Source organism: Lactuca saligna, chromosome 4 (assembly GCF_052625555.1).
Source record: "Lactuca saligna cultivar CGN05327 chromosome 4, ASM5262555v1, whole genome shotgun sequence".
In the NCBI taxonomy this organism is placed as follows: Eukaryota; Viridiplantae; Streptophyta; class Magnoliopsida; order Asterales; family Asteraceae; genus Lactuca; species Lactuca saligna.
The window spans coordinates 77630841-77702929 of NC_136420.1; the positions used below are offsets into that span (position 1 = coordinate 77630841).

The window sequence follows — 72089 nt, forward strand, 5'->3', positions numbered from 1 at the left end:
AAAGAACAGTTCCTTAGAGGTTTGTTGATAAAGAACAGATCCGTAGAACCTCAACAACCTTTCCTCAGAGTCCCCTTGTGAGAAACTATGCAACAAACTGTTTTTTTGTCTTTTCCCCTGCCACCTCAATTCCTCGTTACTATTCACATTCCACAGAAGGTAAAAGGCTTTTGCAGATCCCCCTCTGAGGATCTCTTGATCATTCTACAAAACTCAATTTTTCATGGTCAAAATGTTCAAGCACCCACTTCCTTTTGGTCAATTCATAAAATTTCTCTATAACAAAAATAAAATGAAAAAGAATGTATAAAAAATAAAGATGGATATAAGGACGCTCAGGGGTAAACATATGTAAATTATATGAATACACGTCACTTATGCAAATAGTAGCAATAATGCATAGAACAAGCACATGATTGAACATCGCGAACAAATACGATCAGATATAATATATAATAATATGAAAAGAAAAATGATTGATTGATAGAGATGCAAGCATAAACAAAAGTCATCCTGAAAGTTGAAGCAAACACTAAAATGTAAGAAATAACACTAACAATAAAGCATATAGCAAACACCAAGGTCAGTTAAGGGCTGGCGAAATCTGCCCATGGCCCCAATTTTTGGATATGATATATACTTAAGACAAAGAAGACTGGTTGATTGCCTTATAACTTACATCCGGTTGAGACAAGAGATAAAGATATTAAGAGGGATTTGTGTTAGATCAACCAGCAAGTAACGACATTCTAATGTCGCCTACATCTTTAGATCTCCTCTCATATTGTAGTTCTCTACTCATTAGCAGCCGCCGAGCACTCCAACTCTATTATATTCTTTTTTTAAATCGACCCTAATTGATTTTCCTTCGTTCTCGGTTGTCGACGATGGTTCCCCCTGTCCACGCCCTTCCGTTCCCCAAAATAGGCATGCAAACAAGTAGGATAAGCTTTCTTAGCTTTTCAATTGAAATAAAAGTAAAGATGTCAAAGTAAAGCTTTACGGTAATTTTTTAAAAACATTTCATGTTTTGTTGTTTTAAGTATTCATTACTTATTGGCTTTTTTTTGTTCAAAGATTTCAACTTTTGACTTCTAATTTATTTATTGTTTTAATTTTTGTTTGGTTTTAATATGATTATTGTTGATTACTTGGTATAATCCATCAAATGGTCAGCCCCTTTTAGTAGTCTGTTTATTGGCATTTGGGAATTTTTTATTTGTTTTAAACTTTTATTACCTTTTTTTTTTTTGCCCTTTAGATCAACATTTATGTAGGGTTTGAAGTAGAAATGGCACATTCTATTTGTCTTGCTATTTGTCTATAGCTCTAAATGTTTCAATTTACTAACATAAAGAAATTAGAAAGCTTATATCATGTTTTATTTTGAATGGTTTTGTATTGTTTGTCTTTGCGCTGTAGACTGGTTTAAATGCAAGAGGTAAACCCAAACACACCAAATTGAAAGTTTAATCATTAATTAAATTTGAAAGGGACTCCAAGTTCTACTTTCTAGTTATTAAAGATGCTAGACTATTTAGGGAATTTCCATACTAACAAATTGATAACTAACCTTATTCCTCCCACACCTAAATAACAACTTCCTAGAACAGACTCAAAGAATTAAATACAAAGAGTATCCTTCTAGCATGGTGTTGCTATCAAGAACAATTTTAATGACTATATTGAAAAACGGGTTGAAGATGATGTTAATGATCTCACTTCTAATGAAGTTGTATTTAAGAAGTATGAAGATGATGTTAATGATCTCACTTCTAGGCTATTTGTTTGATGTATTTGATGTTTGTTTAATCATTCATTGCTTGAAAATCGAAGTTTTTGGTCCTCTACCTCACTGACTTAGCGAGTCTTAGGGTCAGACAGAGGAAACTTTGGGATTTTTTGCTGATTTGGCTTGGGAAAGTTACCAAAAATGTTTTTAACACTTAATATCCGATTTTTTATGTTTGATATTGATTATCCTAATCCAAATAGTAGATAATTGTCAAAATTTAGATAATTAATTGTTTTATAAGATAATTATTAATTATTTTTGGTTTTGATTTGAATTATCTTACAAGTAATTGAATTAGGTCAAAATTAGATAATCACCAATTATTTGATTAAATGAATTATTTGTAATTTGATCTAGATAGTTTTGAAAAGTTTCAAAACATGCCCTCAAGTTTTGGAATTTAAATTTTTGATTAAAAGTTAATTTTGAAATATTTAAATTCTAAACCCTAATATTTTGAAAAGTTTCAAAATTTGTCCTCAAGTTTTGAAAATTTTAAAATTTTGATTAAAAGTTTAGCTTTGAAATATTAAATTCTAAAACCCTAGTTTTGAAAAGTTCAAATTACACCCTTATGGTTTTATTTAATTAATTAAGTGTATAATTAAAACAGAGACAAGAACATATCTAACAAACAAAGTGTAACGCATTAAAATAATCATAAGCAATCTTACACCATCATGTTAAAAAATCGGTCATAGGGCGACAAGAACAAAAGTATGGAGTGTTTTATACATAAAGTCATGTCTAGATGTTATATATAAGTATATACCAACTTTATATAAAAACATTATCTTTTATAAAGTGATTCCTAATATATATATATATATATATATATATATATATATATATATATATATATATATATATATATATATATATAACATGTAACTAGTCACACATATATAAATATCTCATTTATATAAAACTACATTTTATCTAAATAAACTCTAAGTGGTTTATTAAGATATAAATATAACTTTTAAATTATCATACTTTATGATGTATTTCATAACATGTTAATTCTCAAATAAATATTATTTCCATAAATAACAAATTCTCAATTAGAAAAATATTATTTTCATGAAATAATAATTATCCAATTAAATACAAGTGTTGATATATTTATTAATATTCAAATTATACTAATAAATAATCAATTGATGCTAACTTACTATAAGATGTGACCCTATAAGATTATATATTATTAGATATATCATTCTATAATGACCACTGGGTATACTAGATCTTTAAGTTTAAAACATAAACAATAAATATCAAATACATCATTTAATGAAAAACAATTGAAAATGAGTATTCTACATAACCAGTAAATGAGTATTCTACATAACCAGTCCAATAAAAGTATTAGTTTTAAAAAAATCATACATCATACAATCCGGTCCTACAATTTTACCAAAAAACCAGTAGCGGACGCAGAACGTTTTAGTAGGGGTGACACTAAAAAAAGTTTCCGAAAAAATCTAAATTAGTAGTGACGCTCGTATATTAAGCCGATGCACATAATAGAAAAAAAAAACATAAAAAAATTACACTACGTGCCGGAATCGAAGCAGTGGCCCGGAACCCCCGGGCTCCTCTAATATCCACCACTGCAAAAAACGATCCAAGTTAAATTAAGATCGATTTACCTAGGTTGGTTCATAGGAACTTACGATCTTACAAACATAATCATTATTTTAATATCCTTGCAACAAATGATTAGCTTGGTATATAACCAAAAAAAAAAATTAAACGATTATCCGAAAGATTGTGTAGTAGGGGTCGAAGTCTTTGATCTTAACATATCAAAATATTAGTTTAAATAACCACTTTAACAAACGCCAATTTTACTTATCCAATCCAACAAGTTAGATTAATTTTGATTGAAAACTTGCAATAATTACAATACAAATTTCCAAAAACACTATTCAATACTTCTTGTGAGCTCGAAAACATAAAAACATATGATTTCTATTTTACAATGCAAATTAATCGATGAACTAACTCATTTTTTGTTACTTGTGTTAATTTATAAAACAATTACTAATTCTATGAATCAACTACAAATGATACATCTAAACTAGTTCAAGTGGTCAATTAAGGAAAATGGTAATTCAAACTGATTAAAATAAAACTAAAATTATTATATTAGTGAGAAGATCCAAACGTCAAATCCACAAAATTAAGTACACATAATGTTGAATAAAAATTCGGAAGAGTAAGGTTTTAGCAACTTTTGGCTGAAAACGATAATTAAATACTATAATTGACAAATTATTTGTTGTTAATAATATCATATTAGTTCTCCAAATTCAAGTGGTCAGTTTTCAAAAAGGCATATTCAAGTGCTTTGATTAAAACTAAACTAAAATTATTAGATTAGCGAGAAGATCCAAAACGTCAAATCCACAAAATCAAGCACACATAGTGGAATGTTGAATAAAAATTGGCAAAAGTAAAGTTTTAGCCACTCATGACTGAAAAAAAGAATTCAATAGTATAATTGATATATTATTTGTTGTTATTAATATCAAATTAACAAATATATAATCTATATTTTTTTCATTAAAATAATATTAAATTAATAATAATATATTTATAATACTTAATTATAAGTTTTTGTAAAATATTTTATCGTGTTTTAAAATTTTAATATCTATTTAAATTTTAATATGAATTTGATAAACAAAAAAAATTATATTTATAATTAATTAATATAATTTAATATATAACACAATATTATAAGTATTAAATATTATATTTAAATTATAATTAGTAGATAAAAAAAAACCATAAATATATAAATATATTAAAAAAATAACTAAAAATGACACTTCAAAGTTCATCCTCATTTTGGAGAAAATGAATAGTATAACACCAAATAGGGTGTTATACTATTCATTTCCCTCAAAATGAGAGAATAAATAAGATAGGGTTTGAGAGGAATTGGGGAAGAAATGAGAAAAATAATGGAAAATAAGATTGGATTGGAGATGTTCTAAGTGGAATGTTGATGTCGATGTTAAGATGTCACAATCCAATGAACTTTGAGAATTCAATGCATTGAAGATGGCCTAAGAATGTATTTTTAAGCCTTAAAGCTCACGATTCCACTTGATCGAGTGGATCTACCTATAATTCCACTTGTTCATACGGATTTTAAAAACACAAAATCGTTTTTCTTGATCGGCTAGGTCAAGTGGAGGCTAAGAGGAAAGTGGACTTGGCTGAACGAGTGGCATTCTATTTGCTTGTTTCTTTTTCTTCAAAATTTTCAACATTTTCAATACAACTATGATCTTCAAGAGACTCAAACTGCAACCCCCTAGCAACATCCTAAGCATCCCTGGAAATCAACAGCAATGTTTGCAAACTAAAAAGGTTCCACCAATATACAAAAAAATCCCTATGATGTGAAATACATGAGTTATGATGACTAACGTAATGCAACTCCTTAAGTTAGGTATGTAAATGATGTATAAAATGCATCTAGTAGTGTGTCATTGTGAGTCGGTATACTTGCCTTAATAAAAAGTCTGATGGTCCATCAAAAGGGTTCTTCGACTGTCACACAGAAGTTGGATGCCTCAAAATTGGTGAAGAATGGCAGCTTTGAGGTGGTACCAAATAATGAAAAGAAATATTAATTACTAAACACTACTAGAAAATAAAAGGTTTTGCCACAGAAAAATAGCTACGGAAATTTTATGTAGGTAATTACCTACATAATACCTACGGAATACCTACGGAATGAGAAACCCTAATTAAGTAACGGAATCGCTACAAAATAGCTACGGAATAGTTACAGAAGAGAATCCGTAGGTATTCCGTTAGTAATTAGCTACACAATTGCTACAGAATAATGACAGAACTAAATCCGTAGATATTCTGTAGGTAATTCGCTACAGATTAGCTACGAACTATTGACGTAAGAGATTGACTACAAAATACCTACAGATTACCTACAATCTTTTTTTATTTTTCTATTTTACAAGGATCAAATGTCGTTTTTTCCGTTTTATTTTTTTAAAAACTTAATTATACTTTAATTGCTTTGTTTTTGACCGATTTATACATAACATAAACTTACATACAAATATATGCCTCGTTAGAAACCATTACTCATTTAGAAGTTTTTTTTTTTTTTTTTTTTTAAATCGAAGTTATTTTCTAAACATAAATAGAAATAAATACACGCATTTACATACACACCATATGTGTGTATTATGTTTAATATACCATGTATTTGTTTAATGATGTTAATTGTGGCTTAAAGACAAATATAGATAGTTTTTTGTTTATTTTATATATATAAATGCAGCATGTCGGATAAAAGCCTAGCACGTAACCTTTTTCCGGTTCGTCCTTCGTCAGGTGGTAGGCCATCGTCTTTGCCTGACCGTAGTGGCCTTCAACGCATCCCTCTTACAGGTGGTTCTGTACCAGGAGCCATTTCATCACCTTTGCCTGATCCTAATGGCCTTCCACGCATCCCTCTTACAGGTGGTTCAGTACCAGGAGCTAGGTCATCACCTTTGCCTGATCCTAGTGGCCTTCCACGCATCCATCTCACAGGTGGTTCTGTACCAGGAGCCAAGTCATCACCGTTGCCTGATCCTAGTGGCCTTCCACGCATCCCTCTTACAGGTGGTTTTGTACCAGGATCCGGGTCATCACCTTTGCTTGATCCTAGTGGCCTTCCACGCGGTGGTTTTGTATCGGGAGCTAGGTCATCACCCGGCCCTAATGGCCTTCCACGCATCCCTTTGTCGGGTGGCCTTTCACGCACTTCAGTTAGGACGACAAGGTCAGGATTCTCAGGGAGTAGTAGCATGGGTGACATAAATACCAACATGGGCTTGACTGATGCTATAGCAGATACAGGGGTGGTACAGAATGTTGGGAATGGTATTGCATATGGTTATGAGATGACAGACAACAATGAAGACCCTGCTAGTGATTTTTTCTATAATGGGCCTGAGCATGAAAATGAGCATGAGCATGGTCATGAGTCTGTGCATGAGCCTGAATCACCAATGGTTCAGACGCCCCATTATTCAGGTACACATGGTGGATCAAATGATGCAGATTCGAATGGCTCTCATAGGCCATTTATCACACGAAAGGGGTACAAGTAAGTCTTTTTTTAATTATTATAAATTTACTATTTTTGATGTTATAATTATCCTTATATGGTTATTTCAATATTGTAGGTTTGGGAGACAAAGTATTCATCGGACGATCGTAAAGATATTTTGGCAGTCTATAAATGAACCTTGGATTACTTATAAAAAAATTCCGAAGGAAGTTGTCACTCAAATGTTTGAGCGTTTTAGGGTAATATATCAGTTATTTATTTTTATTATCTATTTCTCATTCACTGTTATTTTGCATTTTAAACTTTTACTTTTTATTTTTTACAGACTCAATACCGGTGGGATCCAAATGAAGAAGGGTTAATTCGTGAAGGTTTTGAGAATACACTGAAAGATCGCTACAGGGGTAGAATGAGGGATGCTAGGGAAGCATCGGTAAAGTCTGCAAGAAAAGCTGGCCACGTTATCGCAGAGATTAATGATAACTTTGAGATTCTTGCAAATTACAATCCTCCTGAAATACATATAGATGTTTGGCGACGTTTGTGCAGGGCAAGGAATCTAATACATTATTGCTTATTTGTTGTTTTTTATTTTGTATTATATATATATATATATATATATATATATATATATATATATATATTACAGAAATGGGACACGGATGAGTGGAAAAACTTGTCCAAAAGCGGAAAAAACAACCGTAACACTGATTCTGGGGGGGCAGCCAGACATACGGGTGGTAGCATTGGATTTGAGGAGCACCGTCTTAAATTGGTAAATAATCCTAATTATTGATTTTAGTGATACATTTTTCTTTCAACACTAATTATATCAATTATATTGTGTCGTTTATATAGAAACAGTCGACGGGTGAAGACCCCTCATTCATTGATCTTTATTATAAGACACATCTTACCGCCGAATCAAAGAAAATATATTTTGGGGGCGATAAAGAGGCACAAGTGGATTTTGTAAATGAGACATCTAGAGTGGCGATCGTAAGTTGTCTTTATCTTTTTATATATTTACTAATATTAGTTTTTACTTTTTAGTACAATAACAAAAGCTTTCTTTTGGTATGTTGTAGGAATCATATAACACAGCCCTATCTCAAAAATATGGTGATGATACGACTCAACATAATGTGAATGATCCTGAATTGTGGACCCAAACACAATTGCTTAGGAAAGGCGGGAAACGAAAAGGTCCTATCTATGGGGCAGGATACTCAGATCTTCACTTTCTGATGACGGGTGCATATTCTTATGAGTCAACTTCAACTTCTGCTGACTTTGCAAAGTCACAACAGGAGGTACTATTATTTACATAATATATTATAGAGAAAAAAAATCAAGTAAAGAGGTACTTAATATGGCTGAAAAATATATGTTCATATTGGTAAGGTACATTGTTGTTAGGGGTGAAAGTTAAAATATGTTATCATTATTAATATTAGGTAAAGTGCATTGTTATTATGGTTAAAAATGATACTTTTTTGCTATCATTAAATTAGGTAAAACATAATGCTATAATGGATGAAAATTATAGTATGTTGCTATTATTGATATTTGGTAAAGCAAATTGTTGTTATTGATAATAATTTAAATATATTGATATTATGGATTGGAAATGTAAAGTACAATGGTATAATGGATAAAAATATAGTATGTTATTATTATGTATATAAAAAGTTATTATTATGAATGTTAAAAACAATGTACATTTTTATTAGCAATAGTGTGTTTTTATATTGAATTAAAAGTAAAGTACATTGCTATCATGGTTTAAAGTTTAATTACATTTACTAACTGCATTGTTTGTCTTGCTATATTTAGGTAAATGAGTTGCGACAAAAAATGTCAAACATGGAACAAGCCATGGAAGAAAAGCAAAGTGAAATGAATTTGCAAATGCAACAAATGCGAAATGAAATGGAATTGCAAGTGCAACGACAATTGGCGGCCTTTATGAAACAAATTAATCCTTCCGATAATCCAACAAGTAGTTCTTAGTTTTTGTTTTAGAACACTAAATTAGTGATGGTATTTTGAGTATTTGAATGTATGAATGGCATATTAGTGACTATGTTAATGGTAATGAATGTAATGGTATTTGACTATTATTTTAATTATTTATTTGGTTTTTTTAGCAGAAAATTTGGATATTTTTTAAATTATAATTCCTAAATTTAATATAGCAATAAAAACTGGTAAAAAGCTCATAGAAAATCAGTAGGAAATAAAATCCAATAAAATCTGTAGGTATTCCGTAGGTAAAGTAGTTGGTAGGTATTCTGTAGGAAAATCAGTTTGTAGGTAATCCGTAGGTATTCTGTAGGAAAATCATTTTGTAGGTAATCCGTAGGTAAAGTAGTTGGTAGGTATTCTGTAGGAAAATCGGTTTGCAGGTAATCCGTAGGAAAATAATCCGTAGGTATTCTGTAGGAAAATCATTATGTAGGTAATCCGTAGGTAAAGTACTTGGTAGGTATTCTGTAGGAAAATTATTTCGTAGGTAATCCGTAGGTAAAGTACTTGGTAGGTATTCTGTAGGAAAATTATTTCGTAGGTAATCCGTAAGAAAATAATCCGTATGTATTTTGTAGGAGTTCCGTAACTAAATAACCCGTAGGTAATCTGTAAGTACTCTGTAGTTAACGTGTTCCGTAGGTATTCCGTAGTTAAATTTGTAACAGAATATTCCGTAGGAAATGCGTAGGAACGTTCGTAGCTAATTTGTAGGAAAAAATTACCCACGAGGGTTTTCCCTACAACCCGTTTTTTGTAGGAAATCTGTAGGTAATGCCTTTTTCCTACGGATTTACTACCAATTATGCTATAGGTAATTACTTAGTTTTCTAGTAGTGAAAATTGATACCGTCATACAGATGAAATGGCCAAATGTAACTAGTTGTGGGATTCCTTAACATAGAATTAGGTCATGTATGACATTGTTCCTCTGAGGCAGAGCCGAAGTGCGTCTCCTCCTTTGATTGATAGGGATAGATCCAATAAGAATATCAGCTAGATATGAGTTTGAGGACATGATAACCTATAGGGTTCAAGTGGAGCATGGGGTATATAAAAACCACTAAGCAAAGATTCCTAAATAACTGCAGCTTCATAAGTTAATACACTTAGGAAGATGACTTCAGATGTATTCTAAGGAATGTGCAAGACAATAGTTTGTTTGTGTCAAGTGGCACTTGGAGTTCCCCCAAACACTTCAGTAGAAATCCTAAATAAAACATCCCAATGAAGTGTTCGGAGGATCTCAGAGGTACACTTGGCCTTTTCCTTTATATGTTTGATGAATACATATGCCATAGGTTCAGTCGTATATATATTGAAAAGGTTGAAAGTCCAATGATAAACATGGATACATAAGAAGCTTGAACATGGTTGGCATTGTGTCTCCATTAGGTGTGCGTCTTTTCTTTTTCTCATATTATTCTCTATTCATCATTTACCCTTATACACGACTAGGTTCTGTTTCAGACTTACCACATATTGTTATACGATTCCATATGAACGTCAAGATACTGTAGATTAATTGTCGCTCAACATATTAATGGAACCAAATATATCTCAACCCAAATAAAGAATCAGCAAAACCTAATATTGCAAGGGGTCTAGTTTGCGGCAATTCTATAATTCAGCCTTCATATCTTTAAGCGTGTGGTTTGTTTAATTTGGTAGCGATGATGAATCAAAATGTTTTCAGTTTCCCAAAAAAAATTTGCATATTAAAGCAATCACGTACACTGCTGACAAATGCATGGGTAATTAATGCATGAATTTACCCACACGTTTTTATGAGTAAAATTTCAAGATATTTAACCCTGGAAATTTTATTTAGACACGATCATATCAATTTTTATTGTAACTTAAACTTTTGGGTATCAATCAACATACATATTTAAACAAATTAGACATAGTATATGTAAACTTAAGCCTCATTATACTCATAAACTTGAACCGGTGATCACGAAGACGAAGAGTATTGAGCCTTAGCGTTGTGAAAGAACACTGCAGAAGAGAGAATCGAAGCAACAAAAGCGAAAATCCCAAATCCGATCATCAGCGAGATACCAGCGATAGTTAAATCCATTAACAGTTGTATACTCACTCCCATCATCGTCGGAGTCGTTTTCTTCTTTGGTTACATAGGGTACAAGTGGTTGATGCAATAGAAAATGTTCTTTGTATTGTTGCTACATGCGGAGTCAAACTTTGACTTCTCAATGTCAAACAAATCAAAATCATAGAAAATCTTTCCCATTTTTGCACAAAGATTCTTCTATAAAAACCATCTATTTACAGATCCATTTGACAACTTATTTAAAACTTGAAATAAACGCTTCAACAAGACAAATTTTGAATATGATTCTTACCAATTTATAGGAAACCTAAACTCAAATTGATCGCAATATCGTATGTAACCTCAAGAATCGTAAACGCTAATGGGCAAAACATACAGCATGCATTAACAAAATGTAAAGAATGAACTACTTTTACTAAATCTTAGTTGGCTACGAGACCTAAAACCGCAAGGAATTTAATGTCTTACTGATGAGCTGATAGTCGACTCGAAAGAGGATGATTTTAAAGTAAAGCTTTACGGTAATTGTTTAAAAAAAATTCACGTTTTGTTGTTTTAAGTATTCATTATTTATTATTTTTTTGGTTCAAAGATTTCAATTTTTGACTTTTAATTTATTTATTGTTTGGTTTTAACATAATTATTGTTGATTACTTGGTATAATCTATCAAATGGTCATCCTTTTTAGTAATCTGTTTATTGGCATTTGGGAAATTTTTATTTGTTTTAAACTTTTATTACTTTTTTTTTTTTTTTTTGCATTTGATCAACAATTATGTAGGGTTTGAAGTAGAAATGACACATGCTATTTGTCTATAGCTCTAAATGTTTCAATTTACTAACATAAAGAAATTAGAAAGCTTATATCATGTTTTATTTTGAATGCTTATGTATTGTTTAAGTGTCTTTGTGGTGTGGACTGGTTTAAATATCGTGTTTTATTTTGAATGCTTATGTATTGTTTAATTGTCTTTGTGGTGTGGACCGGTTTAAATACAAGAGGTAAACCTAAACAGATCAAATGGAAAGTTTAATCTTTAGTTAAATTTGAAAGGGACTCCAAGTTCTACTTTCTAGTTATTAGAGATGCTAGACTCTTTACGGAATTTCCATAGTAGCAAATTAATAACTAACCTTATTCCTCCCACTCCCAAAAAGCAACTTCAAAAAAACAAACTCAAAGAATTAAATACCAAAAGTACCCCTTCTAGTATGGTGTTATTAGTAAGAACAAGTTTAATGAATATATTGAAAAACATGTTGAAACTGATGTTAATGATCTCACTTCTAATGAAGTTGTATTTAAGAAGTATGAATGATTTGTTGCCTTATAAAATTACAACATACATTCAATCCTTATAGTTTGACAATATAAAAAGAGAGCATTATTATGTCATTTCGTCCCGGAGACAAAAAATCCTAGGACCGGTCCTAGCAAACACTGATCACAAAGTTGGACCAATTACTAGCAAATACAAGTATACAATAAGAGGGAATAAGTCTCACTTTTACATCTAGTGCAAATGATTGATTAATTAAATGATATTGTTTATTAAAAAATATACTTTGGCATTTTTAATGAGTCGAAATTTTTTTACTATTTTTCTATTTTTTATTAATTAGTATTTATTATATTATGTTTATATTTTAGTGAGTATTGATTAGTTCTATATACCTAAAATATTTGTTAAAAAAGTTAAAATAGTAAATAATATTGTAATATATTGATGGGAATATTTTAAAAGAAAATATTAACATTACATGAAGAGCTCATAGACCACCTAAATTGAATATTTATTATACATAAGAAAACCAACATAATTAATACTTGAAATAGCAATCCATAAAATGATACTGAGATCGACTCGAATAAAATGATAACTAAAATGAATTATTAAATTACCTAATAATATTGATATAACTTCTATAAAAAGAAATTATAAAATAACATAACCATAAATTGTCAATTAAAAGATAAACTAATTATAAATGGCATAATAATAAATTGTCAATTTATACTGCAAAAATAATCTATTTAATATGTAAAAAAGAATTGATAAATATCTATTACTTAATTTAAAATAACTTTTTTATGCTGAAGAAAACAAAAACATACTTAACTTATCATTATTAGATACTGTAACATTTAGTTTTTTTGGATGTTTCTAAATTTAGGGTGGGTACCGTAATTTGATCGAATAAAGGTCTTGACTTTCAAGGGAATAGATTTTAGACCCTATTAGATGTTGATATTGTTGATTAAGTGATTTAAGTTGAATTTTGCTTTAGAGCCAAAGGGTAAAATGTGGAAAGTGATATTGCAAATTTCTTGCATGAATTAACAATTTTAGTTTGATAAGTTTTAAGTGAAAGGTAATAAGATAGAATTGTGGGTCTTGTTAATACTTTCGTGTAACACTTGAATCTTGGTAAGTTTCTCTTTTTCCCTTTCATTATTTAAATTGTCAAATTTGGTCCTTGAGTTGTACGTGGTGCGTACCACAAGGTACACTTAGCGTACAAGCTGTAAAGCAAGTATACGAGTGTACCAAGGAGTAAGTTTAGTGTACTCATGCAAGGGTTAGATCGTGGATCCGGAGGTGTACGTTAGGCATACAAAAGAGTACGAGGGGGTACATAAGGATTTCGAAAATCCTAATTTCTGAGTTTGGCTGATATATATTCATCCTTATAGACTAGAAACCCTCATTTATTCATCCTCCTTGCCCTCCCAACCCTATACTCAAAACTCTAACTCCATAGTTGAATGTTCTTGAGCTTAGAAGGCCTTTTGGGTGCATTTCTAGTGTTTTGAAGGAAAAATATCATCTTGGAGCTTCATTGGTAGAGTCGGAGCTTATAGATCCAGGTTATCTTCATCATTTGGTATTCATTTCAGGTATAAAGCTCTGGACTTGCTGTGTTATAGCTTATATCTCCTTTGTTTGAGTTTTGGAACCATTTTGGTTCCATAGATGAGATCTTGTGGGTTATTAATATTTATGAAGCTTAGAGTTTCTAGTCTTGGTCTTCTTTTGGTCGTAGAGTCATAAAGTTGTCATCTTTGAACCTTAGAACCATCCATGGATGAGTTATGTCCCTTGTATTAATAATAGAATGTTATAATTCGAAGTTAGGATCTTTTGGGGCATGCAAAGTCAACAAGTCAGTGAGTTTATAATTCTAGATACTCTTTGGGACTTAGAGTTATGTTTTAGACTGTTAGACTTCAGCATTAAGAGCTTAATGAAAGAAATGGCTTAATGAGTGTAGCACCTAGTCCCCAGTACGTACTCCTTGATATTTATTTTCTTTATATATATATATATATATATATATATATATATTGCCTTGGACTCGGCAAGTTGATGGGCCAACTCGCCGAGTAGGAGTAGGTCAAGGAGCGGGATTTGGACTCTGGACTCGGCGAGTAGGCCTTGGTTGGGCAAAAACCCAAATCCGGTTGTTTACACCCTATTTAAACACTCTATCTTGGCCTCCTTTATCCTAACACTTCCATAGAGCATTAGAGTGAGACCCTAGCCCCCTTATTGATCTAGAGAGAGTTTTTTTTGGCCTTGTGAAGGAGATTGGAGCTTAAAAGGAGAAAGTGGTGGTTGAAGAGTGCAAGGAAAGGAATAGATTCGAACGCTACGCAGGGAGAAGCTTCCATTCAGGTAGAAAAGTCTCTACCTTGATCTTTAGATCATTAGTTGCCATTTTTGTCCCAAATTGGTAGTTTCAAGCCCTAGATCACCAAACTCCATGTGTGGTGCTTAATGATCCGAAAGGACTTCTGATCTGGACTTATTGGATGAAGTAGTAGCATAAAGTTCCTGTGGTTGAAGTGATTAAGGTCCCCATTGAGTCTATAACCTCTTGAAGAGCTTGGTTTTGGCCTTTTTAGCTTATAGGGTCATGCATGCACGTAAAGTTTGCAACTTTACGTGATAAGCATGCTCAAGGGACATGGATCTATGGTTTTGAAGCGTTGAATGTCTCAGATTTGGCCTATATGGGAAATGGTTCATAGGGACTCGGCGAGTCCCAAGGAGGAACTCGGCGAGTTCCATGAAGATGGCCTTAGACTCGGCGAGTTGGATGAACAACTCGGCGACTCCAATGAGGATTGCCTGGAACTCGGTGAGTTGTTCTTCAAACTCGGTGAGTCGGGTCACGAGTCAGTTCAGTCGTCCCAAGTCATGAATGAAGAGTGATTCAGTGAGTGGAAAGAAGGTCTGGTTGGGTAGGACCGGGTTACTAGGGAAAGGACTCGGCGAGTCCAGTCAAACGGGCATTGACTTTGACCAAGGGGTTGACCCTGGGCCAAGGGAGGGTCAGTCTTTTGACCTAATGTTATTTATGGGTGTCTAACCTATGTTTATGGTTTATAGCCGGAGGATTTACGATCTAGCAGTTAGACGCTCAGCAAGCAGATTTCAGCAGCTACTTTCGAGGTGAGTTACCTTCCAGTAGCGGTGGGTCTAAGGCCACAATGCCGGCCCACCAGTAGGAGATGTATGATAGATTATTGTCTTTGTGATATCATCTAGGTTTGCTACTACCTGATATGTTATATGCTAGCATGATATGTTGTATGTGATAGTAGTAGTGTTCGGTTGTTAGGACCGAAGGGTAGTCAAACACCCCAGATATGTCTGATAGTATGTGATTATATGTTTGCATGCTGGCTTGTTATATTATGATATATGATAGTAGCAGTAAGGGGTGAAATAGTCCCCGAGGTTCGGTCGTTAGGACTGAAGGGTAGTCAACACCCCATAATGGCTTGACATGGGTAGTCAGCACCCTAGAATGGCTTGACACGGGTAGGTCGGCACCCCAGAATGGTCGTACCGGGTAGGTAGGGCACCCCAGAAATGCCTGGCAATATGTATGATACGTGATTGTATGGTATGTGGTATGATGGGGGGAACTCACTAAGCTTCGTGCTTACAGTTTTCAGTTTTGGTTTCAGGTACCTCTTCTTCGAAAGGGAAAGAGCTGGCGCGGTAGCAGCCCATCACACACATGCTTCGTATTCCGCATCGCGAGATCTTCCTGGGAAATTATACTCTGACATTATTATGTTTTTATGAAATGTTTTCCATACATGTGATATTTTTATAAAATGTTATGATCAGTAAACGTTTTAATTCGAATGCTTGCTAAATATATGTTTTTAAAAATGAAATTTTTGGCTCGTATTTTTGGGACGTTACAATGAGGTAGTACGGTGGGTGTATAAGCTAGTACGTGTAGCATACAAGCCATGCAGCGTGTACACTTCGCGTACAGGTGAGTACGCCGCGAGTACTCAGTCAGTTTGGGTTTCGCACCTTTTTGGGCCTTGGTTGGGCCACTTCTTTGGACCTTGTTACTTTGGGCCTTTTTTAGGCCATCTGAAATCAAGTTTTTGGGCTATGGAAAATTTAGTGGGCTTTAGGGTAAGGCCCATATGAGGGTCAGGCCTAATTTGGAAAAACAGCCAGAAGTGGACCTTAGTGGATCAATTGGTTTTTGGGACTTTTTGGTTATTTAGGCCTTAATTTTGGTTCAAGCTAAGCCAGGGGTATAATGGTCATTTTACCGTAAGTATGGATTATGGGCTATATATTGGAGCCTAAGTGTTAGTTGGGTGTTATTTTGTACCGATGGTTCGGGGAGTCATCAGGGCAATAGCTAGGGACTTCTTTTAGTGAGCTTCAGCATTCGAGGTGAGTTTCCTCAATGGGTTTAGCGGATCTAAGGCACTAATGTCGGCCTTTATTGATTATTCTAGGATTCTATGAATTTGCATGACCCTTGCATGTGTTATATGTTGTTTTATATATCGGGTAGGGATCAATGCCAGGTGAGCCCTGAGGACTGGAACATATGCTAGTGTTTATGATAATTATATGTGTTAGCATGATTATTTGACATACATTGTATGTCTATAGAGGATGAGGTCCAGCGACAGGCGAGGCCTAAGATTAACAGATTTGTATACCGGGCGGGGTTCGATGTTGGGTGGGGCCCGATGTCGGGTGAGGGGCCAGTATATGATTTATTATGTATGGGATGGGGTAGTTTAGGAAACTCACCAAACTTTGTGGTTACGGTTTTCATTTTATGTTTCAGGTACTTCCAATGGCAAGGGGTAGAGCTCAGGGTGACTGCATTATACACACACCACATGGATTCCGCATTTGATATTTCACTCTAATTTTATGATATTTGATACATTGGTTTTATTCACTACTAGGAAAACAGCCTTTTACGACGCTCATTGCGCGTCGTAAAAAGCTCAGACGACGCGCAAATGCGCGTCAAGGAAGGCCCTGTCATAAAGAGAGACGACGCGCATTTACGACGCGCAGTTATGACACGCAATGCGTATCAAGGAAGGCCCTGTCATAAAGGAAGACGTTACGCATTTGCGTGTCGTAACCTTACGACGCGCGTGTTTATGACACGCAATGCGTATCAAGGAAGCCCCTGTCATAAAGAAAGACGACACACAGGTTTGCGTGTCATAATTTTAAATGTTTTTAAAATTATATTTTTTTGATAGATTTACTAATTTTCAAATTAAATTACACATTAAAAGTCTCATAATACAAAATAAAATACATCAAGCAATAAAGATAATTCATTGCACTAATATGTCAAATACAAATAATCATTCCAATAGCAAGTAAATGTAACACATTGCTAATATTGCATAATATTTATTATAGGAAACAAAACATGTACAACATTAAAAGAAACCCATGACTAAATTCTCCTTTGACAAGAAGCACAGAGGAATGTTGGAACAGCAAGAAGCACATTGTTGCAAGCTGCCTGTAGAAAACCATGGCAGACATAAAGACATGAGCATAAGCTTTGTTGCTACTTTTATAAAAACTGAAGTTATTCTATAAGTTATAAGATGTAGTATAAATTTTTAACTTTTAAGCCTTCTATAGCTATAGAATAGAATTTGGAATCATTAAGAATACAATGAGGACTTTGTTGTTGGAAGAAGCCTAACCATTGCATAACATGTTGACTCAAAAAGGAAAATGTGGCAACTTTACCTGTACAAAGCTGGAGACAGAAAGAAGTGGCTTCTCTCCAATCTTCTGATTTCTAGCCTGAAAATTAACAAAGAATTTAGCAACTTGTAAGGAATCCTAGTACGACACTAAGTTAAGAACTTAAAAATTTAATTAAGATAACATGCAAATAATGAGAGCAGAATACCTAATAACGAAAATACACTTGTGTGCAAAACAAGAGCATAATCAACCTAATTTATCATGTCATTGAGATAAGACTAGAGAAAAGAACTAACGAAAGTACCCTTCTATGCAAAACAAGAGCAGAATTAACCTAATTTGTCACGTGTCACGGAGATAAAACTAGAGAGAAGAAATGACGAAAATAGCCTCAGAGCCCACATCAAAAGAAAAGGCATAGCAGAGAGGCTGAAAATCTGACCTTACAAAGAGAAGCCCTGCAGTAAGAACCAATCCTCCAACAAGCCATGAAACTTGTTCATTAATGGTTGTTGGAAGAGTTGTAAGAAGTTCTGAAACAAATGGCTCATTAGGTTTGGGAATCACAATTGAATTAAAGAATGTATAAAAATTAAAGAACTCGCCTAATAGAAAAGTAGGGTTCACATGTCAGATTGATGTTAAAGAAGATTAGGGTTCACATGTCTGAATGTTGCTTCTATATATGAATAACTGAAGCAGAAGATGAGTCACAGGTACCATGGAAGTTAAGTTCTACAAAGTGACCACCTCCTTCGCCTCTCGCCAGTCTTCCCGGATTCAAACACATACAGTTCACTTCGTCACCTCCTTCACTTGTGTGTGAGGTCTGAAGGAACAATGAGAATGTCTGGAACCTTTACAATATTCCTGTAAGTAATCTGCACCAAGCAGTGGGAGAAAAGGTTTGAATTGGATACACAGTTATTTTGAATTGTATACAAGTTTCGATCTATCATATGAAGTATGAACAATATGAAAAATAGGAAATGGAAGTTCGAAATCCTAACCAAAAATCCTACATATAATATTATGTCCTTCTGGTGCTTGTCCTCCTGACAACACAACTCCTATCTTCAAGGCCGATCCTGATTCATTAGATTCACCTGGTACCAATATTGCTGATGGTTGCCCAAACAGGGATGGGAAAAGTTTTGCAATTTCATCTGAAAGCATTACAACAAGCACAAATGAAGTCATAATCCTTCATCTTTACACTCAATCTATGCAGGTGATCAGATGTGTTTTCCAATTCTTTTATTTGATTTTGGATTATAAAAAACAAATCTCCAATTTGTTTTAGTACTGGTTCGTTTTTATAGGGGTTTCACTAGGTCTTTATGGTAAGCAGTTAACTTTAAAACTCAAAATGCAAAATTCGATCATAAAACCTAATTAACATCTACATACAATGTAATCAATTAACATAGCTAGAAAATACTTAAATTTTTGTTTATCCAATGCAACAGTGACTGAATTAGAAAGATTATTATCAATCCATCATTAAAAAAGTTCCGATCAGTTGTGATCTTAGCATAAATAGTTTTGCTCTTACAGGGGTCGTAAATTCACTTCAGTATCAATATGAAGTGAGAAATACCTGGATTTCTGGCAGCGGAGCTAGCGGGACCATCGACGATTTTGAAGGGGCTTCTAGAGCAAGCGACAAGCCCACAGGAGTGGGTACAGAGGATAAAAGCTGTTGTCACAAACGTAAAAATATTAAATTAAGAAAAAAGAAAAAAGAAAAATATTACTTGAATTTTGAAAACATCCCTGCGTTGACTCAGCAGATGGAATAAATCATCATAAGTCCTGTTTAAAGCTTCTTTCTTGATCTCGGGGTGCTCCGACTCAATGAAAGGCCCTAACTATTAATGAGTTAAATACAATGATTGTTAGTTTAGAGTGGTTTTGATTTTTGAATAGTTACAGGGTTAAAATTGTAAATTCTCACCAGTATAAGCAACTGAAGTTGTCAGTCGTGGTGTAAGGGCCTGAAGCAATAATTTGCTCAAAGATGAGATGTACGTAATCAGAGAGAAACCAGATAGTAAACTTAAAGGGGTACTTTAGTAAAATGAAGAACAAGCTTTACACACCAATGATAAATCTGATGTTATATCAGATAAATCAACAGGCTTGTTATCTTCATCCACAACTTTTGAGGAATATTTTCATCATCAGGGACTGATAACGGTACATAATCAACAATTTTTGTTGCAATTAAATAGTGCCCACTTGGATTATGTCCTTCAATACCTACCACTATCGAATTATGTTTATGTTAAATGTTTTTTTTGGTCAGTTTCCATTTTTTTAACTATCTACATGGCCTGGGAAAAGGGAAAACCAGTCCAGTTTCTGTAGGTCAAGGCACACACGTTGACCTCCAGAATGCTCAACACTGTTCAAACAAGTAACAAAGGACAACAGTAAGGGCAAAGATGTCTGAAAAGACCATAAAGATTCAACAAATATTACCTGCTTTGAAGCATGATTGGTTTTTCCTTTAAACGCATCTGACATCGATTCAGTCCGCACAAAAGAAAAAAAAAAATAGTATTAAGTTCCATAAACAAACAGTTAAATATACATCAAATCCAATGTGGTAGAGAAAATAAAGAGGAGATGAAAGGACAAGTGAAGTGGTAGAGAAAATAAAGTTGTGAAGTGGTAGTTAAGTTTTTTTTATGAGATGGAATTCATATTTGAAATGACCTAATTACGAAAATGCCCTTAGGATTTAAGTTTTTTTTAAGAGATGGAATTCATATTTGTTATGTGAGTAGTAACTTACTTCTGATGAAACACCGTGGGTCCCGTATTTGTCATCCCAATACATGGTGCTGATTCTGTATAGTTGTTGTATGTTAAGCACCTGCATAAATGACAAAAATGCACAATCTTGAATATAATAAAAGAGAAAAACGGAAATAAAATATTAACTGTCAAAATTCTAACTAAGCAGACTCCTTTTGTAACATGAATCTAAGCAGCCTCCTTTTATAACAACTAGAAAAACGTCTTCCTAAATACTAACTGTTAAAATAACTCTGAGATGCTTGGATCCAAGAAATTGTTATCTGGTTCCAAATCAGTTGATTGTCTTCAAGGAACTGATAAATAAAGAGGAGGAAGATGAATTTACCACAACCTGAGAAGTTCAATAGTTACTCCCATCCAGCATGTAATATACCTATAATAATATACATGTAATAAGTAAATAGATACACAACAACATTAATAAAACTTAATTTTGGCTTTATAGAAATCAACTTCAAATGAAGAATGATATGCTTATGTAATGAGGTTCAAGTGATATTATGGACAAGCCTTGAAAATTTTCATATAATTCATGTTTCATGGTTAGTTGGTTACATGTTCCATTGAATTTGGAATGAATAACAAATGTTATAAAAAGATGGAAAACCCAAATTCTCTCGGCCAAATAAATTAATTATGATAAACTTAAAAATTATGTTAAGGATGTAATACCTTGTTATACCAAAGAATGATGTGGTGTAAGGGTATTTATCATCAACTTCATTTGTACGGTTGTAAACAACATCCATGATTACCTGTACAGTTGAAATTCCTACATAATCTACAAAAAGTACTTACAACACTAATGACCTAATTAAATATATAATCAAGCTTCATTACAAGAAAAGTCAAAAACCTTGATTCCTGCAAGGTGAAAATCTTTAACCATTTCCTTGAACACCAAAGAAGCATTGATACGTCCACCACCACTCGCATAACAGTATACCCCACCTTGATGAACACTGAATAAAACTAAAATAATCATCTTACCCTTATTCCAAAACACAAATTTCTGATAACATAAATGCTACAATAATCGATTACCTGATTAGTAGGACTCGAGAGGGGATGAAAACAACCGATAATCGAAAGATTAATCGACCATCAGTGCTCGTTGAATTGTCGACGACGTTCCATTCTGCCGAGTGCCGACTATCATCTCCTTTGCATTTGGGGCCTGATTCATGAATGGAGTATTAAAAAAAATGGGCCCTTTACATAGGCCCATCTTGCCCATGTTTACGAACGGCCTTGTTCATACTAGAACCGCAGGAATAACATAGCCAAAGAAAGCACACCACTTTATCAGTCAAAATCGTGTGTTTTAAGAGACGAAAACGTACCGAATTCAAACTTGGTGGTAGGGTTTGCGAACAAGATCGAGTTGTTGGAGATTCTCCAAGGAATTTCAAACAGGAATAACACAACTAAAGAAAGCACACCATTTCCGGAATTTCATGAGATCGAATGTCAAAGTTCTTGAGCACTTTTGTGGAAATAAATAAGAAAAATTCATATTAATTCATATAAAAATGGTGAAAGATGAAAAATTATGAGTTCATAAACCTGAATAAAAATGATCGACGACGTATGGTGTTTTCAGGGCCCCACCCACCTATTCATCCTCTCCGAATAAGAGTTGAACCCGAAATCCACTTTCACTCAACCTGAAATCGGCTCCTTCAAAGGCATCGGTGGGAGGTATATGTTTTCCCTAGATACTGAACTCCCACCGGATTTCTTCCCAGACTTCTTGTTCTTCCGTGCGTCGACTTTCTTCTCTGTGCCACTCCGATAACGTAGACCTACCTGCGAGAGTCGGTCCACGAAAATTTCAGTCTCGGGTGATTTGGAGGTGGGACCATCGGTAGAGGAAGAACCATCGAGTGTTGCTTTCATTTTGAAGGAGAAGGTTAGGGGCAGTGGTGTGTGGGATCTGAGTGGGGACAGAGAGCTGTAAAGGGTGATGATGGATGAAGTGTTAGTCGATATGGCCGGTACATCATCGTCGTGCGGGCCTGAAGAGTCGGTGTGGGTTGGAGGTAGTGGAGGTGGGTGAGGGGCGGAGACGAAGGAGAGAAGATATTAGAGAAGAGATCGAAACGAATGTAGAAGAAAAGAGCGGGGTCTAAAATTTTTAGGGATTTCATTTTCCCTCTAAAGGAGAGACACGCGTTTCCTTAAAAATATAAAACGACATTCATAGTCAACGCACATTTTAGATAAAGTGTCCTCCATGTTTTTAGTTTTTTTACATGAGACACTAATTTAAGGGCACGCAATAATGCGTGACCTAAATCCTTAAATTTTTTGAAGAGATTACACTTTTTTAATGTCACTCTCTTTTGCGTAACATAAATCAATGAGCGTCGTGGTTTGCGCGTCGTAAAAGGGTCTTTTTCTTGTAGTGATTTGGGATGTATGGATAAGGATTGGAATACTACTTTATTTAATTTTTAAAAAAAATGAAATTGTTGGCCTATATTTTTGGGACGTTTAAAGTTGGTATTCAAAGCCTTGGTTTAAGGGATTTAGGCGCACTCTTAGGTGTGGCTAAACTCAAACTGAGGATTTGGTAAAGTTTTTCCTAAAGAAAAATATTTTTAAGAAAAAGGGTTTTCTAAATTAAGAAAGTGTGTAGTAAATGCAATCAGCCTAGCTCAAGTAAGTTTTCTGAATGTTACCCAAATATGTTATTTGGTATGCTTTGATCTGTGAATCTGTGAACCGCATGCTAGTTGGGGTTATGGATTTGCTCAGTTTTTGCTTGATATAATGCTAGGAGATATGCCTTTGTATGCCTATTGTATGATCTTGTAGACTAACATGATAGTACTAATCATTCAGTGATAGGATGGCCTGATTAAGTTATGCTTGGTTCTGATACTTTATGCTCTAATGCTTCTTGCTTTGTGATTTTAGGACTTCTAACTAGCTTCAGCTAACTAGTAAACGAATATGCTAAGTTACATATTATGGGAACTAAATAATTTTAGAAGGTTAGGTTTTAACTATATTGTGCAGCTCTTGTTTGAGTCCAACCATTGTAGTGTGAGACCTCTCATTCAAACAATTATCTATTTTTAGTAATATGTGATGGTATTCGTGAGCTAGTTAGAGGAAGTTAACGAGAGTTCCTTCTGCAACTGATAGTGGAGAGTGGTAGGGAATTTGCCCTTGGAAAACCTAGGATGATATCTAGTGTTGGGAGCTTTATCTATGAGGTAGGGTTATATGGATTTAGAGTAACATGTTTGAGTTAAGGAAATTCTTGAGGAAAGTATGTATAGATGTGGAAGGTAATATGGGCCCATACTACTCGAAGCAGAGGATCCATACGCGATTCAAGGAGAGTTGCGAAAAAATAAGGGAGCTTGTAGAGTTGTGATTCTTCCTATATATATATATATATATATATATATATATATATATATATATATATATATATATATATATATATATATATATATATATATGTGCGTGTGTGTGTGTGTGTATGTGTGTGTGTTTGTGTTCTGATGGTTTATGTGGTCTATTTATAGTATAGTGGTATTGGAAGGCAAACCTATCGGAAGTTCTGGTGTCGCGGAGGGTTCAGGCTCAGGATATGGAGATGGGCATCTCAATAAGCATACTAGGGAGTTTTTCTCGCTAGAGATTACTCGTAGCATTATTAATCAGATGCATATGATCTTTGGCTTGGTCAAGGAGGATATCCTGGAGGTTTTGGAGGAGCTATTGAGCTTTTTTTTTTATTTTTTATATTATGGAATTAGCAGGAGCTCGACATTTGACATTCAGGGAGTTCCGGGCTTGAGGAGCTCCAGATTATCATAAGGTGAAGGACCTCATTGCAAGCAGGCGTTCGTTAGTGAATGTTGCTAACACTTTCATCACCAATCGTTGTCATGAGGGGGACAAGGTCAGATTAGCTTCTTTCCTTTTGAAGGACAGAGCGCAAGACTGGAGGGAGGAGATAGGTCGTCTACTGGGTTATGATGTGGTTGATATGATGACATGGGATACTTTCCTTCCTCGATGTTGAGCTGAGTTTGCACCAGTGATCCAGGTGCAACAGTTGGCGCGAGTGTTCCAAGATCTCCGCCAGACTGCAGAGATGGTGGTTGAGATCACCGTGATGTTTAGGGAGAGGGAACTTCAAGTTCCACAGTATGTGTCATATGAGAGGATGAAGAAGGCCTAATATCATGAAATGCTGAGGAGCGACATTCGACAGTTTGTGAGCTGATCCAGCTGCAAGATGTTGGAGGATATGATAGCTTAAGTTAGGGAGAGGGAGATTGACCTGGAGATGGAGAGGAAGACGAAGCTAGATGAGGTTCAGATATTAGGGGGTTCGGGCAAGAGGCCCAAGGTATCAGATCTAAATCGAGGGGCCATCAGTGTCGTAGCCGTTGTGGCAAGTGCGACAGGACACATGAGGGACCGTGCAGGAGTGGCAGTGGTGGTGGTTCTGGTTGCTTCAATTGCAGTCGGACGAGTCATTATAGTAGGGATTGTATTGCTACCACCACCCAAGGATCAGACCTAATTTTATTTCGTTGCAATCAAAGGGTCATAAGAAGGCCCAATGTCCGAGTTTCACTATACCAGGACCAGTGTCATCACCCACTCCTACGACTCTTTGGATTACTTATGGCCACCAGGGTCGGGCGGATGCGCCTGTAGCAAAGAGGAGGGCTTTCCAGTACACGACAAAGGAGGCATGTGCAGCTCCTGATGTTGTGGCGGGTATGTATCTTCTTATTATCTCCTTATTTATATTGAATTGATTTATTATGCTTATGTGTTTCATTTTAGGATCGTTCCTTGTGAACAATATCTCTACTTTGGTATTATTTGATTTGGGGGTTACCCGATCCTTTGTATTGCTTGCGCTTGGCAAGAGATTTGTTGGAGCTCCGAGGGAGCTGGTTAGTTCTCTTAATGTTGAGATCGCCGATGATAGAACAATTTGGGTTGCGAGGATTCATCAGGGTTCTACTCTTCAATTATTCAGCAAGTAGTATCTGGTCGACTTGGTTCCTATTCCTTTGCATGGGAACAAAGTTATCGTGGGCATGGATTGGTTGAGCCCTGATAGGGCAGTGATCAACTATGATTAGCGGTTAGTTCGGGTTCGGACCCCAAGTGGGGGAGAGTTGGTGATTCATGGTGAGGGACCGTAGCATGGACCGATTATGTTTTTTACAGCGAGAGACAAATTCTATCTTCATTAGGGTTGTTTGGGTTTTGTCGCGTATGTCATGGATACCCGGGATAAGCGTAAGGCGACAATGGATGATGTACCAATTATGCGGGATTATTCGGACGTGTTACCAGAGGATTTTCCCGGGATACCTCTAGAGAGGCAGGTGGAGTTCAGGATTGATCTGTTTCTAGGTGCGCTTCGATAGCCAAAGCACCGTATCGGTTCACTCCTCTCTAGATGTAGAAGTAGTTTACACAGGTCCAGGAGTTGTTCGACAATGGATTAATTAGACCGAGCAGTTCGCCTTGGGGAGCACTAATTCTATTTGTGAAGAAGAAGGGCGAGTATCATCGTATGTGTGTCAACTACCGGGAGTTGAATAAGGAACAGTGAAGAACCGTTATCCCCTCCCGATGATTGATGATGTTTTCGACCAGCTTCAGGTTGCATATTCGTTCTCCAAGATTAATTTGTGATCGGTTTATGATCATATGCGGGTTAGGAATGAGGATGTGCAGAAGACAGCTTTCCAGACTCAATATGGTCATTTTGAGTTCGCGGTGATGCCTTTTGGGCTCACCAATACTCCATTCGTGTTCCTGGATCTTATGAACCGCATGTGCAAACCGATGTTTGACCAGTCTATGATAGTATTTATTGATGATATCTTTATTTATTCCAAGAATCAGGAGCAACATGAGAAGCACCTAAGTGAGGTGCTGCAGACATTTAGGAGGGAGAGACTTTTCACAAATTTATCCAAGTATGAGTTATGGTTAGCGAGGTGCAGTTTCTGGGGCATCTTGTCAACCAGAAGTGTATTATGGTCGATCCGGCCAAGGTTGAGGCCATGATGCAGTGGAAGGTTCCGAGGTCTCTATTTGAGATTCGGAGTTTCTTGATCTGGCTAGTTATTATCAGAGATTCATCCAACATTTCTCCAAAATCGTTGTTCCATTGACCCGACTGACCAAGAAGTCGGTGAAATATCCTTGGGGGCCTGAGTACCAGACAGATTTTGAGGCTCTTAGATAGCGGTTATGTGAGGCGCCTATTTTAACCCTGCCTAAGGGTGCTGATGACTTTGTGGTTTCTTGTGATGCTTCGATATCCAATCTGGGGGCAGTAATTATGCAGCGAGGTCGTGTGATTGCTTACCGTTCGAGGAAGCTGATGCCACATGAGGAAAATTATCCGATGCATGATTTGGAGTTGGGGGCCATGGTTTTTACCCTCAATATTTAGCAGCATTACCTCTATATGGTTCGTTGTACTATTTACACAGATCACAAGAGCTTGAGGTATCTGATGGATCAGCTGAATCTGAACATGAAGTAGTGTCGATGGTTAGATATGGTGAAGGATTATGATTGTGAGATCCTTTATCACTCGGGGAAGGCCAATGTGGTGACCGATTCTCTCAGCCACAAGGTGATCACGACTCCCATCAGAGATATATGTTTGAGGATAACCATGATTACTCCATTTTTGTAGCGGATTCATTAGGCTCAAGCAGAGGCTATGAAGGAAGAGCACCGGAAGAGTGAGCACATTATGGGTTAGGTGGCTTCCTTCGATTATGACAGCCGTGGATTGTTGACTCTACATCGACGAGTCTGGGTTCCTTATTGGGCTGGTGTGCATCATATTCTTATGGAGGAGGCCCATAAGTCGAGGTTCTCCATTCATCCTGGGGAAATGAAGATGATCTTCGTCCTGATTATTGGTGGCCCTGCATGAAGCAAGATGTGGCATGGTATGTCGAGCGATGTCTGACTTGCAAGAAAGTCAAGGCCGAGCATTAGCATCCTCACGACAAGATGCAGCCGTTGGAGATATGGTACTTAGCTGCGTGGCCACATGTGTGATTTTTTTTGTCCAAGTCATTAAAGATATACAGAGGATGGAGAGATATGAAGCTACTAATTTTCCAACAAATTTGACAGTTTTGACCCCTGTTATAACCATTTTATGTTTTTAGTAATAAATGAATTTTCAACAAATCACTTGAATTACTCGGGAACTAAAAACATTGATCTACTTATGCTTTATCCGAAATTTATAAGCTAAGTCTTGTGGTCTTAGCAAGGGCCGGTCCAATGAATTTTTATGTCGAGGGCGAGATACCAAAATGATGCTCTTTTAGCACAACATTAATCTCGTTTTTAACACTATAATTGATATAAAAATAATGGATTTTGCATGTTTTATTAATCTTTCATCACATTCCTCTTTGTTAATAAAATCAACCCTTAGAATAAAACATTTAACCAATCAAAAACCACTTTAAATTTTTAATAGTCCAAATCAAATTCAATCAAATGAACAAATCACTGCCATCATCGACCTTCTTCATGCTAAGAATCTCAATCCACCTCTCTATTCCTCATAAACCATTAGGTGCACTAGTTTTTTCAAGAAAATAATAAAAACTTGATATCATTTTCTTCTTTTAATTAAGAAAAAACAAGACTTCATGGCTCCACACCTTCCATTATTTAACATACACAAAAGGCATGGGTGTTAGAAATTATAGGTTTTTTTACTCATTTCAAGTTACAGATGTTCAAATTCTTCATTAACTTTGAGCTTTTAAAAGAAATATATTGCCTTTTAAGCATAATTAAAACATATGCTAATAGACAAGTGTGTTTTTTTAAATAATCATTCTATATCTAATGAGCAAATATGTAAAGAAACTAAAAGATAACATTTTCAAAATTGGAGATAAAACTAATGTATACTGAGATAGAAAGAAACTATAACTCAAACAAAATCTTTGTGGTTGCAACAAAAAGTTCAAATACAATGTACGTTGTTGTGGGTTGATTCTGACCACTAGATTCATCAGCATTGCACAATCTCCCTCTGTAAATGAAAAAATGAAATCTATTAGTTATCTGAAAACTCAAAGTTGCATTGTGAAAGAAGAAGAATCACTGCAATATCATAAAAGCTTCAGAAAATTTGAATCTACTTAAATAAAAAATCAGAAGAATCAGAAACTAAGAAAAGTTTAAGAATTTAATTCAATTGAAATCAAAAATCTAATTATCAAAAATCAAGTAACTCAGTTTTCCAAATGAAATCAGAATTGTAGTTTTGGGTTTAAGCGACTAACATCTCCAATGGAAATAAGAAATCAGAAATCAATTACCATTGTTATCTTCGTGTATTGTTGATATACCACCCTTGTCTCCTCATTTTCTGCAGTTCCTCCCGACTCTTAAAACCCTACTAGGCGTGCCACGACAGTTGCTAAGTTAAATAAAAGGCAGTCTTTTTTTTTTTTCAGCCACTAGAAATGAATCATCACTTCTTGGCTTATGTCGCCTACTGGACTCGAATGGTGGACATATGATCTGGACCAGTTGTTGGTCCCTAATTAAAATATACCCATGATAAGTGTACATATTATGATGCCCCCTGCCACATTGCTGCCCTGGGATTTAGCCCAACTCGCCCTGCCCTTGGGTCGGGCCTGTATTTAGCTGGCACCTCCAAATCTGATGTAATTAAAATAGGAGATAAAAAGGTAAAAAATAAAATGTAGTGAACAAATGGGGTATAACAAAAAGTCTAAATTTTTTTTAAGCATAACAAAGAAACTAACTTTGTTATCTTAAAATAAATGAAGTATTTCCAATATATCAACCATGTTTAGCTAATTTACTTTCTGTGAAATAATTGTGAACACAAAAAATACTAACTTTTGCATTTCTGTAGTAAAATCCATTAAGTATATAACGACGTAAATTTTCAAAAAAATTTTTTGATTTCTTAAACATGTTTTTCCTCCAAATCAAATCATAAAAATCCAATATATCATGTCGTCATACAAAACATATAAATCCCAAGATCATAAAATAAATCCTCCGCTAGTGTGTACAGATCACGCCGGCGTCTTCCCACGGTCCTCGCTAGTACCTGAAACACATAACACAACAATTGTATGCATAAATGCTTAGTGAGTTCCCCAAAATACTACTTACACACGCATACGCCCTTCCAGGCCCTGACCTAACGGTCCATGTATCTCAGGGGACTTCCGTCCCAACCCGGTAAACCTTCCGGTCCTACCAGCATCGACCTTCTGGTCCTCATCACAATGCCTTCTGGCCCATAACATAACGCCTTCCGGCCCACATCAAGCATAGCATACATAGCACATACAAACAGTGAACTTAATCACATACAAACAGTTAACTTAATCACATACAATGCATACTTCTCATAACATATCCGACCTTCCGGTCACACATAAATACTCTTCCGAGTACAGTATTGTGAGAAGACTCACCTCGGATATCTCGGTAACTCACTGACTCGGTGGGAAATGCGATCTAGCCTCCGCCTAAACACATAAGGCAAAAATTCCCTTAAATATGACCGTACTCTAACCTTTCTTAACGTCCTCATAAGGGTAAAATACCATTTTACCCCTCTTTTGACTCAAAGGCCTCGCTGCTGACCAAACCCTAAAGCCAACCAAAGTCAACGGTCAACTTTGACCCGAATCGGTGAGTGCCTGGAGCTCAGCAAATGTCTGGTATGTCGAGTTCGATAAGAACTCCCGAATGTCCCTCCTCAGAATACCCAAATATCGGCAGTAGACACATGCTCAGGGCAGAACATCGCCCTCTTATGAAACTTCCAAATGACCACCGTAACTGAATCATTACCCTGCTTGAGGGTCAAGAACTCCTGAATCAACCGTTCCCTCTCCACCGGGGGGAACATACTCGTCTCTGAACATGGTAGTGAATCTCTCCCAAGTCACTGCTGAAATCTCTGCAAGAGTGAATTTTGCCGTCATAAACTTCCACCAATCCTTTGCCTCTAGGCGGAGCTGGTTCAAAGCGAACTGTACCCTCAGATGCTCCGAACATGAACATGTATAGAAGCATCCATCAATGTCAGCAATCCATCTCATCGCAACGATCGGATCATGCGTCCTATCAAACTCGGGTGGCTTCGTGTTGCTAAACTCCCGAAATAGCAACGAGTCACCTCCCTGAGGTATGACAGTAGCCACAGCTGCCGTAGCTGCAGCGGTTACGGCCTCAGTCACCGCGGCGTACCGCTCATCGAAAGTCTCCAACAACGTGGTCTTGATAGACTCAAACATCTCCAGAATCTCGGCCCGAATCACCGCAGCCACCTTATCGTGGATCATCTGACGAAGCTCCTCGTCACTCACACCGCTCATCTCAGGTCTGTGGCGTGTCCCAACCATAATGCCTCTCTCAAATACAACACAAAAATATCAGAGACTCCATCGAGCATACTCGCACTCGATAATGCAACCCTACTCGACCTCCGAATCCCAAAGGATTCTTACTTGGGCTGCCCACTGATCCGGTGTCTTCAGTAGTACGGGCCCTATACTACTGACTACACTGCATCAGCGTTCACCCCAAGCCCTCCTCCATAGACCCCGGATCACGAGTACTCTATTCTTGCTATGCATTGGCTAGCTACTCGCTCTCAAGACATCTCATAGCAGCAGGATTCCCTAGACTAAGGCATCACAAATCAGGCCACTCTAGTCCTAATATGAATACCTAGTCTACTCTAGCATACATAACGTATCTTAACATATCTCATAATGCATATTGTAAGGGTATTTTGGGGATGTTACCATTCGGGCGCTGGCTGACCGTACACACCGCTTCTTCTTTGGTTATCACAAAATCTCTTATAAAATTTTATGCTTTTATTATTGAAATTTTTTCTTAAATCCTCGGTTTGAGTTCAGTTACGCCCGAAGGTGCACCCGAATCCCTCAAACCAAAGCTCTGATACCAACTTATAACGACGTAAATTTTCAAAACAAATTTTTGATTTCTTAAACATGTTTTTCCTCCAAATCAAATCATAAAAATCCAATATATCATGTTGTCATACAAAACATATAAATCCCAAGATCATAAAATAAATCCTCCGCTAGTGTGTACAGATCACGTCGGCGCCTTCCCACGGTCTTCGCTAGTACCTGAAACACATAACACAACAACTATAAGCATAAATGCTTAGTGAGTTCCCTAAAATACTACTTACACACACATACGCCCTTCCAGGCCCTGACCTTCCAGTCCATGTATCTTAGGGGACTTCCGTCCCAACCAGGTAAACCTTTTGGTCCTACCAGCGTCGACCTTCCGGTCCTCATCACAATGCCTTCCGGCCCATAACATAACGCCTTCCGGCCCACATCAAGCATAGCATACATAGCACATACAAACAGTTAACTTAATTACATACAAACAATTAACTTAATGACATACAATGCATACTTCTCATAACATATCCGACCTTCCGGTCACACATAAATACTCTTCCGAGTATAGTATAGTGAGAAGACTCACCTCGGATATCTCGGTAACTCACTGACTCGGTGGGAAATGCGATCTAGCCTCCGCCTAAACACATAAGGCAAATATTCCCATAAATATGACTGTACTCTAACCTTTCTTAACATCCTCAGAAGGGTAAAAGACCATTTTACCCCTCTTTTGACTCAAAGGTCTCGCTGCTGACCAAACCCTAAAAGCCAACCAAAGTCAACGGTCAACTTTGACTCGACTCAGCGAGTGCACTTGGGCAACTCGGTGAGTCCACCTATCTCCACTCAACTCCTTACTCCAATTAACACGTCGAGTCCTTCCCTTTACTCGACGAGTCCCCAGGCATGAATCGCGGGGCTACCTTGACTCAACTCGCCGAGTCCCAAGAACAACTCGGCGAGTACATGCCATGCACAGATTCTTTTGACCTCCTGAGATCAGATCTGTTCCTCCATTCCATAGATCTGACCTTTCCAATCAATATAATCACGTAAAGCTCGAAACTTGATGCTTATAAACATACATAATGGCATCAAATGGAGATTTAGTCCCATAAATGGCAACCTAAGTTCAATCACCCCTCAAGGACCCATAAAGCATACTGGATTGAAGTCTCTGAACCTCTTTGAGTCCAGATCCAAAGCATAGACTCGATAAGGGACCAATTGCTCCACATAAACATCCTCACAAAAGGTTAGAAAACCATAATCTCTAGCTTCAATACCAAAACTGAAGAAAAATCAAATGAATACCTCAAGTTAGAATCTCTGGACTCTGAAACCACTTGAACCACACCTCCTTCAGCCTCCTCTTGCTCTTGATCACCTCCTCTTCACCAAACCAAGTAAAGAAAGATCAATAAAGGCTTCTCCTTCCTTCCAAACAATATAGATCACTAAGGGTGCTCTCAAGGGACTGGTAGCCGCAATGGGAGGCTAAGAGTACCCTTAAATAGGCTCCAACCCCGGAGGATTTAGGGTTTCATTAAACAACGTGGACTCACCGAGTCCAAAGTGAATCCGGATGAAGAATCACGACCCTACTCGGCGATTCTACGCATCAACTCGCCGAGTTCCTTCTCATAATTCAAAAAAAAATAAATATTAAATAATATACCTGTGATTCCGGATGTTACAAAGTAACATAAATTTAGTAAGAAATTAATACACATAGTTATGGAATTCCAATTCATATGTCAACAACAACCTACAAAAATATACATAGATAAATTCAGGAAAAAAAATAAAATAAAAAATAAAAAATAAAAAGAAAAAAAACATTAATATCGTAATCGGCCCCACATGTGGCAAGGAAGCCCAACATATGTCGGGGATAAACCTACTATTAAGGCATGTGATTGATGAATTTCTAATTTTCTACCGTTTGAGTTGGTTTGAAATTCAGAAAATAGTAATGTACTTAACATCAATAATAACTATATACATTTCCTAGACATTAAAAAGTCATAGATTTATATTTTTATAGTATGTTGTGATGCTAATTTCTACACAAAGAAAGTGCATTTATCTCCAAATTTTATTAACTAGCAGCTTAGTGCATTTAGGTTACCTATGTTATCTAAATAATTTATATGGGAAATTAATAAAATATGTTTGATAAAAGTCAAATTAATTGCTTCTATATTTAGTAAAAATAAAGTTACCTGATGATATTTTCTTTCTCGATTAACAATTTTTATCTTTTCGTTTAACTCAGCTGCTTCGTCTTGTATTCTGTAGAAAACAAAAGATGTCATGTGTAAAAAAGACAAAAATACGCGTGGTATTGAATTTTCATCAAATTCCATTCCTTCATATGGAAAGCGTAAAGAAATGGAATTGAATTCCATCAACTAACCCAAATGTATGTTGAAGTTATTTCTCTGATGATGAAGAAATGGAATTGAATTCCATCAACTAACCCAAATGTATGTTGAAGTTATTTCTCTGATGATGAAGATGAGGAGTGAATTGACTCTACCATTTATATCCATTCAATAAGCAACAAAAACCACCAGTGGTTAAGTAAATGATAAATCAAACGAAAGTAAGATAATGCAAACAAAGAATAATCGCTCTTTCCCAGACCTCATATTTCTTGAAGCATGCATCCATTCAATCAACTATTTTGCAAATTAAATTATTAAAAAATAAATAAATAAATAAATAAAAAATAATCATAACATATAAGATGGTAAATGAGAGTGGTATTGGTTCTAAACAAAAAACCATGCAAATTGGTAATGTTTTTTTTGTTGTGTTTCTATTTAATGTAATTGTATCTAATATTTTTTATAAATTTAGAATGACAATTTCATTTAGGGACCTTTTTTTTTTTACCTCTAACCAGTAATAAATTAAAACTAGAATGGGAAAATAAGTTATTGACAAGAAAAAACTACAGGTTAAATCCATTAGAAGTTCTTTGTTAAAAATTGGTACCAATGTTGTAAAAACCAATCATTTCAAATCAATGTAAGTTGAACTTATTCGAATAAACGCCTAAGCTACAATTGTATGCAAGTAAATCCATATCATAACATTAATATCATAGGAACTTGAATACCTTAAAGGCATGTTTATATAAGTTATTTTATATGCATACCTTGTAAATCATATTTATTTATAAGTTATGACACTTATACTGAAACTATACATTTATAACTCATTATACAAGCCAACATAAGTCAAGAGGTTAAAGATTAAATCACAAAAATGAAACACCGGCCACCATGGTTTACAGCCCAAGAACATCTAGAAGGTGTGTTCACGGTCCAATTTGTGAAACCAAAAGGTGTTCACGATTGGAAAGAAAACTGTGAACCCTCTTAAAGGGTGCCAAATGTGAACTCAAATGAAGCAAAGACCAAACCATGAACACACTAAGAAGCAAAAGTCGAACTATTAATTACTTATAAAGTGGAAGTCAAACCGCAAACCCTTAACCATTTGATATTTTTAGACTGTGAACACTTCATTTTAGAAGTGTTTAACCATAAACTCTCTTCAAATCTTATCTAATTCAACATCCCAATGTTATAAGATACAGTTACAAACGAACATGTCACATCACACCTCATGAGTTTACTTCCATATTTAAAGTACAAATGAATTCATTTGCACATTCAACAAACGCAAACTCTACCATTCTCTCTCAATTACAAACCCTATTCCTTTCATATGCTCTCAAGTATCAAGCATATACTCAGTTAAACTACAAACTTCAACACACCTTCAAGAACACATCCGTATCTGCATCCAAATACTTCCAACAAATTAGATTCGTTCGTTAGCATGCGTTCCAACCTGAGAATCATCACTACCACCTCATTATCACCCACACATACAAGGTGAGTTCGTACCCTTGGGTTTTTACTATTTTTCACTGTTTTAGGGGGGGGGGGGGGAATAAAAGTCTAACACAAGAATATTGTGTTTACAAACAAATGATTTCTAAAACAATTTTAAATGTTTTATAAACACTTTTTAACATATTCTATATATATATATATATATATATATATATATATATATATATATATATATATATATATATATATATATATATATATATATATATATATATATATATATATATATATATATATATATATGGAAAACTTAGAACCTTCAATGGGACCGAGGGAGTCATGGCTCTAACTCAATGGATTAAGAAAATTGAAGCAGTCTTTGAAATCTGCTCATGTGCTGAAGGGAGCAAGGTGAAATTTACCGCATGCACCTTTTCTGACCAAGCTCTCACTTGGTGGAACGGTCATGTTAAGTCGCTGACTCTTACAGTGGCTAACTCAATGGGCTGGGAGAATATGAAATTAATGATGATGCATGAGTATTGCCTGAGGGGTGAAGTACAAAAGCTCGAACAAGAGCTTTGGGACCTTACCATGAAAGGTACATACATAGTAACTTATACCAATAGATTTAGTGAACGAGCGATCCTATATCCTGGAATGGTTCCTCTGGAGAGCAAGAAAATCAAAAGGTATATTTGGGGACTATCACCTCATATTCATGGGAGTATGTTAGCTTCAAAGGTCGTTACCTTCAACAGTGCCAAATAATTGGCGCATTCTCTACTAGATCATGGAGTCCATCAAGGCTTCATTACTTTTGGTGCAGAACAACCCAAAACAAACAACAACAACAACAACAACAACAACAACAACAACAACAACAACAACAACAACAACAACAACAGGAAAAAGCCCAGGAATCTTCCCAAGAGCCTTCTAAGAAACAATAGATAGTGGTAGTTCATGCTGCTACCACTCCTGCTACCATTCCAACTATTCCTACACCAACAAAGCAGTATGATGGTAAACTAACGAAGTGCTGCAAGTGTAATTTCCATCATAATGGAAATTGATGTGTGATACAATGTAGGAACTGTAACAGAAAAGGTCACACTTCCCAATTCTATAGGTCACCTCCGCAACCGATTACTCAAGTTCCTGGCTTTGGAGTAAGTCGAGCATGTTATGAATACGGTGACACTAGGCACTTCAAAAAGGATTGTCCAAAGGCGATGAATATCGGTGGAGTAGGAAGAATACTAGCTACTGGTAATGAGGAAGTCGTGGCAGACCCTATGGTGGTTGATGTGTGTAAAACTCACTTAGTTTTAATCCTACTTTAATTATCAAATAACACACAAAAGGCAGTGAACCTATCAATTGTGGTATAGCTAAATAAGCAGGGTATCGAACACAGGGAACGGCAAATTAAATTAAAAACTAATTCTATCTAAGTTGATTAAGCAAATAGGGGTTTTTTCTCTAGTTTTACAAGACTAGAAACTTACTAATTAAAACTAATGCAAGACTAGAAAAGAACAAATTAACTAGATTCAATAATGGGAAAGAAACTTCTGTTTAGTTCAACTCGGTTAACTCTATGGTTGATTTTAAGGTAATAGTACAATGGATTAATTCTTTCGTTGGTTACCGATCAAGTGATTAAGTTTGTGTTCACTACCCTAATCCTTAGCAAATAAACTAATTCAAACAGTGGCCAATTGCTTAATTTAATTATATTTACTAGATCAATTATTCGGGTTAAGTTAGACTTGCAATAGCTAATTAATTCATTATTCTTAATTAACCTCTTGTTCGATGGTCATCTTACAAGCCTGCACATGAATTTACTCAATTTCCTTATTAATCCTAGTTTCATATTCATTAATCCTAGACATATGATATAGTGGTCACATATCATATGAGGTTGATAATCAATAGATGTTCATGCTAATCAATTATCTTCCTATTAACAGAAAATTAATTATCATTCGTACACAAGGTTCTTTAGCAAGCTAAAATAACAATTAATCACCAACTTGGAATTAATCCTACCAATCAATCAAACCATATTGTTAACTTTGTATTCCCAAACAGAAGTCTAAAGAAATTAGTTCATAACTAAGGTAAATAACAGCAAACAAATAAGTTCAAGTTGCTTAATCATGTTGACAAAACAAAAGAATTAAGTAGAATGGTGAAATTACGCCTTAATTACTCCCGGGATTGGATTCTAGCTTCCTTGGTCGACTTCTACGGTAGAAGCTTTTTATGGGTGTTTTCTTTCTTCTTTCCACTCTTGAGCTCCTAACCGCTTCTCTTGCTTCCTTTCGCTTCCGAGCTTCACCTTTGGACTGAAAAACATAATTTAACACTTTTAAGTACCTTTTGTCCATAATATGCAACAATTTAGCTAATATATGAATAAATACTACACTTAATACACACTAAATATGCACATATCAAAATATCCCACACTTGTCTTTTGCTTGCCCTCAAGCAAAACTGAATTTTAACACATTAGAATCACATATAATAACTCCAATCCAACCCAGCCATTATGCCAAGACCGCAACGCATGCATTTGTGTCTAAAATTCCTAAAAACCCCCCATACTTCAAATACTCACAATCCTCATAAACATTCGCCCACTCACCCCGAACTATGCTCATTTTATGCAACCCTCCGAATCCATCCTCAGAAAACCTCTTTACCCTCAAGGTATTTTTAATTGAGCAACCCAAGCATACATAATCTAGAATTACAACTTTTCGATACCACTATGGAGCTCTTTGGAATTCTTCACTTGCTTGATAATTTGATCTTGGATATCTTTGAATTCACCACCTTTTTGTTTGATTTTTGGTATCTTCACTTTTTGAATTCTTCAGAATTTTCGATCTTCATATTTCATACTTAACTTTGATGCTCCAAAAATTCTTCAAACTTTTTCTTGTAATTCTCTCTTTTTTTTTACATGTATACCCCACTTTTTTTTTCACTCAAATCCCTACATGCTTAAGCAGGGGCGCTCAATCTCAACCTTTATTGGCAAATGATAAAAATCTTCCTCGATACATTTCAGGTTTAGGCTGCTAAACATATTACATCCCTCAGGCTGAGCAAGGTCGTGTTTTTGTCTCATGATTTCACTGAAATAAGGAAGCCACAAATGCACTAGAACGTATATAGGCTCAACTAAACATTTGGGTTGTCATGCAATTATTAACACAATTCTAACATGGAATCCTAATTTTTTACCAAAATTTTCTAAATTAGTATCCTAAATAATCCTTTTGGTATGCAAAAATTTTTAAAAATTGACTATTATGTAACCAACCCCCTACCCCACACTTATGTGATGCAATGCCCTCATTGCATATTATGCATAAAAACAGAAAAATAAAGAGGGAATTGGAACAAACTCCCCTGGGATAGCAGTGGATAGGTTGATCACTCTCATTTAAGCTCCAACTTCAATAAACTTCATACATGGAAAAAAATCTCATCCATGTCTCGTGTGGGTCGCTCTAATATGCGAAAATCGGCGTAAGATCTTCAAGAATGGATATGGAAGTAGAAGGATGCAAGTGATATAAGTATTAGCATCAAATCAGCAGTCGTTCGGCTCAAAAAATGAATGACTCGTCGAGTCTGATGATGGACTCGCCGAGTAGCAGCGCGCCGTCTAAAAATTGTTGGAAATACAAAGCGACTCGTCGAGTCAATTTAGTGCACTCGACGAGTTGGCCACTGAATGAAAACTCTTGGTATGTGGCAACTGTTTTAGCCTCTCACAACTTCGTTAACCCTTCCTCACATGCGGACTCAATCGCTCATACCCCTAAGACCTGACTTGACACTTTGACGGTAAAAACTCGCTTCCTTGACTCGCTCTCACACGCAAAAAACATCCATGCTTTACATCTCTATACCATCCTAAGCAAGCAATCAAAATGCAATCCTGAAAATAACTAAAGCAAACAACTATTAAACATAATAATATCTTAAAGCATACACACCAAAAACAAAACAAAATAAAAATTGAAATTGTTTGATTAAAAACACAAAAACACGAATATCAATCTTCATCTTCCTCCTCATCATCGTTGGCTCCACTCCCCCCAGCTCCACTTTGTCGTGCACCAATCCTCTCGTCCCACGATGGAATGTATGGATAATTCCCACCATCAATATGTGGAATATTGAAGTGGTCAAAAAGTCGTATGTGGGATTGGTTGCTAAAATTTAGCCCCCTCGCCATTTGGTCTTGCATCCGCCTCATCTCTATATCGTACCAATCCATTGGTACGTCTTCAGTCTCTATCGGAATCACTGGCGGTTCATCCTCCACATCCCTTTCCCTTCGCGATCTCACCCTCCTTCCCGGTGCTGCGGGACCTACAACTGGGTCATCATTTGGGATGGCATAATGGCCACCACCATAATCTTCAATGATTCGTGCTCTGCGGAAAAGAATGGGATTAAATGGAGGTGTCGGGATCAATGTTAGGAGGTTCCAGGCACCACGGTTCATCAACCCGAATGAATTAGCCAATCGAGTGACAAACATGCCTCCATTGATACGCGATGTTTTGCGATCTTTGACCGCACCCGCTGAGAGGTATGAAGCAATGCACCACGGGATGTTGCAAAAGACGCCGGGCGTGATAATGCTCCATAGGTAGAAAACATCAAGGTTGGAAGCCTTGTCATCATCCTTCCTTTGGTTGATGGTGGAGGAAATAAGGCGGTGAATGAGGCGGTGAGTCGGGGATCGGATGCTCCCTTCTTGTGCTGACTTCGGGATGTAAACTTTATTCCCTATAGTATTCCACCAACCCGTGCTAGTAACTCCATCGGGAAACACCATGTGAGTGGTTGCCAAAAAGGCCCGAAAGAGGTTCGTTGAAACCAAAGGTTGATCATAAATCCCTAGCCAGCAAGCAAGATCCACCACCGAGCATTGATGATACTCGCCCCCAAGACAAAAAGTGAAGCTCGCCGGATGATATAAATCCACTCCACCGGTAAAAGATACCGTGGAGAAAAACTCCAAGCAAAGCTCCAAATATACCGGCTCTTGTATGCGGAAGACCCGGCTCCAACCATCACATATCATTGACTCGCCGTCATGTTGAAACTCCTTTAAAAGGTACGGAGCTAATTCTTCTTCATATCGCACATTTTGCAACCATTCCCAATCAATTCTGTTCGGTACATAGACCTCCTTCTTTTTGATATCGGAAAGCTTCTTCTTCCACTTCTGCATTGTTGAAGCGGATTCGATTTGTGGGAAATTTAACCATGGAAATTCCCCTTGGCTACCACTTGAAGATTGTCCTCTTCTAAACATGATTCCTGCAAAACATATAAACCAGACCCAGAAAACACAAAATATAATTAAAAAATCGAACTGTTTCTGGAAATCGACTGGACTCGTCGAGTCCATGCCCGACTCGGCGAGTCTCGCGACCTGTACGAGTCGGTCGACGGGTCTCACAAAATTGAACCATGTAACCTTTAAATTCTTGCAAGGGTTTTGTTCAGGGACTTCCTACTAAGTAATAAGGCCACAATAAACGTTCAAAACAACAATATTCATGACAAAATCGAAAACCTAGAATTTAATCACTTTTTCAAAAACGGGTTTTTTCATGAAATTGCGAGTGTAGATGACCTTATAATCACATTCTATCTAGAAATCAAGAAGAAAGTTGTTACCTTTTGAGTTTAAATCTTGAGAATTTGGAAGAAAAGTTGAAGGAACTCTTGAATGCTTGAGAGAGAGTTGTAGAGAGAGGAACCCGGCGAGTGTGGTGTGGAAACTGAATTTTTAGGGTTAAAACCCTATTAGATGTAAAAGTAATTTCGAAAATGTTTATTTTTTTCTGTAAATAAAATCGACTCGTCGAGTTAGGGTCAGACTCGGCGAGTCGAATCGCGTAGTTAATTTTTTTTTTCTGAAATCAGTATATACTCGTCGAGTCAGGGTCAGACTCGGCGAGTCTCTTGTAAAACATTACTAATTTTTAAAATTTTGTTATTTATTCAAAATCTTTTCACCCCACTCGTAAGCTAGGCGCTCCCTTAAGCAGACAAGCCCGATGATTTGGAAGATTAAAATTGAAACACAAAACAAAAATTATAAAAACTAAAGAGTAAAAGAAAGCAAACTCTAACGACGGGTTGCCTCCCGCCAAGCGCTTCTTTTTGAGGAGCCATTAGCTAGACTCCTTCCCATTTACGTTTTGTCGTCTTCAAGCATCGGGAATGTACGCCTCACTTTTTGTGGTTTATACTTAATCTTGTAGGCGTGAATCTTTTTCTTGTAAGCCCTTTTTAATTCGTCTCTTCTCTTTTTCGCTGTATCATCCTCAGCTGGTTGGGCCTCTCTTTTCCTCTTCTTCTTTTTCAACCCATGCTTTTTCACCAACTTTTGAACCTCCTTTTCTTTAAATTTGATAACTTCATATTTCATATCGGTCCGTGCTCTAGGTTTAGTCGTGAATTGGTGATCAGCTTCCGCTCTGCTTCCATTTATGTCCTCATCCTCTTTTGTGCCCGACTCTTCTCCAAATGGCATCGTATCAAGGCATGCCACATCGGCGTGTTGGACCTCCATTCCTTTTTCTTTTTCTTGCTTAACCTCTGGATTAGCTTTAAACATCACCGACTCATCACCCACTCTTAATGTCAAAGTAGACTCACATATGTCAATTAGGGCACCTGCGGTGTTTAAGAATGTTCTTCCCAAAACAATTGGTATTTCGGGGTCTTCTTTCATCTCCACCACCACGAAGTCTACTGGGAAAATAAACTTGTCCACCTTGATAAGGAGATTTTCACATATGCCTTGTGGGTGAATTATTGTTTTATTTGCCAAATGGATCCTCATATTTACCGGCTTTGATGCTGGTAAATTCAGCTTCTTAAAGAATGAATAGGGCATCAAATTAATGCTTGCCCCTGAATCAGCCAATGCTTGTGTAGAAACTTCATTACCAAATTGGCACGGAATTACTATGTTACCCGGATCACCCTTCTTCTCAGGCAGCTCACTCATCAATATCTCCGCGACTTCAGCAAGATCTTTCCTAGCAGCAAACAAGCCTTTAAGCAAGTTAAAATATTTAGGAGTTTGGAGCATTGTGTCCACGAATGGCATATTGACTTGTAAAGCTTTAACATGCTCCATGAAGGTTCTATAGGCTTGAACTTTTTCTGAAGGCATGGCTCTGGATGGGTATGGCAAAGGAGGATTGTATGGCTTCAGAAAACTGGCATTTTCTTCATTCCCGACTGGACTCGTCGAGTCCATTTTGGTGACTCGGCGAGTCTGATCGAATTTTTCTTGTTCTGATTTTTCTTCCTTTTCTGCCTTCTCCTTGGAAACTCTTAGTGTTTCTGCCAATTCTTCTTCACCGCTGGAGGTTATTACGCTCACGTTCTCGTTTCTTGGATTGGGTTGGGTGTCGCTCGGAAGTTGGCCAGGTCTTCTTTCGTTTACTTGATGTGCAAGTTGGCCCAGCCGTTTCTCTATGTTAAGAATAGAAGCTTGCTGATTCCTCAACATATTTCTGGTTTCTTGCATTGCCACATCATGATCATTATGTCTTTTCTCGGACGCGGTTATGAATTTTGTAAGTATTTCTTCTAAATTCGTCTTCTTGTCCGTCACCGGTTCTTCCTTTTGATAATATCCCCTCTCCCTCTGTTTATATTTCTCTTCCTTAGCTTTTCTGTACTCTTCGTATGGGATCCATTCCTTCTTCGGTTTCCTCCAGTCTTCATCGTATCTATCGCTGCTGGAGTAAAATACTTGAGCCTTTTTATTTCCATTCTCGTCTCGATCACATTCCTTGGTAAGATGGGGACCGCCACAATTTTCACATCCAACTCTAATAGCATGGATCGTTTGATCCATTTTTGTCATTCTTCGGTCTAGGCTATCGAGTTTAGCTATCACCGCCGCCATACCATCGTTTACCGAATTTACTGCTCCGCGACTCACTTCATTCCTCGGGTTGTGATATTCTCTAGAGTGCCTGGAGAATTCTTCAATTAACTCCTTTATTTCCAGAGGTGGTTTTCGGGTGAGTGGGCCTTGTGAATCGAGTAGTTGCCTCGTGGTGACATTTACTCCATCATAAAAGATAGAGACCTCTTGTTGGCTATTGAGATCGTGGTGGGGGCAATTTCGAAGTAGGCTCTTGTATCTTTCCCAAGCTTCATAAAGGGATTCACCGGGTTGTTGCTCGAAGTTGGCAATGGCTTTCTTTAGTTTGGCTATCTTGGAAGGTGGGCAGAAGTGATCTATGAACTCTTCTTTCATTTTGGCCCATGTGGTAACTGATCCGGGAGGGAGTGACTTCAACCAATCCTTTGCAGCTCCTTTAAATGTGACAGGAAGCATGCGTAGTAGCTGGATCTCGCGGGGTACATTAGGTACATTGAAGTAATCCGCCACATCATTTACTTCATCTAAGTGCTTGTAGGCGTCTTCATGATCTCTCCCGTGAAAAGGTATCTCCTTGAGTTGAGCGAGAATATGGCCCTTTAGTTCAAACGTAGCGGTAGCGGGGATTGTGGGTTGCACAAGTCCCGGGCCGGTGTCATCACGCATCCTTTTCTTCCACTCCCCCATGGGGATTTCGTCAATATTAGCCATAGCGGTGGCTAAGTCTTCTTCAAACTCGGATGTGTGCTCGCTTTCTTCTTCGGTCTCGTAATCGGTGTCTTTTGGGATCGGATCTTCGGTTGTCAACGACGCACTGGATGCTCCTGCTTTGCTGCTCCTCTTCTTGCTAAAAACGGATTTGAGGTTTTTGAGTGGTGAGTTCTTTGAAGAAGCGGTCTCTCCAACGGTTTTGCCCTTGTTTCTTCTTAATGCGGTTTCCGGATCTTCAAGAGGGGGATCTAGAGGCGTAGCAGATCCTCGGGTCATGAACCAACTACAAACTAAAACAAAACAAAACACGTAAAATAGAACAAAAAATTAACTCTGATTCAGCATCAGACTCGCCGAGTTGGGGCGAATGCACTCGGCGAGTTCAAGTTAAAATCAGCGATAATTAAGTTTTTTTTTTTTTTTTTTTTTTTTTTTTTTTTTTTTTTACTAAAACTTAAACAAAACAATTGAATGGAAATTAACTTTGTGTAAGATGAATCTTACACAAAGGATCGATTGAATTAGAATTTTAATGCTAATTTTAGAACCGTTCCCCGGCAACGGCGCCAAAAACTTGATGTGTGTAAAACTCACTTAGTTTTAATCCTATTTTAATTATCAAATAACACACAAAAGGCAGTGAACCTATCAATTGTGGTATAGCTAAATAAGCAGGGTATCGAACACAGGGAACGGCAAATTAAATTAAAAACTAATTCTATCTAAGTTGATTAAGCAAATAGGGGTTTTTTCTCTAGTTTTACAAGACTAGAAACTTACTAATTAAAACTAATGCAAGACTAGAAAAGAACAAATTAACTAGATTCAATAATGGGAAAGAAACTTCTGTTTAGTTCAACTCGGTTAACTCTATGGTTGATTTTAAGGTAATAGTGCAATGGATTAATTCTTTCGTTGATTACCGATTCAAGTGATTAAGTTTGTGTTCACTACCCTAATCCTTAGCAAATAAACTAATTCAAACAGTGGCCAATTGCTTAATTTAATTATATTTACTAGATCAATTATTCGGGTTAAGTTAGACTTGCAATAGCTAATTAATTCATTATTCTTAATTAACCTCTTGTTCGATGGTCATCTTACAAGCCTGCACATGAATTTACTCAATTTCCTTATTAATCCTAGTTTCATATTCATTAATCCTAGACATATGATATAGTGGTCACATATCATATGAGGTTGATAATCAATAGATGTTCATGCTAATCAATTATCTTCCTATTAACAGAAAATTAATTATCATTCATACACAAGGTTCTTTAGCAAGCTAAAATAACAATTAATCACCAACTTGGAATTAATCCTACCAATCAATCAAACCATATTGTTAACTTTGTATTCCCAAACAGAAGTCTAAAGAAATTAGTTCATAACTAAGGTAAATAACAGCAAACAAATAAGTTCAAGTTGCTTAATCATGTTGACAAAACAAAAGAATTAAGTAGAATGGTGAAATTACGCCTTAATTACTCCCGGGGTTGGATTCTAGCTTCCTTGGTCGACTTCTAGGGTTCTTCTGGCTTCTTATTCGTAGCTAAACACTTCTGAAACTTCCCAGAATTTCCCTCTCTCGCATTGTAGAGTTATCTTTATATATGCGTTCCGACTCGTCGAGTCATATGGTGACTCGTCGAGTCCCTCTCACAATAGTTGTAATCCGATAACTAACTTGACTTCCGAATGTTTATCTTTCTGAATCCGCAACCGGACTCGTCGAGTCAAGGGGCAACTCGACGAGTAGAAGCTTTTTATGGGTGTTTTCTTTCTTCTTTCCACTCTTGAGCTCCTAACCGCTTCTCTTGCTTCCTTTCGCTTCCGAGCTTCACCTTTGGACTGAAAAACATAATTTAACACTTTTAAGTACCTTTTGTCCATAATATGCAACAATTTAGCTAATATATGAATAAATACTACACTTAATACACACTAAATATGCACATATCAGTGCTAACGGGTACATTTATTCTCAATAATACATATGCATATATTCTAATTGATAGTGGTGCAGAGAAAAACTTCGTGAGCCATAAATTCGGACACCTACTTAAACAAATTTCCTAACCACTAAAATATACTTTTACCGTTAAAATGGCTAACGGGAAAACTGAGAACACTAAGGATATATACATAGGATGTACCCTTACACTAAATAACTTTTCCTTCCCACTCGATCTGATGTCGGTATCCATAAAAAGTTTCGACGTCATCATTGGTATGGATTGGTTAAGTCCTAATCGTGCCAACATCCTATGTTACAAGAAAGCCATTTGAGTAATCGTTCACAGATTAACTAAATCTACACACTTCCTACCAATAAAAGAAACTGATCAAATTTAGAAGTTAATAAGAACATACATCAGAGAGATAGTTAGACTACACAGTCTACCAATATCTATTATCTCAGACCAAGATAGTAGATTCACCTCACGATTCTGGCAGTCACTATAGAAATCTCTGGGAACAAATCTTGACATGAGTACAATGTACCATCCCCATATAGATGGACAAAGCGAGAGAACCATACAAATGCTGGAAGACATGTTAATGGCTTGTGTGATAGATTTTGGTAAACCTTGGGATACCTATTTACCACTAGTTGAATTCTCCTACAACAATAGCTATCACACTAGCATGAAAGTTGCACCCTTTGAAGCTCTCTATGGTTGTAAATGTAAATCTACTCTATGTTGGGCTGAAGTGGGCGATACGCAACAGGCAAAGAACCAAATACCTGATAGCATTCTAACCGGTCCAGAGATCATTTGAGAAACTACTGAGAAGATAGTACAAATCCGGGAGCAACTTAAAGCTTCCAGAGAAAAACATAAAAGCTATGCGGACAAAAGCAGAAAACCCTTGGAATTCTAGGTTGGTGACCACATCATGTTGAAGGTCTCTCTCTGGAAGAGCATGATACGCTTCGGAAAGCATGGAAAACTAAATCCAAGGTACATAGGACCATTCGAGATTCTTGCTAGAATCGGTCAAGAAGCTTAAAAACTCAAACTACCACAAAAAATTAGTAACATACACCCTACTTTCCACATTTCTAACCTAAAGAAGTGATTATCCGACGAGACTCTTTGTAACAACCCGAAGTTGTCCATCGCCGAAACCCATTTCGTCCGTAAAACCTGTCTATAGCGGTCGTTCCGATTCCGTTTTTGGGCTAAGTTATTTAAACCTATAAGTTTGTTTTATTCTTATGAGTGCTCAAATCCCTTAGAAACTCATGAAAATGGCCCAAAATCATTAAATTGAAAATTTCCAAATTCTATCCTGCCGGATTACGATAACTTAATCGGGTGCGACCAAAAGCCCCGTTTAACGTCGGTATCGGGTAGAATTCCATCGTGTCCCGAACTTAGGACCTATTTAAAGCTCAAAAGACTTCATTTGAAGCCTTTCCTCTCTTTCTCACTACTCTATCTCTCTCTAACCTCTCTCCTTTAACTCAAGATTAAGGTCCAAAAACATCAAATTCAAGCCCCAAATCTTCAAGGTAACCATCCTAACTCCTAGTATAGCATCTTAGACCTTCAAATTAGAGTTCAAATCATAATATAGGACCATAATCATGTGTTTACGGCCCTGGAACGCCCTTGGGCCGTGAACACATATAAAATGGGTTTTTGTGCCTTAAAACCCCTCCAAACCCATTTTGGGACTTAGATATGACTTTGTGGCTAACCAATTCGGACTTAGAACACCCTAATCATCATTTTTGAGGAGTAAACATGCATTTACTGCCCAAGAACATGTTTGTGCCGTAAACTCATTAACGTGGAGAGTAAACTCCTTCTAAGGTGTTAAATTGCCACTTACACACCTCCTAAGCCTTGAACAAAAATCTAGAAGCAATCACAAACGAATTAGGAGCCTAAAACATGAGGAAAACAACCCCCTACGGAGTTCATGGCCATAAGATGGAGTCTTGGGCCGTAAAGTACTAAAACCATGTCAAATGGTGCCCAAATTTTACCCTAGACTTGTAAAATAGCTTGAAATCACATGTGATTAATTAAGGACCACCAAAACATCAAAGATTTAGTGTGAGGGGAGTTTACGGCTGTAAACTCCAATTTTACTACCGTAAACTCCAATAAATGGTCGATATGTGAGATAAATCCATTCCAATGCCCTAGATGTGATCCTAGCTAATTTATCCAATTGATTCAAAGCCATTTTGCACCATAGAACACCCCACCATGAATTTAAGGCCGTAAACTCATGGGGAATCGGACTTTAGGGCCGAAAACTCTTGTGTGAGTTTACTCTTGAAGAGTAAACTCCATATCCAAGCCTTATGTGTCCTTAAATGCAACCCGGGTCCTTCCAAACACTTGTAATGGAGTGCTTTCGCGATTAGAAGTGTTTGTCCTTAACTAATAAATAATTCAAGTCCTAATTAGATACAAATGTGTATCTTTTCATAATACATAGGAATCTTGTGCGTTTGCAAACCCAAAACTGACGTTTAGGATCTAAACCGACGCGTTCCTCAACCGGTGAGTTCATACCCCTACCCTTTTTCAAATGTTTTTCAAATGTTTTCAGGGGGGATACAAGAAAAAGTACAAGGAAATCTTGTACTTAAACTTATTATTTTCTGTTCAAATGTTTCATATTTTGAATACTTTTAATACCGAAAATCATACTAACTATTTGTTCGAATTGCAGAGTGAATTGTCAAACTAATTGTAGATTCCTTTAATAGATGTTATAAACTAAGTTTCATATTATGTTTTGTATAAGGAATCATACTAATCATAAACTAAGATTAATACTAATAGGATAAAACGAATACAAATACGAATACGAATATAACTAATAGGATAGAACGAATACGAATGCGAATACAAATACGAATATGAATACGAATAGGTATACGAATACGAATAGGAATAGGAATAGGTATACGAATATGAATACGAATGCACGCCTTTGGATGATGCCAAGACTTCGAATATACAACTACTGTACCCCTTGGGTGTCACCAGAGTTTCGAAATTAATTCGACAGTACGCCTCTGGACATTGACTGAGTTTCGAATACATACGCCTTAGGATGTCGATAGAGCTTCGAAAATACGTCTATGGTACTCTTTTGGAAATCACCAGAACTTCAAAAATACTATTAATGTACGCTTCTGAGTGAATCCAAATATTCGAAAATACCACTAAGTATAGCAGATAATCAACAATCGAATGTAGGATAACTAAGATATCAGAATACTTAACTAATACTATAAGTAAGGTAGTTACTAGTACATCGAAATCTAAACTACTAATTAAGTATCAAAAGGACAGCTAAACACTTAGGAAAATATGAGATTTTCCTGGAATAACGTAACAACTCGTAAACAAATTAAGTAACGAAATGATAACTAAACTGTTTTTACATAAAAAAATATGGGATTTTCTTGGATAACAACTTTTTCAGAAACCAAAAAGGGAACTCATTCTTTTCAAAACAAAACCGCTTATGAACTCACCAGCTTTATGCTGATTTTCAAAATGCTTCTATTCTCAGGTCAGCATTAGACAGGTACACCGCCACCTTTTGGAGAATACGAAGCGTTAGAAGACTCGTCTTTGTTTTTGTTCATATGATATATGTATATAACACTTGTACGACTTTTTTTAAACATATGTAAACAATTCTATGTAATGTAATGTTTTGTGTTTACTGTGTTACTATGTACATTGGATTTGATACTCAACGTGGAGTCCGCCCCAGAAATGTTTCCGCCTTCAGTTTTCGGGGTGTGACACTCTTATTATTCCACTCGATGAAATTGGGATAAACGAGAGCCTCACCTTCGTTGAAGAACCAATAGAAATCCTAGATAGGGAAGTAAAGAGAACTAAACAAAGTTGTATCCCGATAGTGAAGGTTCGTTGGAATGCAAAGCGGGGACCTGAATTCACTTGGGAGCGGGAGGATCAAATGAAACAGAAGTATCCATATCTCTTTCCTAGTCCTAGTGTATCTCTATAAACTTAATTTCAGGACGAAATTCCCTCTAACGAGGGGATAACATAACAACCCATAATTTCAAATCAATGTAAGTTGAACTTATTTGAATAAAAGGCTAAGCTATAATTTTATGCAAGTAAATCCATATCATAACATTCATACCTTAGGAACTTGAATACCTTAAAGGCATGTTTATATAAGTTATTCTATATACGTACCTTGTAAATCATATTTCTTTATAAGTTATGAACAGTTATATTGAAATTCTACATTTATAACTCATTATACAAGCCAACATAAGTCAAGGGGTTAAAGATTAAATCACAATAATGAAACATGACCATGGTTTACGGTCCAAGAACATCTAGAAGATGTGTTCACTGTCCAATTTGTGAAACCAAAAGGTGTTCACAGTTAGAAAGCAAACTGTGAATCCTCTTAAAGGATGCCAATCATGAACTCAAATGAAGCAAAGACCAAACCATGAACATATTAAGAAGTAAAAGTCAAACCGTGAACAATTTATAAAGTGGAAGTCAAACCATAAAGCATTTACCATTTGATATTTTTAGACTGTGAACACTTCATTTTGGAAGTGTTTAACTGTAAACTCTCTCAATTGCAAACATTATTCCTTTCATATGCTATCAAGTATCAAGCATATATCCAGTTAAACTTCAAATTTCAACACGACTTCAAGAACACATTCGTATCTACATCCAAATACTTCCAACAAATTAGATTCATTGTTAGCACGCGTTCTAACCTGAGAATCATCACTACCACCTCGTTATCACCCAAGAACAAACATACAAGGTGAGTTCATAGCCTTGCATTTTTACTATTTTTCACTGTATTAGGGGGGAATACAAATCTAACACAAGAATATTGTTTTTACAAACAATAATTTCTAAATATTTCTAAAACAATTTTAAATGTTTTATAAACACATTTTAACATATATTTTACCAAAGTCATATATATATATATATATATATATATATATATATATATATATATATATATATATATATATAAAGATATAAATGGCTTAGGACTAATAATTTGCTTTATTTCCTTTTCCTTGTTTGGATGTGGGATTAGGGTAGAGTTATTTGTCCGAATGTCGTTTCAATTTTAATTATATATGTTGTGTGTGTGTGTATATATATATATATATATATATATATATATATATATATATATATATATATATATATATATATATATATAAGTTAATTCATTCAGTTTCATTACCCTTTGTAACACACCGAGTAAAAGAGGTACTTTCATAAATATTACATGTCAACCAAAATACACATATAAATTATAATAAGTAAAATTTATAGAAGTTTAACGGTATACTCTCATACAAATACTTTACAATCAAGTATACTAGAAAATGGACATACTATCAGTTCATTTATTTCAAAATAACTTTTCATTATTATTATATACGTAATCGTCAATATGGTTTTTGTGAGACAATGTTCAGTTGCTTATTCATTTAGGCAATACTATTAAAGTCCTGATGTTATAACCAGAATCTCTCCGGACAGAGAGAGAGACAAATGTGTATAGATCTATATGGGATTGACAATCCCGCACTCAGACTGTTCGCTACAGTCGGACTGGTATGCCTATGACTGACAAATGCCGTTAATAGTTTCAGCCCCTACAAAGCGTCATATCAGGCCATCTAATCATAGCATGGTTATAATAACTCACAAAAAGATATGAACAAATACGATTAATGTATAATTAATTAAACCAAAGAGTACGAATACAAAGTACTAGTTTTACAATAATAGGATTCACAGTATTACATTACGATTTACAATTACAGCTGGTGGAGTCAGACATACTCACATTTACAAGGTTTTCAAAGATTACAATTATAGAACTTGGAAAACATAAACAATACATAAAAAATTCTTTTTATAGTTTTATTGTGAGCTAAAACTATATCATACTATTTTATAGTACAACAACAGTTTACGCTATTAAAACTACTTTTCAGTTATAATAGAAAATATTGGATTTTCTGAAATAGTAAACATACTCATTATTTCAAGGAACAAAAAAGAAGCTTTTAAACATGAATATTTATGCACTCACCAACTTAAATGTTGATACTCTTTTTTCAAAATACTTGTATTCTCAGGAAATCAGTAGACAGGTACATCCCTGTGATCTTTTAGAAGACGGAACAGTTTAGAGTCATGTCTTCTATCTTTTGTTGTATATAACTTTTTGGTGTCAATATACAATGATTAAAAACTTATACTTTATTAATGCAATGTTTTTTGTACTTTGATTATTATAATGTATGTGTTGTGATACTTAACATGAAGTCATCCTCTCCCGATGTTTCTGCCGCTCCGGTTTGAAGGTTTGACAGATGTGAACAAACAATGAACACGAACAAAGTATTTAAGAGGCCAGTGGTTGTTCCAAAGTGGAACTCTTTACATTAATATTTTTTCTTCTTAGTAAAGTAGAAAAGATATAAATTAAATTATTAGATATTTAAAAGTTAATAGAATGACAATTATAAATTATAAATAATATCAGAAACAATAGTTATATACCATCTTAGTCATTGTATCATTATTTTCCTCCAAACTACTTCTAGGGGTATAAAATGTCATGTAGATTCCAATCCCAACATCCCAAATGAATATGAGGTTTAAATGAAAGATGAGATGGGGAAAATAATGTGTTTGAGTAAAGTGATTAATACCCCAACCATACTTACTGGCTCCAATCCATACATAAAAGAAGTTTCTCGTTACTCTGTTCTTAAAAATTCTTAATTGAAAAACAAAAGGAAATGTGAAAATTTATTATATTTTGGCTATTCAAGTGGAAAATGAAACTCATATACTTGAAATTTTCATCTATTTTTTCGTTTCTAAAAACAACCTTGAATAATGAAAAAGACGAAATGTCGTTGTCTAGAATTATAAAAATGTATCATTTGTAATGTTGAAAACCATCAAGTAGTTAACTTTACGTTGAAGTTTTGGCAAGGTGGCAAGGGAAAGTTTAATTGATATGGGATATAGCAAAGCAGAAATCATCTCATGCAGTTACGGCCAAACAACATTTACTTAATTCCATTAGGTGAAAAGGATTTTGTATATAAGAAATTTTTCGGACTAAAAACTAAACACAGGGGCGGAACACGAGAACTAGGGTGGCCGAAATCAAATCATCAAAAAAAAATTATATAAAAAACTTTGATTTGGTTTAGCATTATTACATTAAAAACAAAAAAAAAAACAAATGACTAATCTTAAATATTACTAAAAGAGAAACTTTATGACATCATCTTAAATAATCTGGACCATTGATTGTATTTCAATCTTATTTTTTCCACCCTTAGATCAAATTGCTGACATCATTTTCCCCATATGGAATGTATTTAATTCCAATAAATGTTTTCCAATCATCAATCAATAATTTACATTCATTGAAATGGAATGTATTTAATTCCAATAAAAGCTTTCCATATTTTACATCTTGAATTTTTAGTTATGAAGATTTTAATATAATCAATTTTAAAAATATATTACTAACAAATAATTTCAATCAAGGCCTTAATATTAACCATTAATACAAATCCGTTTATATTAGTAAACCAGTAATATAAAATCTTTTTTTTATTAGGAAATCATTAATACCGAAAAATCATATTCTAATTATCACATACATATACGATTCATCATTGAATCCGCGATTCACATTTATTTTCAATCGTTTCTTTTCTTCAAACATTCTCATACAACATCGTTAATATTGCTTATAACTTCCATCATCATTCTCTGCTATCAACATTAGCTCTTGTGCGCTAAAAGGTCAGTACCTTCTTTCGCTTTTTATATTTTTTTCGATCATTTTTTGTTCCTATATCAAATGTATGTATTCATATATTTCGATTTTCTTTATCACAAATTACATGAAATCAGTTAACTACTTTTCTGAAACTTTTCAAATAAACATGAAAAGGTATTAGGTACCTTTAACAAAACAAAAAATAACTATCCTGATAACTGACATTAATTACGAAAATGTTACTTTTATATATTAAAGATGATTATGATTTTTTTTTTAATTTTTATGTCATAAGAATCTGGTTAATTTTGACATGATTTTAAAATATCATTGAAATTATTATGTTTTTAGATATCATATCAACCTACTTTTTTATCTTCGTATAGTAATAATAAAATTTATTAATTTACACAACAAATATAGTTATTTCTAATTTTGTAATATTATTATACCTTACAAAATACAACTCCTTCCAAAATAAATTTTCGTCAGTAATTTCATCCATAATTTCAACAAATTTAAATTTGTATTTTCTTTATATAAATTTTTTTTAATGATCCTGATTTTTTTTCTCCAAAAGTATATCAAACATTTACGTTTTAGATAATGCTGTCCTATTATAATTATTATTTTCCAAAAGTATATCCGTTTAATGAGGAATTTGATATAATAAAGGAAGTGAATGTTAATTAAAATGAGATATATATTCCATAATTATTACATGAGTTTATTAAAAAAAATTAATATCAAGGTGTAAACATTAAACATTTTTAAAGTGAAATTTCAGAATACATACAAACGATAATGTTGTACAATGAAATATAAAATTGAATAGACTGAAAAAAAAACACTATTAAAGCAGTCAATTTTGAAAATAACATAGTTATGAAAAATTATAAAGTAAGATTAAAATTATAAGATATTAGGAGATTTGTAAAAACTACATTTAGTAAAAGCGTTACGGTTATTAGAAAAAATAAGACCGTTAAGATTAGTGAAAATAGAATATATAAACTAAATTATCACAATAGTAATGAAATGTCATTATTTGATATTTCATATAATTGACAGATATATCAAAATAAATTGATATACTAAAATTATTCAAAGTTGCGCCAAAATTTTTGCGAACACTAAATAAATAAGAACAAACATAAAAACTAGCATTTATATTTATAATCAATTTAAAATAAATCACTCATGATTTAGAAAAGAATCTCCATTGACGATATACTAAAATTAAATCTATATAACATTTAACACTTTATAAATTATATTACATAACTTTATTTGAATAAATAAAATAGTTGTTAATATTTAATGCAATAGAAAAAATGGTATATTGATTGTCAATATATGTTTAAATTAGGTAACATTATTATGCAATGAACGTCTAATTAAAATGCTTATAAATATATAAATATCATAACTATATAAGACGATGAAAATCGTTCAACTAATAAAACAAAAAATGATGTCTACAAAGAGATCTTTCAATGATTATATATATTTATCGTTTTCAATGTATTTTCTACATATTTCAATAATACCAATAACCATATTTTTTTTTATAATCATTATACAATATCTATAAACGATTATATGTTTTTTTATGTGTTTCCCACGTTTAACGCGGGCTATAATCTAGTTACTATCTAAAATAAAATAATAAACCTACATTTAACGACTAATAATTAGATATTTTCTAAATATAATTGACATGTAATTTTTTTTTATATAGTTTAATTATTTTGTAACCTATTAAACAAACTAAATAATGAGTTTCCATCGAGGTGATCAAGTCCAAGTTTATTTTGGTCAATGTTTAAAACAATTCTTATGTTAGGCAGTTTTTATTTATTTATTTATTTATTTATTTATTTTGTCATTTTTTGGGTAGAAATAGATAGATTATAGATGGTTTTTTAAGAAATTTGTTTATGCCTGTTAGAGTGTATAATGTTATATGATGCTTTTCTTGCTATTGTTTTCTTTGATAATTGATAGTACTAGTAGATAAAGAGTCTAGTAGACTACTGAGACTACTAGCCTATAGTCTAGAGAGTATATTATCTATAAAACGATAATCCACACACCAAGAACGTACAGCCTATAGTCTAGAGAGTATATTATCTATAAAACGATAATCCACACACCAAGAACATACAGAGAGAAATGGGAAAAAATTGCAAACCTGAAGAACATTAAAGATAGCAATTTAGCAACCAAAATAGTGTAGTGATTTCTACAGAGGTAAACCAATTAAACCCACGATACTTGAAATACATAAGATTGCGGAGAAATAATGCTAAAATACAAACCCATATTAAGATCTGGGGAGTAGAGCCGACGGTAGCAGGTCTGGCGGTGATCCTTGGTGATGGTCGGCGGTCCAACCAGAAAGTAAGAAAAAAACTGGTATCTTTTGTTGGAGGTTTTGAAATTTTGTAGATCAATCGGATAATAGATTTGTATATTGGATGTTTAAATATTTATATATGTTGCTTTTGTATTTTAATACGGTTTGTTATCTCCTAATAAATCTCAAGATTAATATTACCACATTAAGAGATAGACAAAAGAGGGGGCATTCCTAATAAAACTGCAAATCAGTATCACCATTAAATGACATATATATAGTATTATATAGTTGAGAGGCAAAAAAACGGGGAGGCCATGGCCCGCTTAGGCCTCTATAAGGTTCCGCCCTGACTAAAAATATTATGATTGATTAAGTAGAGTAGTGAACTTCTATGATACATGTTGTCCCTTGTCCATCCTAGGTTATATATTTGGCAAGCCTTGAATCACCTGAGCAATATGAAAAAAAAAAAAAAAAACATTGTAAATGCACATAGCAAAAAAGGAAAAATGAGAGAACAGTAAAACTCCTTGGCAAAAACAGGTTAACCCCTTATATCTGAATACCACACATATATACTACTAATTAACAACATAAACTACAATCTTTCACATACCCAAAAGCATCCATTCACCAGCAAAAACTTACAAAATCAAGTTATTGTTAAGGTTTGACGGTTTAACAAAATCTAAATGCCACATGTCTTACTGTTTGTTTGTGGATAAAGAATACCCCTCCACCATTTGTTTGATTAACGTAGAAAAAATATAAGCATAAACATGAGAATGAAAAAAAAAAAAAAAAAAAAAAAAAAAAAAAATTGGAAAAACCTACATTGTCCCAAGTGGACATTCATTTGGGCTAGAGGAATCCCATGGAAAAAGGTTATAAGAAACATCCCTGAAAAACATATTTTGGGAAAATATTATACTTTTAGTTTTACTTTTTGATTATTTAATGATGTAAACTATGTACGGAAAGATGGCTATTTAAGAAAATATTGTACTTACACAGTTTTATAGCTTGAGAAGACTCATCCAGGTATAAATCCAGTAAGATAATTGTATGTCAAAGAAGTATAAAACAGTGTCGCGTTTTAGAAAATAGACTAGACTTATTAGAAGACAACATAATATTGTTGAAGATAATTCACTTACATGCAATATGTTTTTCCTAGTTCAGAAAAAGATGATGGGATTTCACCAGTCCATATATATATTATGAATAAATTACAAGACAATGTACTTTAAGAGTAAACTACACGAATGGTCCATAAGGTTTTGGATAATTTGCACGTTTGATCCCTAACTTATTTTTTTAACTCGGAAGGTCCCCATTGTTTTCTTTTATTACGCGCTTGGTCCCTACTGTTTGTTTTTGTTACGCGCTTGGTCCCTACTGTTTGTTTTTGTTACGCGCTTGGTCCTTGTCGTACCTAAAAATAGTATTATTTAAATAGAAAAAATGGTGCGGTGGGTAAGGTAAGGTGAGGGGGTGGGGTTGGGGGTGTATTCATCTACATAAATTAAAAAGTCAAGGGCAAAATAGTCTTTTTAGCTAAGACAGGGACCAAACGCGTAACAAAAACAAACAGTAGGGACCTTCTGAGTTAAAAAAATAAGTTAGGGATCAAACGCGCAAATTACTTTAAACCATAGGGATCATTCGTGTAATTTACTCTAATTTTAAACCTATACCGACCTTTATACGTACTTACAAAGTTTTTAGTGTTCTTAGATTCCAACGTATTGAGGGATTGTCCCATGGATCAAACAATTTCTAAGTATCCCGTGTGATTCTTGATGGACCCAAATATTTGCCTACATCCAAAAATGAAAGCGTAATTTTGAAGCTATCAAAATTGAACTGTAGAGAGAACCAAAACCGACCTAGGCAAGATAGGGTGGTGGTGGAGAGCGACGTTCATCTGTTTGGTCTTGTAAAACACATTCAATTAATTTGATAAATAAAACTTGCAATAACAATGATACCAAGTAAATGAAAATAACAAACCTGCTTACATACATATCAAATTAAATGTGAAGTCATATGCCTACCAAAATCAAACTTTCTAAGAGTTAGAGAGTGTTAGAAAGGGTAGAGATCGGACCTTCAATAAACTCGGGCTTGTCCAGAGCGTGCTGTGGTAGAGGGTGACCAGATGGCATCTACTGTGAGACAAATCGAACTCATTGAAGTCGGTAGCGGCCGGAACGAATAAGAGGTACAAGAATTGAAATTAGGGATCGTCTGCGTTTACAATGGTGGAGGAAGACCTGTCAACGTCTGTTGCGGTAGAGGTGGACTCGCCAACGTATATGGTGGCCGACTCCATCTCCATCTTCTCCAATTCCAACTAGTAATACCCTCCATCTCCACCATCTCCATTCCAAATCTAAAAAAGAAGAGAAAAAAAAAATTAGGGCTCAAACCGTGGAGGGATCAAATAGTGTGTTAGGTTTTATACAAACAATCCTATGTGTGCATGCAACCCTAGTTTGGATCTATGTTTTCACTATAAGACATACAACTTTATGAACACAAAATAAACCCTAGCATGCTTCTATAATTTTCGAAATTTACATAGAAGTGTAGAAAACATACCTTTGTTGTTATATAGCAATAACAACTAGTTTCCTTGATCTCTTGAACTCTCTAGAACTCTTGAAAGCAAGCACCACAATTGTAGTGTCTCTAATGGCTCACAAACACCTTGAAGCAAGAAGGCAACTAAGAGAGAGAAGGGAATGATGCTAATTTCGGCCCTAGGGTTCCCTTGGAATCAAGTGGCCTTAAATTGAAGCATAGGGTATGTATTTATACTATAGGGTGCTAGGATTTCAGTCAAAACCCTAATGGACAGCTTAGCCACCAAGCAGCCCAAGAAACCTTATGGAATGAGGCCTTGGACGAAAATATGATGATCCTTCATCATAATTTCGTTCCCCCTTAGTCCATTAGGTTTCCTAGCCCAAAACTCAACTATCACACAATTGACAGTTTATACCCCTTTATTTAATTTGTCTCTTTTAGTCACCAAATTAATTCCTAATTAATTTATGACCAATACTAATCAAATAAATATGATTTCTCCTTTAATATATTATTCTTATAATATATTAATAAATCATAATATCTCCTCTCTCATATCAAATTACCTTGTCAAGTTGCTTTGGTGAAGGCAACCCAAAAGGACCATGCACACTCGGGTCAAGTATATACCAAATATGGTTACTGACTTAGACATTAATCCAACATAGTGACCCAGCTCAACTAACATAAAAAGAGACGAAATTACAACTTGAAGAGACAGGCTGCGGAGGAGAATAGGTGATCCCAACCGGTGAAGATTCAAAAGAAAAAAATAGACCGACAAAAGATGAAGCTAGCGGTGGGTTTATGAGATAGTCTGTTGAACAAAGACTGGAAAACAATTACACCAATCGAAATGTGATCGGATATGAAAAAGGTAAAGAAGATATATGTAACAATAGGCATATACATGGACAGAAACTATTAACAAAACAACAAATACTACCCATTAATAAAAATCAAGCCAAAACATAACATACGGATATACACAAATGACTATTTCTACGAAATTCATCTTTAATATCTATATAATAATTTATAATATCTATATAATAATTTATATAGAAAGTGACATTTTATTTTTTTTCATAATTAAATTATACATTATTATCGTTTTTATTTTAATTTATTTTATTTTATATTCAATAATTTAATTTATTAAGTTAACTCATATTGTTTATTCTAAACAATAAAAATATATATAGAAATCTTTAAAATATAATTTTGATATGTCAATCTATTAAACTCTCATAGTTTTAATAAAGTGTAGAGTTTAATATGTAAAATGATATAGTTAGTAGAATATTGATATCGCAATCCATTGAACTCAGAAGAGTTCCATGAATTGAGGATGACCTGAAAATGTATTTATAAGCCTTAAAACTCACGATTCCACTCGATCAAGTAGATTTTGCCTACAATTCTATTTGTTCGTACGGATTTCAAAAACACATATTTGTTTTACTTGATCGGCTCGGTCGAGTGGAGGCTAAGAGGAAAATTGACTTGGCAGATCGAGTAGCTTTCTTTTTGCTTGTTTATTATTATTATTTTTTTAAATTTTCAACTTTTTCAATACAACTATGATCTTTAAGAAACTCAAACTGCAACCCCTTAGCAACATCCTAAGCATCCCTGGAAATCACCCACAATGTATGCAAACAAAAAAGGTTCCACCAATATAATATACATAAAATATCCCTACGATGTGAAAATACATGAGTTATGATGACCACCCTAATGCAACTCCTTAAATTAGGTATGTAAATGATGTATAAAATGCATTCAATACTGTGTCATTTTGTGTCAGTATACTAGGCGTGATAAGAAGTCGATGGTCCATCCGATCAAAAGGGTTTTTCGTTGTCACAGAGAAGTTCGATGCCTCAAAATTGAAGAATAGCAGCTTTGAGGTGGTACCAAATAATGAAAACATATATTAATTGCTAAAATTGATACAGTCATACAGAGGAAATGGAAAATGAAACTAGTTGTGGGATTCCTTAACATAGAATTAGGTCATGTATGACATTGTTCCTCTGAGGCAGAGCCGAAGTGCATCTCCTCCTTTGATTGATAGGGATAGATCCAATAAGAATATCAGCTAGATATGACTTTAAGGACATGATAGCCTATCGGGTTCAAGTGGAGGATGGGATATACAAAAACCACTAAGCAAAGATTCCTAAATAACTGCAACTTCATGAACTAATACACTTAGGAAGATGACTTCAGAGTATTCTAAGGAACGTGCAAGACAATAGTTTGTTTGTGTCAAGTGGCACTTGGAGTTCCCCCAAACACTTCAGTAGGAAATCCTAAATAAAACATCCCAATGAAGTGTTCGGAGGATCTCAGAGGTACACTTGACCTTTTCCTTCATATGTGATTACTTGATTTATTTGATGAATACATATGCCATAGGTTCAGTCATATATATATTGAAAAGGTTGAAAGTCCAATGATAAACATGGAGGCATAAGAAGCTTGAACATGGTTGGCATTGTGTCTCCATTAGGTGTGCGTCTTTTCTTTTTCACATAAAGGAGAAAAATTGGAAATCGAAAAATCATTGTGAGGGCCAGGGGACTTGCGACTTGATACAGCATATTGGTATATGATTCTCTATTCGTCATATATATACCCTTATACACGACTAGGTTCAGTTTCAGTCTTACCACATATTGTTATACGATTCCATATGAAGGTCAAGATACTGTAGATTAATTGTCACTCAAGATAATTAAATATATCTCAACCCAAATAGAGAATCAGCAAAACCTAATATTGCAAGGCGTCTGGGTTTCCGCAATTCTATAATTCAGCCTTCATATCTTTAAGGGTGTGGTTTGTTTAATTTGGTAGGAGGACGAATCAAAATGTTTTCACTTTACGAAAAAAGATTTCCATATTAAAGCAATCACGTACACTGCTGACAAATGCATGGGTAATTAATGCATGAATTTACCTACACGTTTCTATGAGTAAAATTCCAAGATATTTAACCCTGGAAATTTTATTTAGACACGATCATATCAATTTTTTTGTAACATGAACTTTTTTTTTAGAAAGGGATCTTCCCTAACAAGGGTTTCCGGGTCAGCTTTCGCGTACCGACTAATCCCCCGCTGCAAACATAAAGCTTTGCTTCATGCCCTGGAGTCACTGCAGGCGAACCTCCATGGCCACAAGGGCTGAGTGGTGCCAGGATTTGAACATTGGTCAATAGGTTATCCACCATATCTTCCACATGAACTTTTGGGTATCAATCAACATACATATTTAAACAAATTAGACATAGTGTATGTAAACTTAAACCTCATTATACTCATAAACTTGAACCGGTAAGCACGAAGACGAAGAGTATTGAGCCTTAGCGTTGTGAAAGAACACTGCAGAACAGAGAATCACAACATTTAGCGGTAATTATTTATTTAAATATATTTTATGTGGTTAACTATAATTGTTTTTTACTTGGTTAATTATTTTTTTTTTTTTTGTAGAAAAAGTTTGATTTGGATTAGATGTACCAGGATGTACAAGCTAATATGTTGACAGAGAGTTTTCAAGCAGCTTTGTTAAAAGGTTATCGAGAATGTAAAGCTGATGCAAAAGAATATTTTATGTTAGTTGGAGTGTATGAAAATATCTCGGGAGCATTAGGCAACCCTCCAGAGGGTATGGAAGTTGATAACTGGAAGAAAGCAGTTGAATATTTCCAAACAGATGAACATAGAATTGCCTTAGAAAGGAACAAAAAATCCGTGAAATGCAAAGAAATGTGAATCATGGGGGATCGAGCTCGTATAGCATTACTTGCTATAAGTAGGGAACGTACGACACATTTAAATATTTATTTAAAATATAATCTAATTTTTAAAGTTAATCAGAACCTTAAGCGAGTGGAAACATTTCACAAAGCTCATACCGATAAGAATGGTATGTTTGTTACTGCTGAGGCGAAACAACAATCTGTAAGTATTTAATTATAATTTTATCATATAATTAAATGTTTATTTATACTTAATTGTTACTCACATTTGGGAGTTACAGAATCGGTTATTTGAAGAGCTGTTAGAACAAACTCAAAGTGAAAGTCAGTTAACACCCGCTAAAGAAAGAGCTGCGTTTGAGAAAGTATTAGGAGAGCAACGTGGTCATATTAAAGGCATTAGCAATAAACCTTCTGCTCTCCGCCGATTCCACAGCCTTCACAACCATCATCACAAGCATCACAACCATCACACATAAAACAATCTACTTTGGTTTTTGGGTGATTATTTGCTAAAAACTTTGGTAATTACGTTTTTGTCCCAAGTGTAAAAAATAACAACGTACTTTTATTTTTTGTTTTAGTTTAAAAATAAAAAATCTACTTGAGCATTGTAAAATGCATGTTCATTTGGTAATTTTGGTTTTTTGGTGATTATTTGCTAAATATTTTGGTAATTAGGTTTTTATCCCAAGTGCAAAAAATAGCAACGTACTTTGGTTTTTTGTCTTAGTTTGAAAATAGCAATCTACTTTACCATCGTAAAATGCATGTTGATTTGATAATTTTGGTTTTGTGGTGATCGTTTGCTAAAAAACTTTGGTAATTACGTTTTTGTCCCAAGTGCAAAAAATAACAACATACTTTTGTTTTTTGTCTTAGTTTAAAAATAACAATCTATTGTAGCATCGTAAAATGCATGTCGATTTGGTGATTTTGGTTTTGTGATGATTTTTTGCTAAAACTTTGGTGATTAGGTTTTTGTCCCAAGTGCAAAAAATAACAGCGTACTTTGGTTTTTATCTTAGTTTGAAAATAACAATCTACTTTATCATCGTAAAATGCATGTTGATTTCATAATTTTGGTTTTGTGGTGATTATTTCATAAAAACTTTGCTAATTACGTTTTTTCCCAAGTGCAAAAAATAACAACGTACTTTGGTTTTTTGTCTTAGTTTAAAAATAACAATCTATTTTGATAATTTTTGTTTATGTTTGATAATTTAACTTATAAGATTATCAATGTTGCAAAAAACACTCGACGTTAGCTAGTCGGTGGACTGGGGTCAACGGATTAATCGGCTAGGCGGAGATTAATCGAGGGATTAATCGGGTACCATTAATTGCTAATTTGTTGAATTTTGAAAAATAAATATGACTAATATCATATCAAAGTTCGTAAATCCCACTAATATGATAACAAAATAGGTTAATATGATTAATACAAGACTAATCATACCTCAAATAACTTTCACTTAGATAAAAACTTCTACAAAATGTTAAAATTTCATCGTTTTCTAATGATTCACTCATTATGTATACATGGATTAATCGCTAGACGTCCTCTAATCGGTCGAGTAGTGCCTAGGGATTAATCGGAGATTAATCGGGACCTAGTCGGGATTTTTACAACAGTGAGTTTATATATGTTGTTATTAATTATGTAGTTGGAAAATCTTCGTGCAATGCTCAACGACCCGACATGTAGGGATGAGCTTTATTCATTTTTTCAATCCCAAAATAATTGAGGAAACGATGGGAACGAAGATGATGGTAAGTAGGGATAATTTTATTTGCATATGTTGTCATGCTTTGCTACATGGTAGATTGTAAAACTTTGATTGTTTTTTGTAATTACCGCTGACGCTAGTACCGGGCGACATTATTATTTTTTATATTTAATCGGATATTATGACTTTTGATATTTAATTAATTATTATCGGATGTTTGTTTTGTAATTAACGTCGACACTATTATTTTTGATATTTAATTGAATGTTGTTATGTAATTACCGACAACATTTATTACCGGCAACCAAAATCGTTAATTAAAACAAATAAAAAAATAAAAATTGTTATTATCGGCGACATGGTTATTACCGACGACTATGTTATTAGCGACGACACACCTCGTTACTCGTGACATGGTCATTAGCAGCGACATATATCAATGGCAGCGATAGTATGATCAATAGCATCTAGGCAATAGTGGCAAGTTATTACCGTCGACTTTTATCGCCGCTATTGATCATTGTTGTGATTTAGATTGAATGTATATACAACAGAGTGACAGACGTAATGCATTTCGCATTTCAATTAGCCACTTGGGATCAATCGTATACGTAGCATCATTATGGTGTGTATGTACGTGTCACTAGCTCCCGGAGGATCTTTTGTGGTTTGCCAAAAACAGACCTTATCCTATGAAACGAGACAAATCTAGACCTTCCTGTTTTTGATTAAATAAACAAACAATAATAACAATAACATAAGATCGATCCCCACAGTAATAAGGTAAGGTAAAGTAAGATGATGGGTAACCAAAAGGAGACATTCGGTGAACAATTGAAAAAGACGGCCAAAATGCATATTGGTGGTTAAAATCTCCTACATAACTAGTTAACACAAATTAGTCAACACTTTAGCATATATAAAAAAATAAAATAAATAATTAAATAATTAAAATAGCCAAAAAGGTCTCGATGACTAAGATCTCCTACATATCATAGACTAATCCACCATCTAGCATATAAGAAAGAGAAATTTCCTCAAATGACCAAAAGAAATAGGATGTTTGAACATTTTGATCATAAAAATTTGAGTTTTGTAGAATGATCAAGAGATCCTCAGAAAAGGCTCTGCAAAAGCCTTTTATCTTCTTCTGAGGAACGTAAATAGTAACGAGAAATCAAGGTGGCAGGGAAAAAAGATAGAAGAAAAAAAAGGTTTGTTGCATAGTTCCTCAGAGGGGGCTCTGAGAAAAAGTGGTTGAAGCTCTGAAGATCTTCATACCTCTGAGGAACTGTTCTTCGACTAATGAAATCCCGAATTTTGTCATGGTTTATTTTCTTAAATTTAAAATTACATAATAATTATTTAATCGATATTCTTAGAATTAAAGTGATACATTCATATTGTAGGAATTTAATATTTGATTTGATTAATAACTAATTATTTCAAAATGTTTGTGACAAGATTATTCAAAATATATACTCTAGATAAAATCCTCAATATTCCAATTTTTGTCATGATTGGCTAAAGAACAGTTCCTTAGAGGTTTGCTGATGAAGAACAGATCCGCAGAGCCTCAACAACCTTTCCTCAGAGCCCCCTCTGAGAAACTATGCAACAAACCGTTTTTTTGTCTTTTCCCCTGCCACCTCAATTCCTCGTTACTATTCACATTCCTCGGAAGGTAAAAGGCTTTTGCAGATCCCCCTCTGACGATCTCTTGATCATTCTACAAAACTCAATTTTTCATGGTCAAAATATTTAAGCACCCACTTACTTTTGGTCATTTCATAAAATTTCTCTATAAGAAAAATAAAATGAAAAATGAAAAAGAAGGTATAAAAAATAAAGATGGATATAAGGACGCTCAGGGGTAAACATATGTAAATTATATGAATACACATCACTTATGCAAATAGTAGCAATAATGCATAGAACAAGCACATGATTGAACATCGCGAACAAATACGATCAGATATAATATATAATAATATGAGAAGAAAAATGATTGATTGATAGAGATGCAAGCATAAACAAAAGTCACCCTGAAAGTTGAAGCAAACACTAAAAATGTAAGAAAAAACACTAACAATAAAGCATATAGCAAACACCAAGGTCAGTTGAGGGCTAGGGAAATCTACCCAGGGCCCCAATTTTAGGATATGATATATACTTAAGCCAAAGAAGACTGGTTGACTGCCTTATAACTTACATCCGGTTGAGACAAGAGATAAAGATATTAAGAGGGATTTGTGTTAGATCAACCAGCAAGTAACGACATTCTAATGTCGCCTACATCTTTAGATCTCCTCTCATATTGTAGTTCTCTACTCATTAGCAGCCGCCGAGCACTCCAACTTTATTATATTCTTTTTTGAAATCGACCCTAATTGATTTTCCTTCGTTCTCGGTTGCCGACGATGGTTCCCCCTGTCCATGCCCCTTCGTTCCCCAAAATAGGCATGCAAACAAGTACGATAAGCTTTCTTGGCTTTTCAATTGAAATAAAAGTAAAGATGTCAAAGTAAAGCTTTACGGTAATTTTTTAAAAACATTTCATGTTTTGTTGTTTTAAGTATTCATTACTTATTGTTTTTTTTTTTGGTTCAAAGATTTCAACTTTTGACTTCTAATTTATTTATTGTTTTAATTTTTGTTTAGTTTTAACATGATTATTGTTGATTACTTGGTATAATCCATCAAATGGTCAGCCCCTTTTAGTAGTCTGTTTATTGGCATTTGGGAATTTTTTATTTGTTTTAGACTTTTATTACCTTTTTTTTTTTTTTTTGCTTTTTAGATCAACATTTATGTAGGGTTTGAAGTAGAAATGGCACAATCTATTTATCTTGCTATTTGTCTATAGCTCTAAATGTTTCAATTTACTAACATAAATAAATTAGAAAGCTTATATCATGTTTTATTTTGAATGCTTTTGTATTGTTTAAATTGTTTTTGCGCTGTAGACTGGTTTAAATGCAAGAGGTAAACCCAAACACACCAAATTGAAAGTTTAATCATTAATTAAATTTGAAAGGGACTCCAAGTTCTACTTTCTAGTTATTAAAGATGCTAGACTCTTTAGGGAATTTCCATACTAACAAATTGATAATTAACCTTATTCCTCCCACACCTAAATAGCAACTTCCTAGAACAGACTCAAAGAATTAAATACAAAGAGTATCCTTCTACCATGGTGTTGTTATCAAGAACAATTTTAATGACTATTGAAAAACAGGTTGAAGATGATGTTAATGATCTCACTTCTAATGAAATTGTATTTAAGAAGTATGAATGATTTGTTGCCTTATAAAATTACAACATACATTTATTGCTTATAGTTTGACAATATAAAAAGAGGGAATTATTATGTCATTTCTATTGGATTAGTGTCTAAGCCCGTAACTATATTTGGTAAGTACTTGACCCGGTTGTGCATGGTCCTTTTAGGTTGCCTTCACTAAAGCAACTTGATAGGTTGATTTATGAAGAGAGGGGTTATTATGGTTTATTAATATATTACTTGAATAATATATTAAAAGTGAAATTATATAGTTTAATTAATATTAGACAAGAATTAATTAAGAATTAATTCTATGACTAAAAGGGATTAATTAAATAAAGGGGATTGATATTGTAATTATAAGATAGTTGCACAAATGGGCTAATGGACTCCATAGAAGTTAGAGTGGATGAAATCTATGGGGAAACCCATTAGAATTCGTCCAAGGCTTCTAAGGAGGGAGTCCATGGGCTACTTGGAGCTTAAACAGTTAAATTAAGGTTTCCTTGTTTGATAACCCTAATAGCCTAACTATATAAGGAACCCCTAAGGCCCTATAAACGGGTGGAAGTAATCCCTAAGGGTTCTTGGATGTTTTTGTGCCTCTCATCCTCTCTCCTCTACATGATTCTCTTACTCTTAGTGTTTGTAAGCCATTAGAGGTGTGACACTTGTAACACTAAGCTTCTTGAAGATCAAAGAACTCTTGTAACCATTGAAAGGTACAATCTAAACTAGTTTAATATAGATTTTGATTTCTTTATATGCTAGATCTAGGGTTTATGAGCTTTGGATGATTATTACATGTTTATTAGACAAACTAGAACTAAAACTTTAGGGTTTGCATGTACACCAAAGGATTGTTGTAATGCTCAAAACCCATTAGTGGTATCAGAGCCTAGGCTTTTTGTTTGATGTATTTGATGTTTGTTTAATCATTCATTGCTTGAAAATCAAGGTTTTCGGTCCTCTGCCTCACTGACTCAGGGAGTCTTAGGGTCAGACAGAGGAAACTTTGGGATTTTTTGCTGATTTGGCTTGGGAAAGTTACCAAAAATGTTTTTAACACTTAAAATTCGATTTTTTATGTTTGATACTGATTATCCTAATCCAAATAGTAGATAATTGTCAAAATTGAGATAATTAATTGTTTTATAAGATAATTATTAATTAGTTTTGGTTTTGATGTGAATTATCTTGCAAGTAATTGAATTAGGTCAAAATTAGATAATCATCAATTATTTGATTAAATGAAGTATTTGTAATTTGATCTAGATAGTTTTGAAAAGTTTCAAAACATGCCCTCAAGTTTTGAAATTTAAATTTTTGATTAAAAGTTAATTTTGAAATATTTAAATTCTAAACCCTAATATTTTGAAAAGTTTCAAAATTTGTCCTCAAGTTTTGAAAATTTTAAAATTTTGATGAAAAGTTTAGTTTTGAAATTAAATTCTAAAACCCTAGTTTTGAAAAGTTCAAATTACACCCTTATGGTTTTATTAAATTAATTAAGTGTACAATTAAAAGAGAGACAAGAACATATCTAACAAAGTGTAATGCATTAAAAAAATCAAAAGCAATCTTACACCATCATGTTAAAAATTCGGCCATAAGGAGAAAAGAACAAAAGTATAGAATGTTTTATACATAAAGTCATGTCTAGATATTATATATACGTACATACCAACTTTATATAAAAGCATTATCTTTTATAAATTGATTCCTAATATATATATATATATATATATATATATATATATATATATATAACTTGTAACTAGTCACACATATATAAATATCTCATTTATATAAAACTACATTTTATCTAAATAAACTCTAAGTGGTTTATTAAGATATAAATATAACTTTTAAATTATCATACTTTATGATATATTTCATAACATGTTATTTCTCAAATAAATATTATTTCCATAAATAACAAATTCTCAATTAGAAAAATATTATTTTCATGAAATAATAATTATCCAATTTATATACAACTGTTGATATATTCATTAATAATCAAATTATACTAATAAGTAATCAATTGATGATAACTTAATATAAGATGTGACCCTATAAGATCATATATTATTAGCAATATCATTCTATAATGACCATTGGGTATACTAGATCTTTAAGTTTAAAACATAAACAATACATATCAAATACATCATTTAATGAAAAACAATTGAAAATGAGTATTCTACATAACCAGTCCAATAAAAGTATTAGTTTTAAAAAAATCATACATCATACAATCCAGTCCTACGATCTTACCAAAAAACCAGTGGCGGACGCAGAACGTTTTAGTAGGGGTGATACTAAAAAAAAGTTTCCGAAAAAATCTAAATTAGTAGTGACACTCGTATATTAAGCCGATGCACATAATAGAAAAAAAAAACATAAAAAAATTACACTACGTGTCGGAATCAGAGCAGTGGCCCGGAACCCCCGGGCTCCTCTAAGATCCACCACTGCAAAAAACGATCCAAGTTAGATTAAGATCGATTTACCTAGGTTGGTTCATAGGAACTTACGATCTTACGAACATAATCATTATTTTAATATCCTTGCAACAAATGATTAGCTTGGTATATAACCAAAAAAAAAAAAAAAAATTAAACGATTACCCGAAAGATTGTGTAGTAGGGGTCGAAGCCTTTGATCTCACTTAACATATCAAAATATTAGTTTAAATAAGCACTTTAAGAAACACCAATTTTACTAATCCAATCCAACAAGTTAGATTAATTTTGATTGAAAACTTGCAATAATTACAATACAAATTTCCAAAAACAATATTCAATACTTCTCGTGAGCTCGAAAACATAAAAACATATGATTTCTATTTTACAATGCAAATTAATCGATGAACTAACTCATTTTTGTTACTTGTGTTAATTTATAAAACAATTACTAATTCTATGAATCAACTAATGATAGATCTAAACTAGTTCAAGTGGTCAATTAAGGAAAATGGTAATTCAAACTGATTAAAATAAAACTAAAATTATTATATTAGTGAGAAGATCCAAACGTCAAATCCACAAAACTAAGTACACATAATGTTGAATAAAAATTCGGAAGAGTAAGGTTTTAGCCACTGTTGGCTGAAAACAAGAATTAAATACTGTAATTGACAAATTATTTGTTGTTAATAATATCAGATTAATTCTCCAAATTCAGGTGGTCATTTTTCAAAAAGGCATATTCAAGTGCTTGATTAAAACTAAACTAAAATTATTAGATTAGCAAGAAGATCCAAAACATCAAATCCACAAAATCAAGCACACATAGTGGAATGTTGAATAAAAATCGGCAAAAGTAAAGTTTTAGCCTCTGATGAAACAAGAATTCAACAATATAATTGATATATTATTTGTTGTTATTAATATCAAATTAACAAATATATAATTTATATTTTTTTCATTAAAGTAATATTAAATAAATAATATTATATTTATAATACTTAATTATAAGTTTTTGTAAAATATGTTACCGTGTTTTCAAAATTTTAATATTTATTTAAATTTTAATATGAATTTGATAAAAAAAAAAACTATGTTTATAATTAATTAATATAATTTAATATATAACACAATATTATAAGTATTAAATATTATATTTAAATTATAATTAGTAGATAAAAAAAAAACCATAAATATATAAATATATTAAAAAAATGACTAAAATTGACAATTCAAAGTTCATCCTCATTTTGGGGAAAATGAATAGTATAACACCAAATAGGGTGTTATACTATTCATTTCCCTCAAATGAGAGAATAAATAAGATAGGGTTTGAGAGGAATTGGGAAAGAAATGAGAAAAATAATGGAAAATAAGATTGGATTGGAGATGTTCTTAGTGGAATGTTGATGTCGATGTTAAGATGTCACAATCCTTTGAACTTTGAGAGTTCAATGCATTGAAGATGACCTAAGAATGTATTTTTAAGTCTTAAAACTCACAATTCCACTTGATCGAGTGGATCTACCTATAATTCCACTTGTTCATACGGATTTCAAAAACACAAAATCGTTTTTCTTGATCGGCTAGGTCAAGTGGAGGCTAAGAGGAAAGTGGACTTGGCTGAATGCTTTCTATTTGCTTGTTTTT

At 34.5% G+C, this 72089-nt stretch overlaps 2 protein-coding genes and 1 long non-coding RNA gene across 3 annotated transcripts; 1 reads left to right on the forward strand and 2 right to left on the reverse strand.

Annotated features, from left to right (window-relative positions):
- Nucleotides 1-6120: 6120 nt before the first annotated feature.
- On the forward strand, nt 6121-8918 carry LOC145039777 (uncharacterized). Its single transcript, XM_078987789.1, has 7 exons — nt 6121-6932; nt 7012-7135; nt 7222-7446; nt 7546-7671; nt 7755-7895; nt 7985-8209; nt 8733-8918. The coding sequence occupies exons 1-7, from the start codon at nt 6121-6123 to the stop codon at nt 8907-8909; spliced, it is 1830 nt and encodes a 609-aa protein (XP_078843915.1). The 3' UTR covers nt 8910-8918.
- An 8725-nt stretch (nt 8919-17643) lies between these two features.
- On the reverse strand, nt 17644-21600 carry LOC145038627 (isoamylase 3, chloroplastic-like). Its single transcript, XM_078986928.1, has 10 exons — nt 21522-21600; nt 21175-21222; nt 20824-20904; nt 19981-20020; nt 19624-19894; nt 19034-19189; nt 18629-18904; nt 18466-18556; nt 18063-18119; nt 17644-17826 (listed from the first exon to the last, which is right to left on the reverse strand). The coding sequence occupies exons 1-4, from the start codon at nt 21596-21598 to the stop codon at nt 20002-20004; spliced, it is 225 nt and encodes a 74-aa protein (XP_078843054.1). The 5' UTR covers nt 21599-21600; the 3' UTR covers nt 17644-17826; nt 18063-18119; nt 18466-18556; nt 18629-18904; nt 19034-19189; nt 19624-19894; nt 19981-20001.
- A 104-nt stretch (nt 21601-21704) lies between these two features.
- On the reverse strand, nt 21705-22636 carry LOC145038628 (uncharacterized). The gene is made up of 4 exons (XR_013679466.1): nt 22416-22636; nt 22193-22335; nt 21894-22026; nt 21705-21811 (listed from the first exon to the last, which is right to left on the reverse strand). It is a non-coding gene; the product is annotated as an uncharacterized LOC145038628 (long non-coding RNA).
- Between the last annotated feature and the right edge of the window lie 49453 nt (nt 22637-72089).

What these genes read in the sequence shown, in the direction of transcription:
- LOC145038627 (XM_078986928.1), bottom strand. Translation starts at nt 21,598, where the DNA reads ATGGATGTTGTTTACAACCGTACAAATGAAGTTGATGATAAATACCCT. An exon ending in TCATTCTTTGGTATAACAAG is followed by an intron (nt 21,223 to 21,521) that starts GTATTACATCCT and finishes ATATTATTATAG; the next exon opens with GTATATTACATGCTGGATGG. An exon ending in ATTGAACTTCTCAGGTTGTG is followed by an intron (nt 20,905 to 21,174) that starts GTAAATTCATCT and finishes TCATTTATGCAG; the next exon opens with GTGCTTAACATACAACAACT.
- LOC145039777 (XM_078987789.1), top strand. Translation starts at nt 6,121, where the DNA reads ATGTCGGATAAAAGCCTAGCACGTAACCTTTTTCCGGTTCGTCCTTCG. An exon ending in ATCACACGAAAGGGGTACAA is followed by an intron (nt 6,933 to 7,011) that starts GTAAGTCTTTTT and finishes TCAATATTGTAG; the next exon opens with GTTTGGGAGACAAAGTATTC. An exon ending in AGACATCTAGAGTGGCGATC is followed by an intron (nt 7,896 to 7,984) that starts GTAAGTTGTCTT and finishes GGTATGTTGTAG; the next exon opens with GAATCATATAACACAGCCCT.